This window comes from Taudactylus pleione, unplaced genomic scaffold (genome assembly GCF_031769625.1).
Source record: "Taudactylus pleione unplaced genomic scaffold, aTauple2 ptg000311l, whole genome shotgun sequence".
NCBI classification, from domain to species: domain Eukaryota; kingdom Metazoa; phylum Chordata; class Amphibia; order Anura; family Myobatrachidae; genus Taudactylus; species Taudactylus pleione.
This window is the reverse complement of record NW_028284712.1, coordinates 1624283-1685230: the sequence shown is the minus strand read 5'-3', so window position 1 is coordinate 1685230 and position 60948 is coordinate 1624283. Positions and strand designations below refer to the sequence as shown.

The 60948-nt window shown below is 48.8% G+C and overlaps 1 protein-coding gene across 1 annotated transcript; it reads right to left on the bottom strand.

Annotated features, from left to right (window-relative positions):
* Nucleotides 1-200: 200 nt before the first annotated feature.
* On the bottom strand, nt 201-41752 carry LOC148511343 (aquaporin-7-like). Its single transcript, XM_088442394.1, has 6 exons — nt 41645-41752; nt 15158-15284; nt 9156-9293; nt 8161-8279; nt 5169-5386; nt 201-402 (listed from the first exon to the last, which is right to left on the bottom strand). The coding sequence occupies exons 1-6, from the start codon at nt 41750-41752 to the stop codon at nt 228-230; spliced, it is 885 nt and encodes a 294-aa protein (XP_088298520.1). The 3' UTR covers nt 201-227.
* Nucleotides 41753-60948: the final 19196 nt, after the last annotated feature.

The following is a 60948-nucleotide window of genomic DNA, read 5'->3' as shown; positions in this document are numbered from 1 at the left end:
ATGACTAACCAAATACAATGAGCCGAGATCATAAATTAATGACAGGTAAACAAATAATAAAAGTATTGCCTAGACGGAAGGCCGGTATCTTCTCCTAGACGTATGTACATATCAGTGAAGTGCTATACAGAAAGTGTCTCCGGTGTGCAGTCCAGCATTGGGGCATTTACATTGTTACACGTCTCTCTGAGTGTAATAGTCACTGGCATCTGCAGGGTCCCCAGTGATCACATGTATTCGCAGGTCGTCTCCATGTCTGTGTTCCCTTTCTCCATCTCATCTATCATCTTCCCTTCCACTGGCTGAAGGTGTAGTCCCACTAGCAGCTGGTACAGGAAGGCACCGATCACACTGCCCACCATAGGGGCCACAATGGGCACCCAACACCAGTAATTCCCAGCCCTGGAATGGATGACAGGAAATTATATGTTGTACATTGATAAATATATATTAATACTAGCGTTAGCCCGCAGCTTCGCTCCCGTGGATGTCTGTTATTGCTCAGCGGAACTAATTCTACAAAGACAGCAGTGACATCTAATATTGTGATGTACATTTTATATTGCAGACATTGATCACAAAATGTCTTTGTAAACAATATTGGCAGTTTTTCCTTTGGGGATTCACACAAAAAGATGATTGGGGCTACTATTGTGAGCAAGACTCTTACCCTACAGTAACACTGAAATGTTGCAAGTAACATGAGCAGCGACTCTATGATATGTAGTATTTGTCTTGGTGTGCCATCTACTGGATTGATATTTTGTTTATTTTTTTAGGTGAGTTTGAGAATTTGCCACCAAAGTCATCAAGCATCATTGTGTCAGGACCCTGGCAACACTAATCTGTACAATTGCAATACCCTCCTTCCACCATTTAACACTATGATCCCCTGTTGCCAACTTTCCCCTACTCACATCATATCACATGCAGCCCTGTCCTCAGTAAAGGCCCCCATACATCAGCAATTGATTGCAGCAATTTCTGCAATTTGCAATCGATTGAAAAAGGGAAAATTTTTATACACAATCGATTGCAAATTGCAGAATTGCTGCAATCAATTGCTGATGTATGGGGGCCTTAACACATCACTCATCTCCTGATATACTCTGTGCTGCTGCTCCCACTATACAACAATCCCACTGCCCCTGTCACAGGCAGCCCTGTCCTCACTGACACCTCACTCATCTCCTGATATACTCTGTGCTGCTGCTCCCACTATATAACTCTCCCATTGCCCCTGTCACAGGCAGCCCTGTCCTCACTGACACCTCACTCATCTCCTGATATACTCTGTGCTGCTGCTCCCACTATATAACTCTCCCACTGCCCCTGTCACAGGCAGACCTGTCCTCACTAACACCTCACTCATCTCCTGATATACTCTGTGCTGCTGCTCCCACTATATAACTCTCCCACTGCCCCTGTCACAGGCAGACCTGTCCTCACTAACACCTCACTCATCTCCTGATATACTCTGTGCTGCTGTTCCCACTATATAACAGTCCCACTGCCCCTGTCACATGCAGCCCTGTCCTCACTGACACCTCACTCATCTCCTGATATACTCTGTGCTGCTGTTCCCACTATATAACACTCCCACTGCCCCCGTCACAGGCAGCCCTGTCCTCACTGACACCTCACTCATCTCCTGATATACTCTGTGCTGCTGCTGCTCCCACTATATAACTCTCCCACTGCCCCTGTCACAGGCAGCCCTGTCCTCGCTGACAAAAAACTCATCTCCTGATATACTCTGTGCTGCTGTTCCCACTATATAACACTCCCACTGCCCCTGTCACAGGCAGCCCTGTCCTCACTGACACCTCACTCATCTCCTGAGCGTTGCATACACCTCTATTATCAGAATCACGTTATCGTAGGCTGAATGCATGGAGGTACGCATGCGATGTGACCTGGGAACCGACCTCTTTAAAGTAAATCTTTGTCAAACTTTCTGCTGGTAATTGGACACAAATATCTTGCTGGCACTGTCTAATCATACAGGTCTGATAACACAGGCGTGACCACAAATTCATGGAACACGTATAGTGCCGGCATGGAGGCTGGTTATCTTGCCAACGTGTGTCGGGTGTATGACATCTGTCATCCTGTGTACTCAGATAATTGTTATTAACTACCCAATAAGTAGAGTGCAAAGTCATGATTTACTAAGTGCGAACGCTGCCAAGACTGCGGCTTTCCGCGCTGTGTTGCTGATATTTCTCACCATTTTAGAGACATTGGGCCGAGATGATCATAATTATTTTGTAAATCTTTTGGTCCTTTATCATTTTTTTTTTTTTTTACATGATTCTATAAAACTCAGCACAAATGACAAGAAACTGAAGAAAGGAAAATCACAAAATTAACTCTAAACATAAATTTTCTGCTAGACCAGTTAATTAAGGTTCTGTGGCCAGTGGCGGCTCCAGGCACGGGCAAGTTGGGCCGTCGCTCGGAGCGCCATTGTATCCGGCGGGCGGAGGAAAGGCCCTCCCCCGGCGCTAGTCTGATAATGTAAGCTCGGGAAGGGAGCGGAGGAGGGAAGGGGTGGCAACACAAGACGGCGCTGGGCGCGGCAAAGCTTAGTGCCGGCCCTGTCTGTGGCTCAAACCCAAGAAATTGAGCTACTGGCCCGGTAGCCGGATGATAGAATAACAGTAACTAGATGGGCAGTCAATAGATAGACACCAGAAGGTAGACAGTGAATAGGTCGATAGGGTTAAAAGGTCAACAGGGCTAAATTGTCAACATGGTCGACATGGAAATGGTCGACATAAAAACCAGTTGACATGGTTTTTCATGATTTTTAGGATTAGGCTGCGGAAGCGGATGGTTAGGGTTAAGCACTAGAGGGAGGGTTGGGCACTAGTTGGAGGGTTAGGCACTAGGGCGAGGGTTAGGCACCACTAGGGAGAGGCTTATGCACTAGAGGGAGGGTTAGGCACTAGGGGGAGGGTTATGCACTAGTGGGAGGGTTATGCACTAGTGGGAGGCTTAGGCACTAGAGGGAAGGTTAGGCACTAGTGTGAGGGTTAGGCACCACTAGGGAGAGGCTTATGCACTAGAGGGAAGGTTAGGCACTAGGGGGATGGTTAAGCAACAGGGAGAGGGTTAGGCACTAGGGAGAGGGTTATGCACTAGAGGGAGGGATAGGCACTAGAGGGAGGGTTAGGCACTAGGGGGAGGGTTAGGCACTAGGGGGAGGGTTATGCACTAGTGGGAGGGTTATGCACTAGTGGGAGGGTTAGGCACTAGAGGGAAGGTTAGGCACTAGTGTGAGGGTTAGGCACTAGGGAGAGGCACTAGGGGGAGGGTTAAGCACTAGAGGGAGGGTTAGGCACTAGTGGGAGGGTTAGGCACTAGGGCGAGGGTTAGGCACTAGTGTGAGGGTTAGGCACTAGGGAGAGGCTTATGCACTAGGGGGAGGGTTAGGCACTAGAGGGAGGGTTAGGCACTAGGGTGAGGGTTAGGCACTAGGGGGAGGGTTAGGCACTAGAGGGAGGGTTAGGCACTAGGGAGAGGGTTATGCACTAGGGTGAGGGTTAGGCACTAGGGGGAGGGTTAGGCACTAGAGGGAGGGTTAGGCACTAGGGAGAGGGTTATGCACTAGAGGGAGTGTTAGGCACTAGGGGGATGGTTAAGCAATAGGGAGAGGGTTAGGCACTAGGGAGAGGGTTATGCATTAGAGGGAGGGATAGGCACTAGAGGGAGGGTTAGGCACTAGAGGGAGGGTTAGGCACTAGGAAGAGGATTATGCACTAGAGGGAGGGATAGGTACTAGGGGGAGGGTTAGGCACTAGGGGGTGTGTTAGGCACTAGGGAGAGGGTTAGGCACTAGAGGGAAGGTTAGGCACTAGGGGGAGGGTTAGGCACTAGGGGGAGTGTCGGCACTAGGGGGATGGTTAAGCACTAGAGAGAGGGTTAGGCACTAGAGGGAGGGATAGGCACTAGAGGGAGGGTTAGGCACTAGGGGAAGGGTTAGGCATTAGGGGGAGGGTTAGGCACTAGGGAGAGGGTTATGCACTAGAGGGTGGGTTAGGCACTAGGGGGAGGGTTAGGCACTAGGGAGGAGGGTTAGGCACTAGGGGGAGTGTTAGGCACTAGGGGGATGGTTAAGCAATAGGGAGAGGGTTATGCACTAGGGGGAGGGTTAGGCACTAGGGAGAGGGTTATGCACTAGAGGGTGGGTTAGGCACTAGGGGCAGGGTTAGGCACTAGGGAGGAGGGTTAGGCACTAGGGAGGAGGGTTAGGCACTAGGGGGAGTGTTAGGCACTAGGGGGATGGTTAAGCAATAGGGAGAGGGTTATGCACGAGAGGGAGGGTTAGGCACTAGGGAGAGGGTTATGCACTAGGGAGAGAGTTATGCACTAGAGGGAGGGTTAGGCACTAGGGGGAGGGTTAGGCACTAGGGGGAGGGTTATGCACTAGGTGGAGGGTTAGGCACTAGGGGGAGGGTTATGCACTAGGTGGAGGGTTAGGCACTAGGGGGAGGGTTAGGCACTAGGGAGAGGGTTATGCACTAGAGGGAGGGCTATGCACTAGAGAGAGGGTTAGGCACTAGGGGAGGGTTAGGCACTAGGGGGAGGGTTAGGCACTAGGGGGAGGGTTAAGCACTAGGTGGAGGGTTAGGCACCAGGGGAAGGGTTAGGCACTAGGGGGAGGGTTAGGCACCAGATTCTATCTATCATTTTCTAGAATACATACATACATAAGAGAAATGTTAGCTACAATCTGACTGGTTGCTATGGGCAACACCACCACTTGTCTGTTTTAGAAGCTTTAGTAAATCTACCCCCTGGTGTCTGTCTATTGACTGATTTCCCAACCTCGGTCCTCAAGGCACACTAACAGTCCAGGTTTTAATTATATCCATGCTTGAGCACAGATAGTTAAATCAAAATAACTGAGGTACTAATTAAGTCACCTGTGTTCAAGTACGGCTATCCTTAAAACCTGGATTGTTAGTGTGCCTTGAGGGCCGTGGTTGAGAACCCCTGATCTAGATACTGCACCCACTGGTTCAAATGCCTGACTATGGGAGTTCTGCTACATCTAGTATTAAACAATGTGGGAAAATATGTCCTCACTGAATTGTGCCCAACCTGCACTAAGTGTGATGTAATAGGACGCCGGTAATCTAGGAGGATGTGGCTCCTTTTACCTAAAGACTTCCAGGCCCCATCCAGCAGCTGCAGTGAAGAGCCGCGGCCCCAGGTCCCGGGCCGGGTTTATGGCATATCCAGAGTTCATCCCCATGGACATACCGATGACCGTCACCAGGAGCCCAACCACTACCGCCTGCGTCCCGTCCAGAGCTGCGCTATTCTTCTTATCATTGATAGCCAGGATACATAGCAACAGGGCAGCTGTGCCAATCACCTACAGAAACAACAACAGAAACACAACGATCCCTGGTCAGAGGCGTCTGCGGAAATATGTTGGTGCAATATATATATATAATAATAATAATGTGACTTATAAACTCCAGGAACACATTACTGCTGCACTAGTTAGATGGGAAACTCCCCTGAATGCTGTTATCCTTATAACGTCATTACAATTGGGCACTACAATGTACTGGGACATCGCTCAGTAACACAGGGTTCCTGTCTGACATGCCCGTGCCAATGCCCTGATGCTGCCATTGGATATGAGAATACTTGTGACCTTGTCAAGTTTATTTTGTATCTTGTACTTTAAACTGCAGATATAGGGCCTGATTCAGAGCCAGACGCAATTAGCGCTCGCTCATCCAGAAAATAGGGGTGGCTATTCAAATGAACCGTTCGCTGTTTGCGGTCTGTTCACGCCTCTAGGTCTGAACGAGCGAACAAAACTTGCGGTCGTTTTTAGGGAAACTACGCCCCCTGGCCGCTCGCATCCTACGTCATGTCCGCTATTTATTAGATTAATCGAGTACATCGACCAGCGTATGAACTGCTCGCTATTCTTGTGGTTGGTTTTTGCTACCACAATTTTGCGAGCAGTTCTGGCTATAAAATAACCCAGTGACGTGGTCAATGACGCTGCTGTTTTAATTATGCACACCCATAAAACGCCCGTTTTGACCTTTAAGCACGCCTGTGTTCGGATCTCCACACCCCGTTTTCAAGCACCTTCCCCTGTTACCACCCACATACGCCTCATTCTGTCACTCAAAATAGCAGGCATTCGCTATTTTGCGAGCACATGAATTTCGACCGCACTGACTGGTTCGCGCATGCGTATAACGATCCTTACGCATGCGCATTTGGGCAAACATCGCTCGGAGCGAACGAGCGGCTGCTTACGAGCGGCTCTGAATCAGGCCCATAAAGCACTGTGGGGGTGATTCAGCAGAGAACACAGTAGTTATCGTAGCTGCTAACATGTTAGCAGCTGCGATACTGTAGCTGCAATATAGTAATGCAGCAGGAGGCTTCACGCCTCCTACATGTAGTACTTATCGGATCTGTATTGCACAACGCAGCGGAAAATCTGTGAGAACATCGGCCAGGTAAGCGTCCCATGAGGTCAGGCAAGTCGGCCGCCGCAGATACAACAAAGAGGCCGGGAAATCTCCGTCAGCCCACGGAGATCCTGGCCTCTTCCCTCCACCACCCCCCCCCCCCCCAACGACGGCGACACGCCTACGTTTCAGGAAACGGAGGCCAGCGCCGCCCACAAATGGCAGCAGGCTGTCCATCAGTGACAGTCTGCTGCCACTCTGCGTGTGATCACGCAGGAGCCGTACTGCACATGTACGGGGTCGGCGCCTGCGCAGATTCCCGACCATCAGGAATCGGCGTTGACCGCTGCACTAGCGCTGATGCTGAAAAACACAAATTTACACATCCACAAACAATAGGAGACATCACACACCACTTAGAAAGAGTTAATGGTACTATTTCACAATATAAAAACCTTATATAAATATTTTCTTCAATTAGTCAATTATATGATACTGTTACTATTTATTTATATAGCTCCATGCAGCTGTATTCATGGCAGCACCAATAGGAAGGAAGCCTGTGCCACTGAGGCTGCGTCCCCGGGAATGAGGATTAGGGAGCAGCGGAATGAAGGGAACTAATGTAGAAATTTTCTTGCATATAAAGTTTAAGTTATTAGTACATATGGGTGTTAGATCTAATAATGCTTAGCATAATAGTATTTCATTTTCTGGCGCACAACCAAAATGTTTATAATAGTTAATTAAAGGGATAAAAAAAGAACAGAAAATCACATTTCATTTATTTTCTTCAATTCTAGGATAATATATTTGCGGACCTGTTACTATTATAAAGAGCTACTTGTGCCAGGACCTTCCTATATAATTGATTAGTTATGTATTTATGGCCAGGCACCGTGTTATTTATTGATTGGTGTTATCTCTGAATGAGACCATATACTGTGTATTATGGACTGTTCTTGTAGCTTGTACTCTGCTGATTTCCCTGTGACATGACAGCTATCACCTGACCTTTGCAAATTCATTTAATCAGCCTCGCTGTTTAGTACATAAGGGGCCTATTCACATGCAACGGCAACGTCGGGAGCAGTGGAGTGATTTTTTGTTTTTTTCTGCTCATTCTTCTTGCGATTGGGGCGCACGAGAGATGCACGATCTCAGGCCCTGAATCGCCCCCACAGTGACTTAATTATAGGGAAGCCAGTAGATGCCCAGAGTATACATAGGAGTTTTGCTCCCCACTCCGGAAATCTTCCTGCAGGAGGCGCCTGAGAGCAAAAGATACCTCCTGCCAGCTTCGCAGATCCGAGTGCTGCGTCCAAAGACTCAATGGTTGCAGCCTAAGGCTTCTCAGATTGTCCGCCTCTTGTGCGCTGATGAGGCCAGTAAATCTACACCGGAAGACGCAGACACTGGCGGCATGCATCCCCAGAAAATGAGGGCGACACGCCCCATTTTTGGGAACCTTCCAGACAGGCTGCAGCTTAGGGGGCACCGCGTGCAATGACGCTGGAACCATTCTGCACATGCGCAGAACAGATCCGGTGCATGCGCAGTTCACCCACCATCGGACTCGTACGCAAATTGCGTACAAGTCTGAATCAGGCCCCTGTGAACAGGTATGTCCTTTTTTTTTTATCTACCTGCGTACCAGACAAATGGCACATTACGTGATTTAATAAAGTGAGAGTTCTCCACTCACCTGGTCCAGAAATCCAGACCCGATGGACAGGTACGGCTGGGGGTACGTGGCAAATATACTGGCTGTCTCATTAGGACCCGTCACCGTAAGGTTTCCTCCGCAGTAATTGTATAGCGCCTCTGTCAGACAAGAAGGTCACATTCACTCCTTTACTGGTAAGAACAATATTTTTTTCAGTTTTTGTCATGTCGTAAATTAGACCGGCTGCAAGTGATGTTCATTTATCTATGTACTGAAAGATTCACACGCATCATTCTATAATACACGTGTGCTTTTTTTTTTTAACCTAATTATATATAATACACTCAATCGTGTACTAGCTTCAAATGTTAGATACATTCTCTAGAACAGTGTATATATAAATGAATTTGGTCAAATCAGAGGACCCGCTCCCTTTACAGGACCTTCACCCGTATTATACAGGAGTGAATACAGAAGAGGTTGGGTGCGAGATCTCGGAACACAGAATACCGGCGCTGAGAATCCCGAATTGGTGAAAATGCCGACACCTCTTTCACAGTACCCTAACCCTTCCCTCCTGCAGCCTAAATCTAACTCCCCCCCCTTGCATCCTAACTCTCTCCCTAGTGCCTTACTCTAACCCCGATTATTTACCGTCGATATGTCACCGGGCCGGATGCTGGCACCGGCATTTCGACCGCCTGCTTCCCGGTCGCCAGGATGCCAACTACATCCCGTGCCCTAATGGACAGGATGTGGTAAGGAACAGACCATAGCTAATGCCATTAATTCTTTCCAGTTCCTGTAATGGAGCCTGCATACGTCGGAGACGGCCATTTTGTGGGCTGGAACAATAATCAGTAATTGAGTAGGAACTAATGATATCACTCCTCAGTCATTTTAGTAGATCTGAGTAAGTTTATTGGCTGCATTCCTTTTAAAATTAGTTCAGCCCACAACATGGCGGCCTCGACTGTGTGTAGGCGGCGTGTACGCTATAAGTTATTGTAGATACTGTAAAGTGGGTTCAGTACCGTAGTATAGAAAGTAGACCACCATGGCTGCCAAAAATGCGCCAACGATTTGGGACAACATGTAAACAGGAAGTTTTCTCCACGGAAGCTTTCCCAAGATGCAGTTTGTTAGGGACACAGCGCAGTTCATGTGGGCACCTAAAATAGACCATATGTTACCAATGTCATAGACCAAACATTACCAGTGTAATAGACCATACATGACCAGTGTAATAGACCATACATTACCGGTGTAATAACATTACCAGCATAATAGACCATACGTTACCAGTGCAATAACGTTACCAGTATAATAGACCATACATTGCTAGTGTAATAGACCATACGTTACCAGTGTAATAGACCATACGTTACCAGTGTAATAGACCATACATTACCAGTGAAAGAGACCATACATTATGTTACCAGTGTAATAGACCATACTTTACCAGTGTAATAAAGTTACCAGTGTAATAGACCATACATTACCAGTGAAAGAGACCATACATTATGTTACCAGTATAATAGACCATACGTTATCAGTGTAATAACGTTACCAGTGTAATAGACCATACATTACCAGTGTAATAGACCATACGTTACCAGTGTAATAGACCATACATTACCAGTGAAAGAGACCATACATTATGTTACCAGTGTAATAGACCATACATTACCAGTGAAAGAGACTATACGTTACCAGTGTAATAACGTTACCAGTGTAATAGACCATACATTACCAGTGAAAGAGACCATACATTATGTTACCAGTGTAATAGACCATACATTACCAGTGTAATAGACCATACGTTACCAGTGTAATAGACCATACATTACCAGTGAAAGAAACCATACATTATGTTACCAGTGTAATAGACCATACATTACCAGTGTAATAGACCATACGTTACCAGTGTAATAGACCATACATTACCAGTGTAATAGACCATACGTTACCAGTGTAATAGACCATGGGTGGGATGCAGCAAAGCAAAAATGCCATTTTCGGGGTCTGACCGCATTTGTCATATACACCTAGCCTTAGAATGCGATGCATTCAGGGGCTTGGATGCGGTGGGTAACGCCATCTTTAGATGGTGTTACTATACAGAATCCTATGGGCTTCTATTCGCAGCTTCCCCCCTGGGAGGAATCCAATCGGATCCATCCCAGCACCCCTGTGGTGCGCATCCTTCTGCACATGCACAAAAGGATGCCAGTGGGACTTCTGGGGGGGAAGAGGAGGAGGGCACTGCTAAGTCTTTTAAAATAATAGTTTACAAAGGCATAATTTCCATAGTGCTGTCTTGCCCGGATTATCCATCTTACCCTATTTGTTCTCCCTCATAGTAGGTAGAGATGAAAGCCATATGTCACCTTAGGAGGAGCTGCAGTCACTATCTTGGAATTGGTCACTGAACAATGGAAACTTCCAGCAGCCAAAGTTATACTCTATACCTTACTGGGGACCCTCTATTCCTTACTGGGGACCCTCTATTCCTTACTGGAGAACTTCTATTCCTTACTGGGGAACCTCTATTCCTTATTGGGGACCCTCTTTTCCTTACTGGGGACCCTCTATTCCTTATTGGAGAACCTCTATACCTTACTGGAGAAGCTATTTTCCTTACTGGGGACCCTCTATTCCTTACTATGGACCCTCTATTCTTTACGGGAGAGCCTCTATTCCTTACTGGACAGCCTGTATTCCTTACTGGGGACCCTCTATTCCTTACTGGAGACTCTCTATTCCTTATTGGAGAACCTCTATTCCTTACTGGAGAACCTCTATACCTTACTGAAGAGCTCTTTTCCTTACTGGGGACCCTCTATTCCTTACTGGAAAGCCTCTCTTCGTTACTAGAGAGCCTCTATTCCTTGCTGGAGAACATCTATGCCTTATTGGAGAGCCTCTATGCCTTACTGATGAGCCTCTATTCCTTACTAGAGAACCTTTATTCCTTACTGGGGACTCTCTATACCTTACTGGAAAGCCTATTTTCTTTACTAGAGAGCCTCTATTCCTTGCTGAAGAGCCTCTGGGCCTGATTCAGAGCCGGACGCTCTGACCAGAGCACTCGCTCTGAATCAGGCCCTCTATTCCTTACTGGATAGCCTCTATTCCTTACTGGGGACCCTCTATTCCATCTATGCCTTACCGGAGAGCCTCTATTCCTTACTGGAGAGCCTCTATTCCTTACTGGAGTGCCTATATACCTTACTGGAGAACCTCTATGCCTTACTGGAGAGCCTCTATTCCTTACTGGAGAGCCTCTATTCCTTACTGGAGTGCCTATGTGCCTTACTGGAGAACCTCTATTCCTTACTGGAGTGCCTATATGCCTTACTGGAGAACCTCTATTCCTTACTGGAGAGCCTCTATTCCTTACTGGAGAACCTCTATTCCTTACTGGAGTGCCTATATGCCTTACTGGAGAACCTCTATTCCTTACTGGAGTGCCTATATGCCTTACTGGAGAACCTCTATTCCTTACTGGAGAGCCTCTATTCCTTACTGGAGAGCCTCTATGCCTTACTGGAGAACCTCTATGCCTTACTGGAGAACCTCTATGCCTCACTGGAGACTCTCTATTCCTTACTGGAGACCCTCTATTCCTTACTGGAGAACCTCTATACCTTACTGAAGAGCTCTTTTCCTTTCTGGGGACCCTCTATTCCTTACTGGAGAGCCTCTCTTCGTTACTAGAGAGCCTCTATTCCTTGCTGGAGAACATCTATGCCTTATTGGAGAGCCTCTATGCCTTACTGATGAGCCTCTATTCCTTACTAGAGAACCTTTATTCCTTACTTGGGACTCTCTATTCCTTACTGGAAAGCCTCTATTCCTTGCTGAAGAGCCTCTGGGCCTGATTCAGAGCTGGACGCTCTGACCAGAGCGCTCGCTCTGAATCAGGCCCTCTATTCCTTACTGGATAGCCTCTATTCCTTACTGGGGAACCTCTATTCCATCTATGCCTTACTGGAGAGCCTCTATTCCTTACTGGAGAGCCTCTATTCCTTACTGGAGTGCCTATATACCTTACTGGAGAACCTCTATGTCTTACTGGAGAGCCTCTATTCCTTACTGGAGAGCCTCTATTCCTTACTGGAGTGCCTATGTGCCTTACTGGAGAACCTCTATTCCTTACTGGAGTGCCTATATTCCTTACTGGAGAGCCTCTATTCCTTACTGGAGAGCCTCTATTCCTTACTGGAGAACCTCTATTCCTTACTGGAGTGCCTATATGCCTTACTGGAGAACCTCTATTCCTTACTGGAGAGCCTCTATGCCTTACTGGAGAACCTCTATGCCTTACTGGAGACTCTCTATTCCTTACTGGAGACCCTCTATTCCTTACTGGAGAACCTCTATACCTTACTGAAGAGCTCTTTTCCTTTCTGGGGACCCTCTATTCCTTACTGGAAAGCCTCTCTTCGTTACTAGAGAGCCTCTATTCCTTGCTGGAGAACATCTATGCCTTATTGGAGAGCCTCTATGCCTTACTGATGAGCCTCTATTCCTTACTAGAGAGCCTTTATTCCTTACTGGGGACTCTCTATTCCTTACTGGAAAGCCTCTTTTCTTTACTAGAGAGCCTCTATTCCTTGCTGAAGAGCCTCTGGGCCTGATTCAGAGCCGGACGCTCTGACCAGAGCGCTCGCTCTGAATCAGGCCCTCTCTTCCTTACTGGATAGCCTCTATTCCTTACTGGGGACCCTCTATTCCATCTATGCCTTACTGGAGAGCCTCTATTCCTTACTGGAGAGCCTATGTGCCTTACTGGAGAACCTCTATTTCTTACTGGAGTGCCTATATGCCTTACTGGAGTGCCTATATGCCTTACTGGAGAGCCTCTATTCCTTACTGGAGAGCCTCTATTCCTTACTGGAGTGCCTATATGCCTTACTGGAGAACCTCTATTCCTTACTGGAGAACCTCTATGCCTTACTGGAGAACCTCTATGCCTTACTGGAGAGCCTCTATGCCTTACTGGAGAACCTCTATGCCTTACTGGAGAACCTCTATGCCTTACTGGAGAGCCTCTATGCCTTACTGGAGAACCTCTATTCCTTACTGGAGTGCCTATATGCCTTACTGGAGAACCTCTATTCCTTACTGGAGAGCCTGTATGCCTTACTGGAGAACCTCTATTCCATCTATGCCTTACTGGAGAGCCTCTATGCCTTACTGGAGAACCTCTATTCCTTACTGGAGTGCCTATATGCCTTACTGGAGAACCTCTATTCCTTACTGGAGTTCCTATATGCCTTACTGGAGAACCTCTATGCCTTACTGAAGAACCTCTATGCCTTACTGGAGAGCCTATATGCCTTACTGGAGAGCCTTGTAAATTTACAAAGCTGAAAATGAAGCTCCCGGCTCAGCTGGGTGTAATGACGGCTGTATGGGCATAACTTGGTGCACAACTGGGTACTTGAGACAGACAACCGGTGAGGTCACAGAGAGATTCCTCTCCACCAAAGGCTTCCTACTGGATGTGGCTTCTCACAGTATGAGGAACAGGGTTATATTGGGTCTGATTATGTAATGCAGTCGCAACAGCGGACACTCAAAGTCCTATTGCAAATGTGGGAAATGTTCACCGGCTGTAATGTATGAGAGCCATGTATGTTCTGGCCCCTAGGTTGGTGTTGGGGAACACAGAAAGCAATATGGGGAAAGAGTATAACTATCTTATTATTTGAAGGGCAGTGTGACAGCACTGAAAGGGTTTATATACCTGGTTCTCTACTGTAATATGTGTAAAGGGAGTGAGCTCTTGACTGAGTGACTGCGTGTAGGAGTAGAAAAACAAACGATTAGGCCATTCCAGGTTTGGGTCTATCAAGCCTATTAATTTGGGCAGCGTAGACGGTGTAATGGTTAGCATTACGGCCTCACAGCACTGAGGTGGTGGGTTCGATTCCTGCTACTGCCCTAACTGTGTGGAGTTTGTATATTCTCCCTGTGCTTGCATGGGTTTCCTCCGGGTGCTCCGGTTTCCTCCCACATTCCAAAAATATACTGGTAGATTAACTGATTCCCCACAAAAATTAACCCTAGTATGTATGTGATAGCAATATAGATTGTAAGCTCCACTGGGGCAGGGACTGATATTTGGGGGCAGATGTGCTCTGTAAGGCGCTGCAGAATATGTGTGCGCTATATAAATAATTACCTGAAACCGTCGGGCCCTTATACAAGTTTGGGGCTATCAGGGTACTCTCTCTCCAAGGATTACAGTTTATGTTGACCTAAGAGAGCAATTTGTAAGAGAGAACTGTCTGCTCAGGTTTCTGTATTGTTTTCTTGCTTGTTCATTGTGTGGGGAATTCACCACCTATTTCAACCATCTGTGTTCCCCATTCTAAGGAAGTACTTTTATGTACTTTTAATATTCGATGGTTGCGAGCCAATCGGATGCAGCTTTCTGATGCCCATCCGATGGTTGCCTGTTTCAGCTGCGGACACCTGGAAGTGGTGTCCGCAGCTGAGCTAAAGTGTGCAAGCGCAAAGCTATGACTGCTTCTGCACATGCACAAAGGATAACCATCGATGGTTATACCATCAAATGATTTTGATGCAGTGGCAAGGAGCCATCGCATCTGGTGATTTGATGTCGGAATCCTGGGAAGTATTTGATGCCGGGCTTCCGATGTCCATCCCTACACTTTGGAACTATTCCCTCAAACAGGAAACATGCAGGCCACACCCACCTATACCACATGACCCATGTGCATAGTGTTCTGTATTTAATGTACGTACAGTGACGGAAATCAGGATTATCGGAGACTTGTCTATTTTCATATTTTGTCAAAAAGGGGTCAAACACCCAAATTTAGCTCCAAAGTGAAGGGGTTAAATTTAATTGCAGAGTTTGCGGGGGGGGGGGGGGGAACAACTGTGAGAGAATTATTACTTAAAGTTCCCATTTCCTGGGCTCTGGTGCATGTCTTACACTATGAGTTACAGAGATTTAGTATTATACAGTATAATGTATACTTCCGGGTGGAACACTCACCGGTCACTCCTCCAGCAACGTGGATCCCCATTGTCACACCGATTCCAAAGGACAAGTTAATACTCAGGTATTGTCCAAATGCGTTCTTACCCAGAACCACCTGTGCCACAGAGCCCAGGCCGAATGTCTGAGGAATAATATTAAAGGTCCATATTACAGCCATAAACTCGGGTAACAGTGACGGCTTTAAATACAATGCATTCAGCTCCAATACGAGGTTCTACAGTGTTTTCAGATATTAAACCAAGTGGATGAACATGACAGATAAAAATGCTAAAAGCTATTATCAAATACACTTTGTGTTCACAAACATACTGTATGCGTAACTGTATCTATAATCTGACCTGCTGGGAATGGAACATTTAGTTTCCAAACAACGTGCTCCTCACTTCCTGGAGTCGGCTGTTACACAGTTGCTGACATTTGAAAATATTTTCCAAGGGCCGTACTGTGCTAAGCAAGAGTACGCAAGGGGCGTTGTGTGTGTGACATGATAACGTCATGTGTGTGTGACATGCTGGGGCACTAAAGTACCCAGCATGGCATATTCATTAGCTCCATTATAGGGCTACCGCTCGGCAAGTGTATTATAAAATAAATAAATGTAATATTGCGGCTTGATGCTGATGTTACAGAGATAGTAAATGGTGATTCTACAATAATAATAAATAACTGAATAAGAAATAAAGAAAATGTGAATAAAAGAGAAATTCTGTCTTTTGGACACAATTTCCTCCTAGAGAACTTACACAGGGCCTGATTCAGAGCCGCTCGTAAGCGGCCGCTCGTTCGCTCCGAGCGATGTTCGCACAACTGCGCATGCGTATGGGTTGTAATACGCATGCGCGAACCAGTCATTGCGGTTGGAAATTGTGTGCTCGCAAAATAGCGAATGCCTGCTAATTTGAGTGACAGGATGAGGCGTTTGTGGGTGGTAACAGGGGAAGGTGCTTGAAAACGGGGAGTGGAGATCAGAACGCAGGCGTACCAAACGTTCAAAACGGGCGTTTTAAGGGTGTGCATAATTAACAAAGCAGCGTCATCGACCACGTCACTTGGTTGTGTCTTAGCCTGAACTGTTCGCATGATTGCGGTAGGAAAATCCAACCACAAGCACTGCGAGCAGTTCAGACGCCTTTCGATGTACTCGATTAATCTAATAAATAGCGGAGATGACGTAGGAGGCGAGCAGCCAGGGGGCGTCTATACAAAATAGCGAGCGCATATTTCGTTCGCTCGCTCAGACATAGAAGCGTTAACAGACCGCAAAGAGCGAGCGCTCAATTTAAATAGCCGGCCCCTTTTTCTGAACGAGCGAGCGCAAATAGCGTCCGGCTCTGAATCAGGCCCACTGTGCGGATAGTCAGTGGTGTAGCTAGGGTTCTCTAGACCACAATGAAACACCTGCACTGGGGGCCTTGCCATCCTGCCTGCACCCCCTCCATAGCCGATGCATAAGGCACCCTCATCTCTGGGCAGAAAGAGCCCCCAATTTCTCTCCACCGGACAGCGCTCCCCTACTTTGATACCTGTTTACAAAGGGTGGATGGGCCCAGTTACCACCAAATCTGCATGGAACAATGGAGGCCCTAGCACATAGGTCCAGATCCTCCATTGCCACAAACTGGCAGTTCAGGAAGATTCAACCAACCTAAATAATTGGGCGCTAGTTATAATGAAACATATGTTAGTTTATCAACAGAATATAATATCGCAATACGTTTAGAAGCTGCGAAATCCAAAAGGGAAAATTTATTGGAGGCGCAACAAAACGCGTCAGCCCTTGGAGATTGCTCTGATGTTTTATAGACTTATGGGAGCAATTTCTCCTATGTACAGGGAAACAGAGTGGCTGCTGTTTGCTATTTCATTCACCTTTTGTTTATCACCCCAAGCTTACAAGCGGTTCAGTGAGGAAATTATTTACCAGGTGGCCACCTAATGTGGAATAACTCCCCGGACTATACAGCAGCAGAACAGAGTAACCACTGGATGTGACTGTGTGACTAATATCCACCCAGGCCGGCATCATTTTGCGAGTTCATTTATATGGGACTACAAGTTCCAGAATTCCATGTAACCCGCTGTACTTAAAGGTTTTACATACGTTTCTTGATCTTGACAGCCCATTGCTAAACGTTCCCTGCTCCCTCCCACTACAAGCAGCAAGGAGTTCCTTACACTGCTACAAGCAGCGAGGAGTTCCTTACACTACTACAAGCAGCGAGGAGTTCCTTACACTACTACAAGCAGCGAGGAGTTCCTTACACTACTACAAGCAGCGAGGAGTTCCTTACACTACTACAAGCAGCGAGGAGTTCCTTACACTACTACAAGCAGCGAGGAGTTCCTTACCCTACTACAAGCAGCGAGGAGTTCCTTACACTACTACAAGCAGCGAGGAGTTCCTTACCCTACTACAAGCAGCGAGGAGTTCCTTACACTACTACAAGCAGGGAGGAGTTCCTTACACTAGTACAAGCAGCGAGGAGTTCCTTACACTACTACAAGCAGCGAGGAGTTCCTTACACTACTACAAGCAGCGAGGAGTTCCTTACACTACTACAAGCAGCGAGGAGTTCCTTACACTACAACAAGCAGCGAGGAGTTCCTTACACTACTACAAGCAGCGAGGAGTTCCTTACACTACTACAAGCAGCGAGGAGTTCCTTACACTACTACAAGCAGCGAGGAGTTCCTTACACTACTACAAGCAGCGAGGAGTTCCTTACACTACTACAAGCAGCGAGGAGTTCCTTACACTACTACAAGCAGCGAGGAGTTCCTTACACTATTACAAGCAGGGAGGAGTTCCTTACACTAGTACAAGCAGCGAGGAGTTCCTTACACTACTACAAGCAGCGAGGAGTTCCTTACACTACTACAAGCAGCGAGGAGTTCCTTACCCTACTACAAGCAGCGAGGAGTTCCTTACACTACTACAAGCAGCGAGGAGTTCCTTACCCTACTACAAGCAGCGAGGAGCTCCTTACACTACTACAAGCAGCGAGGAGTTCCTTACACTACTACAAGCAGCGAGGAGTTCCTTACACTACTACAAGCAGCGAGGAGTTCCTTACACTACTACAAGCAGCGAGGAGTTCCTTACACTTCTACAAGCAGCGAGGAGTTCCTTACACTTCTACAAGCAGCGAGGAGTTCCTTACACTGCTACAAGCAGCGAGGAGTTCCTTACCCTACTACAAGCAGCGAGGAGTTCCTTACACTACTACAAGCAGCGAGGAGTTCCTTACCCTACTACAAGCAGCGAGGAGCTCCTTACACTACTACAAGCAGCGAGGAGTTCCTTACACTACTACAAGCAGCGAGGAGTTCCTTACACTACTACAAGCAGCGAGGAGTTCCTTACACTACTACAAGCAGCGAGGAGTTCCTTACACTACTACAAGCAGCGAGGAGTTCCTTACACTGCTACAAGCAGCGAGGAGTTCCTTACACTACTACAAGCAGCGAGGAGTTCATTACACTACTACAAGCAGCAAGGTGTTCCTTACACTAGTACAAGCAGCGAGGAGTTCCTTACACTACTACAAGCAGCGAGGAGTTCCTTACACTACTACAAGCAGCAAGGAGCTCCTTACACTACAGGCTGCTTTGTAATGATATTATGTATTTTCATTATATTTTGTTGACTACGGATCGCAACTGCACATGCAATTGCGATTACGCACGCAGTTCACTTGCGATAGTATGCTAATTCATTGCGATAGCTATCCTATCGCAACACTACACAAGGACGCCCACTTTACTTAGTACATATCTGTGCTGACTAGCAAAACTGCAAAACCATTGGTACAATGGAGTACCATCGCAGCCTCATGCACACTTGACAAGCCCTGACCTTACTCAGGAATTGCTAACTTCCATGCACGCTATATGTCCTCAGGCTGCCTATGGCATTGCAGTAGTTAACTTATGCACGCCCCTGCAACGGCGTCCAAACGCACTGGAACGCCTGCGTTTCGCCAGCCACCCCCCCGTCACCTACCACAAACGGCACTTCCTGTCAATCACTCTGTGATGGGTCTGTGTAGTCACTGCGATCGCAGTCCTGATCACAGCAGCCGGTTCGTGCATGTGCCCTGCGATGTATGCGCAGAACGCATCGATCGCCCGAGTGCATGCGTATTAGCAACTGCGTTCCTTGCTGAATCAAGGCCCCATGATAAAACAATTGGGACACTGTCATAAACACAGACTTTCAGGGAGCAAACTTTACAACCAGACACAGTGCCTATAGGTTAGGGACAGAAGGCCACTTAGGGGGATTGGGAGTTTGGGGGGACACTGTATTTTGACCTACTAATAGGCTGCCTCCACTAATTGTTAGATACTCTTTATTGGTCCCTCTATGGCTACTGGAAGGACGGCATTGAATTGTTGCCGCATTGCTGCTGCCGGTAACTGCCTGCGACTATTTGATGACTTGGCCATTGATGGTTCCCTTGTGCATATGCGCAAATGAATAAGAACAGAGAGCCTGATTCATAGCCGCTCGTTCGCTCTGAGCGATGTTCGCACAACTGCGCATGCGTATGGGTCGTCATTGCGGTCGGAAATCATGCGCTTGTAAAACAGCGAGGGGCTGCTAATTTGATTGACAGTATGTACCGTTTGTGGGTGGTAACGGGAAGGTGCTTGAAAACGGGGGAGTGGAGATCCGAACGCAGGCGTGCCTAACGGTCAAAAGGGTGTTTAATGGGAGTGCATAATTAGTAAAGGAGCGTCATCGACCACGTCACTTGGTTGTCTTTTAGCCTGAACTGCTCGCAGTGATAGCGGTAAGAAAAACCTACCACAAGCACTGCGAGCAGTTCAGATGCCTTTCGATGTTCCCGATTAATCTAATAAATAATGGAGATGACGTGTGATGCGAACGGCAAAGGGGCGTCTTTACAAAATAGCGAGCGCATTTTTCGAACGCTCGCTCAAACATAGAGGCGTCAACACACCACAAAGAGCGAACGCTCAATTTAAATATCCGGCCCCTTTTTTAGAACGACCATCCGCAAATAGCGTCCGGCTCTAAATCAGGCCCAGAGTGCGCAAATATTGAATTACAATATATTGCAAATCATTGTTCCAAACATTTGTTAAGCCCATCAGAACGAAAATGGTGGCAACCGTCACAGTCAGGTTATCAAATCGATAAACCAGCGGCATCGGGGGAAAAAACATTGATGGTTGCGAACCTTCACATTCCAACGTCCAACCCTAGTCCACTCCGCTATATAGACAGTGACCCAAGGCTCTGTCCTCCCCCCGCTCTGTCTGGCCTCTGCTGGTGGAGACACAATGGTGCTATACTCTGCTCTCATACACCCCAACAGGCCTGAGCTGAACACATGGGCAGACTATTATCCTCAGCTGTGTTTATGTCTCCATGTGATGGGACAGACAGAGAGCCGGAGCTGTGATCGGATGTGGAGGTAATGAGCAACGTGTTAGATATCAGCAAACACACAACTTGTACCGCTCAGGAGGCCGGGCCCTAACAAGGACCAAATATTGTCATTTAATGAAGAAAGATGTCAGGAAATAACACATCTCGGGGAAAGGTTAATGGACTCAATCAGCAGAGATAAAGCACAAATCCAAACACATCTCATACATCTGTGACATTAGCTGTTCAGTTGCGCAGACCACAACAATACTATACGTTTAATCTCATCATATCAGCGATACAGGGACCTCGTTTATGAAGGACAGATTTTAGTATTGGAGGGCTGTGAGTAGCCTGGGCAGTCACTTCAAGGCCCCCATGCACTAGGGCCCCCCACACACAGCTACATCAATGTAACAACAGTAATACTTATCTGAGTCCGGCTTCTCATCACCAACACAAACACAATGCAGTGGTTATTGTTCTAAGGCTATTAGTGTCATCATTGTTAGTGCCACTGGCAGCAACAGCTACGTGATCACTAGTGCCACTGGCAGCAACAGCTACATGATCACTTGTGCCACTGGCAGCAACAGCTACATGATCACTTGTGCCACTGGCAGCAAGTGACATGATTACTAGTGCCACTGGCAGCAACAGCTACATCATCACTAGTGCCACTGGCAGCAACAGCTACATCATCACTAGTGCCACTGGCAGCAACAGCTACATCATCACTAGTGCCACTGGCAGGAACAGCGACATGATCACTAGTGCCAGTGGCAGCAGCGACATGATCACTAGTGCCACTGGCAGCAACAGCGACATGATCACTAGTGCCACTGGCAGCAACAGCGACATGATCACTAGTGTCACTGGCAGCAACAGCTACATGATCACTAGTGCCACTGGCAGCAAGTGACATGATTACTAGTGCCACTGGCAGCAACAGCTACATCATCACTAGTGCCACTGGCAGCAACAGCTACATCATCACTAGTGCCACTGGCAGCAACAGCGACATGATCACTAGTGCCACTGGCAGCAACAGCGACATGATCACTAGTGCCAGTGGCAGCAGCGACATGATCACTAGTGCCACTGGCAGCAACAGCGACATGATCACTAGTGCCACTGGCAGCAACGGCGACATGATCACTAGTGCCACTGGCAGCAACGGCGACATGATCACTAGTGCCACTGGCACCAACAGTTACATCATCACTAGTGCCACTGACACCAACAGCGACATGATCACTAGTGCCACTGGCAGCAACAGCGACATTATCACTAGTGCCACTGGCAGCAACAGCGACATGATCACTAGTGCCACTGGCAGCAACAGCGACATGATCACTAGTGCCACTGGCAGCAACAGCGACATGATCACTAGTGCCACTGGCAGCAACAGCTACATGATCACTAGTGCCACTGGCAGCAACAGCGACATCATCACTAGTGCCACTGGCAGCAACAGCTACATGATCACTAGTGCCACTGGCAGCAACAGCGACATGATCACTAGTGCCACTGGCAGCAACAGCGACATGATCACTAGTGCCACTGGCAGCAAGTGACATGATTACTAGTGCCACTGGCAGCAACAGCTACATCATCACTAGTGCCACTGGCAGCAACAGCTACATCATCACTAGTGCCACTGGCAGCAACAGCTACATGATCACTAGTGCCACTGGCAGGAACAGCGACATGATCACTAGTGCCACTGGCAGCAACAGCAACATGATCACTAGTGCCAGTGGCAGCAGCGACATGATCACTAGTGCCACTGGCAGCAACAGCGACATGATCACTAGTGCCACTGGCAGCAACAGCGACATGATCACTAGTGCCACTGGCAGCAACAGCGACATGATCACTAGTGCCACTGGCAGCAAGTGACATGATTACTAGTGCCACTGGCAGCAACAGCTACATCATCACTAGTGCCACTGGCAGCAACAGCTACATGATCACTAGTGCCACTGGCAGCAACAGCGACATGATCACTAGTGCCACTGGCAGCAACAGCGACATGATCACTAGTGCCAGTGGCAGCAGCGACATGATCACTAGTGCCACTGGCAGCAACAGCGACATGATCACTAGTGCCACTGGCAGCAACGGCGACATGATCACTAGTGCCACTGGCAGCAACGGCGACATGATCACTAGTGCCACTGGCACCAACAGTTACATCATCACTAGTGCCACTGACACCAACAGCGACATGATCACTAGTGCCACTGGCAGCAACAGCGACATTATCACTAGTGCCACTGGCAGCAACAGCGACATGATCACTAGTGCCACTGGCAGCAACAGCGACATGATCACTAGTGCCACTGGCAGCAACAGCGACATGATCACTAGTGCCACTGGCAGCAACAGCTACATGATCACTAGTGCCACTGGCAGCAACAGCGACATCATCACTAGTGCCACTGGCAGCAACAGCTACATGATCACTAGTGCCACTGGCAGCAACAGCGACATGATCACTAGTGCCACTGGCAGCAACAGCGACATGATCACTAGTGCCACTGGCAGCAAGTGACATGATTACTAGTGCCACTGGCAGCAACAGCTACATCATCACTAGTGCCACTGGCAGCAACAGCTACATCATCACTAGTGCCACTGGCAGCAACAGCGACATGATCACTAGTGCCACTGGCAGCAACAGCGACATGATCACTAGTGCCAGTGGCAGCAGCGACATGATCACTAGTGCCACTGGCAGCAACAGCGACATGATCACTAGTGCCACTGGCAGCAACGGCGACATGATCACTAGTGCCACTGGCAGCAACGGCGACATGATCACTAGTGCCACTGGCACCAACAGTTACATCATCACTAGTGCCACTGACACCAACAGCGACATGATCACTAGTGCCACTGGCAGCAACAGCGACATGATCACTAGTGCCACTGGCAGCAACAGCGACATGATCACTAGTGCCACTGGCAGCAACAGCGACATGATCACTAGTGCCACTGGCAGCAACAGCTACATGATCACTAGTGCCACTGGCAGCAACAGCTACATGATCACTAGTGCCACTGGCAGCAACAGCGACATCATCACTAGTGCCACTGGCAGCAACAGCTACATGATCACTAGTGCCACTGGCAGCAACAGCGACATGATCACTAGTGCCAGTGGCAGCAGCGACATGATCACTAGTGCCACTGGCAGCAACAGCGACATGATCACTAGTGCCACTGGCAGCAACGGCGACATGATCACTAGTGCCACTGGCAGCAACGGCGACATGATCACTAGTGCCACTGGCACCAACAGTTACATCATCACTAGTGCCACTGACACCAACAGTGACATGATCACTAGTGCCACTGGCAGCAACAGCGACATTATCACTAGTGCCACTGGCAGCAACAGCGACATGATCACTAGTGCCACTGGCAGCAACAGCGACATGATCACTAGTGCCACTGGCAGCAACAGCTACATGATCACTAGTGCCACTGGCAGCAACAGCGACATCATCACTAGTGCCACTGGCAGCAACAGCTACATGATCACTAGTGCCACTGGCAGCAACAGCGACATGATCACTAGTGCCACTGGCACCAACAGCTACATCATCACTAGTGCCACTGGCAGCCCATGCAGCAACAGCAACATCATCACTAGTGCCACTGGCACCAACAGCAACATGATCACTAGTGCCACTGGCACCAACAGCGACATGATCACTACTGGCACCAACAGCGACATCATCACTGGCAGCCCATGCAGCAACAGTAACAATCACTAGTACCACTGGCAGCCCATGCAGCAACAGCGACACCATCACTAGTATCGCTGCAACCCAGGCAGCTACAGTAATATCATCACTGGAGCCCATGCAGCAACATCATCACTAGTGCCACTGCAGCCCATGCAGCAACATCATCACTAGTGCCACTGCAGCCCATGCAGCAACATAATCACTAGTGCCACTGGCAGCGCATGCAGCAACATCATCACATTACAGCATGCAGGACAGCACTGGGGTGGGACAGAGGCACTGCATGCTGAGGCAGCACTGGGGTGGGGCAGAGGCACTGCATGCCGAGGTAGCACTGGGGTGGAGCAGGGGCACTGCATGCTGAGGCAGCACTGGGGTGGGGCAGAGGCACTGCATGCTGAGGTAGCACTGGTGTGGGGCAGAGGCACTGCATGCTGAGGTAGCACTGGGGTGGGCAGGGGCACTGCATGCTGAGGCAGCACTGGGGTGGGGCAGAGGCACTGCATGCTGAGGCAGCACTGGGGTGGGGCAGAGGCACTGCATGCTGAGGTAGCGGTGGGGCAGAGGCACTGCATGCTGAGGTAGCAGTGGGGTGGGGCAGGGGCACTGCATGCTGAGGTAGCAGTGGGGTGGGGCAGGGGCACTGCATGCTGAGGTAGCACTGGGGTGGGGCAGGGGCACTGCATGCTGAGGCAGCCCTGGTGTGGTGGGGCAGAGGCACTGCATGCTGAGGCAGCACTGGTGTGGGGCAGAGCCACTGCATGCTGAGGTAGCACTGGGGTGGGGCAGAGGCACTGCATGCTGAGGTAGCAGTGTGGTGGGGCAGAGGCACTGCATGCTGAGGTAGCACTGGGGTGGGGCAGAGGCACTGCATGCTGAGGTAGCAGTGGGGTGGGACAGAGGCACTGCATGCTGAGGTAGCAGTGGGGTGGGACAGAGGCACTGCATGCTGAGGTAGCACTGGGGGGGGCAGAGGCACTGCATGCTGAGGTAGCACTGGGGTGGGGCAGAGGCACTGCATGCTGAGGCAGCACTGGGGTGGGGCAGAGACACTGCATGCTGAGGTAGCAGTGGGGTGGGGCAGAGGCACTGCATGCTGAGGTAGCACTGGGGTGGGGCAGAGGCACTGCATGCTGAGGTAGCAGTGGGGTGGGACAGAGGCACTGCATGCTGAGGTAGCACCGGGGTGGGACAGAGGCACTGCATGCTGAGGTAGCACCGGGGTGGGGCAGAGGCACTGCATGCTGAGGTAGCAGTGGGGTGGGACAGAGGCACTGCATGCTGAGGTAGCACTGGGGTGCGGCAGAGGCACTGCATGCTGAGGTAGCACTGGGGTGGGGCAGAGGCACTGCATGCTGAGGTAGCACTGGGGTGGGGCAGAGGCACTGCCTGCTGAGGTAGCACTGGGGTGGGACAGAGGCACTGCATGCTGAGGTAGCACTGGGGTGGGGCAGAGGCACTGCATGCTGAGGTAGCACTGGGGTGGGGCAGAGGCACTGCATGCTGAGGTAGCACTGGGGTGGGGCAGAGGCACTGCATGCTGAGGTAGCAGTGGGGTGGGACAGAGGCACTGCATGCTGAGGTAGCAGTGGGGTGGGACAGAGGCACTGCATGCTGAGGTAGCACTGGGGTGGGGCAGGGGCACTGCATGCTGAGGTAGCACTGGGGTGGGGCAGAGGCACTGCATGCTGAGGTAGCAGTGGGGTGGGGCAGGGGCACTGCATGCTGAGGTAGCACTGGGGTGGGGCAGAGGCACTGCATGCTGAGGTAGCACTGGGGTGGGGCAGAGGCACTGCATGCTGAGGTAGCACTGGGGTGCGGCAGAGGCACTGCATGCTGAGGTAGCACTGGTATGGGGCAGAGGCACTGCATGCTGAGGTAGCACTGGGGTGCGGCAGAGGCACTGCATGCTGAGGTAGCACTGGTATGGGGCAGAGGCACTGCATGCTGAGGTAGCAGTGGGGTGGGGCAGAGGCACTGCATGCTGAGGTAGCACTGGGGTGGGGCAGAGGCACTGTATGCTGAGGTAGCACTGGGGTGGGGCAGAGGCACTGCATGCTGAGGTAGCAGGGTACAAGCTCAGCCAAGGGGATATTTACAGGGGAGAATATTGCAAACTAAGGGTCCGATTCTGAGTTGGCCGCCATTTGTGCCATTTGTGTCCCTTGCCGTAGTGGTGTCTGTGACTGTCAGCTAATGCCGCTACATCAGTAAATCTGTGCATCTGAATGTGCAAGGACTGAGCTCACTCACAGCGTCTATAGATGCTGCATTACCGTATGGTGCGTCTTTAGGCATCATCACAACTTACACCAGCCCTATGGCGTGCGCAGGTTCTCTAAGTATGGCCTCCTATGTGAGTGGTTCAGTGTCCGATGACACGCCTGAGACACCACTGTCTTTATAATTATCGTCAGAATGAGAACCTCACGTTAGGTCTTGGAAACTTGGCACATTAGATACTTTAAGCTGCCGATGCCAGTGGTAACTTATACTTAGTCACTGACCAGCGCTGTTTGTCTACATTAGCAGTGAAAAAAAAAAAGTTTTTTGATTTTATTTGCCAAATGCTGCTGTTGTTGATGCCTCTAAATTTGTGTCCACATCAACACAGATACTTTGCGAGTGTAATGCTGCCCATCCACTAGGCGATTATACCTAACGATGGAGCTATAACGTCGGTCGTTATCGCTCCATCACTTGGTAATCGCCCGTAAATCAGGCAGTAAAAGGTTAAAAACGACCAGCGTTGCGTGCGCCCGCTGGTCATTTATAACATCAATCATCGCCCGAAGAGTTGCCATGATCGGAGATGATTGATCTGCAAACACTAAACGTCTGAACGTTCAGTGTATGCACTTCACCCTGTGGGAGACGACGGCGTCATAATCGTGCCGTCGTCCCCCGCATCGTTAAATGAATGGGCAGCATTAGTCATTGTTTCTTATTTATTTATTAACATTTACTTATATTATATAGTTACACCAAATTCCATAGTGCCTTACAATTGGTAGCAATATAGTAATAGAACAGTAATAGAGCAAGACTGGGTAATAACAGACAGACACAGAGGTAAGAGGGCCCTGCTCGCAAACTTATTGTTCTGATCCTCAGGAGCTGCTGCTAATGGAGGAGGTTGGTGGAGTGGCGGTGGGGGTGTGTGTCATACCCCTTTCACACTACAAGTAATAACCTGGGTTACTGTGCAGTGTCAAAGGGGCAGCTTCAAATAAGCCAGGTCGAGAGACCCGGCATCTCAACCCTGGTCACGAGAAGGGTTGAACGAGTGTTCAACCCGGCTCGCGGTGCAGTGTGTACAGGTAACTCCAAGCACAGGCTCAGCACCTGATGGCAACGACCGCACTAGTTTGAATAGGGTCTCCGCCGGGTCGCACCCAGGAAGGGTGCATGAACAAAATCCTGGGTGCGACCCGGAATACCGATGTGAAAGGGGTATATTTCAACTTGCTCCATGGGACTTGTGTGGCTCATTGACACCTCGTTACCATGGTCCCATCACGGCTAGATGGGTATCGTCATCGACTACTCAATGTGCCAATACAGCAGCTGCAGGGGCTGGCTGACAACTTTTAGCCTGGGGGGCAAATGCATGCAGGCGGCCCTGGCAGAGGGGTAGCGTGTAGCCAGGGTGTCCGAAGAATATGCGTGGTACGGCGCCCCCCCCCTCAAGTGTTCCAGGGAGGAGGCGGGTCCATATGGGATTAATGTAAGGTAAAAATAAAGATTAGGGCAGCCCCCTGTCGTAGTGCCCATATGCAGTGCCCCCGTGTGCCACAGGAGAGAACACCCTTAAGCAGGCCTCCAGTAGTGCCCCCAGTAGCAGTCCCCCCTTGTAGTGCCCCCAGTAGTAGTAGTCCCCCCCTTTGCAGTGCCCCCAGTAGTAGTCCCCCTTTGTAGTGCCCCCATTAGTAGTAGTCCCCCCCCTTGTAGTGCCCCCAGTAGTAGTAGTCCCCTTATAGTGCCCCCAGTAGTAGTAGTCCCCAGTAGAAGTCCCCCCCTTGTAGTGTCCCCAGTAGTAGTCCCCACCCCCCTTGTAGTGCCCTCAGTAGTAGTAGTAGTCCCCTTATAGTGCCCCCAGTAGTAGTAGTCCCCAGTAGTAGTAGTCCCCTCCCCCTTGTAGTGCCCCCAGTAGTAGTAGTCCCCCACCCCCCTTGTAATGCCCCCAGTAGTAGTAGTCCCCCCCTTTGTAGTGCCCCCAGTAGACACACATAATATAAAAAACAAAATAAAAAAAACCACTTACCTGAATCCCCGCTCCCTCCACCGCCATCTTCTCCTCCGTCTGTCCTCCCGGGCCGCTCTGCATTATGGGAGAGACGTCATATGACATCATGACGTCTCTCCCATTGCCCACTGCGGGAGCCGGAAGATGGAGCCGGAAGATGGAGCGGCTCCCGCAGTGGGCGCAGCAGCAGCAGCTAATGAGAGTCTGACAGACTCTCATTGGCTGCTGCTTACAACAAACACACAGCTGCCGGAGCCGGCGGCTGTGTGTTTGTCAGTGTAGCACTGACCGAACTCCGTCCGGTCAGTGCTACACACGCGGTGCAGTCTGTGTCACAGTGACACAGACTGCACCGGCCCGCGGCCCACATGACGCTGCGGCCCGGGGGGCACATGGCACCCTGCCCCCCGGCCCAGCCCGCCACTGAGCAGCTGCATCTGCTGGGAGTTCAATTGCTAAAATTTTAGTTGATGAATTCTCTTCAAAGCTGGTTTTCAGCAAGACCCTCTCTCTCTCTTTCAGCTTGTTTCATTAGTATAATTAATTATTAATAGAGTACACAATAGGACTCATCAGAGGAGGATCTCGTAGCATTGAGCGATGACTGTCCAACACTGCAAAATGAATGATGACAATAATTTTGAATGTTGCTTGGGGAAAGCAGGTGACTGCGTCAGAGGAACAAATGCAGGTGAATGGGGAAAATGTGGGGAGCTGTAGGGCGAGAAGGGGGACTCACAGTCATGTATTTGTACAGTATAATATAAAATCTGTGACATCTTGGGTCACTACAGGGGAAATTAATTTAGCGACTTGGCGGCCATGTGGCGTTCCAGCAACATCGCACGCTTTGCCTCGTACCCCTTAGTGGAAACTTGCAAAGTTCAGGGTACCAGAATGGTGAAATACTGTATGTCCGCAGTCAAATTGGCCCCTAATGGTGGGTACACACTATACAGATATATCTGCAGATGATGGTCATTCATACACACTGAACTGCCATCACCTGTGTCTGCCTGGGTCCCGGTGGCCGGGGGGCATGTCGGGGACATGTCCCCCCCCCCCACTGCCGCTGTGTGTGTATGGGTGGTTTGCAGATATATCTGTCCATCGGCTGTGCAGCACAGTCAATGCGATATGTCTGAACGACGTCATTCACAGACATATCGCTGGTACACATGGCCAGTGGGCAGCAGATATATTGGGTGATCAATTGATTGGCCAATATATCTGTCAGTGTGTACCCAAGCTTAAGACAGCCCACCCTAATTGTAATATTGTGTGCTCCTAAAGCATATATTTTGAGGGGAGGGTGGGGGTTATATTGAGGCCAAAACTTCATTCAAGCAAGTATGGTGATGGCTTCAAAGAAAAAAACAAGAAAGGGTTTTTTTTCTATTATTAAGCTTTAATAACAAACTCATGGGGGCACGTTCAATTAGCTGCGGGAGTTCTCCTGCAACTAATTGCTGGCCAAAAGTCCCGCGGTGCGGGGAATAGCTATTCAATGAAACAGCTCTTTCCCTGGGTTGTTAAATCTGGACTCGCGCGCGTAAACACACTGATTCTAGGAAAACTGTGGAATCAGGGCCTGATTCAGAGCCGCTCGCTCTGAATCAGGGCGGGGATTTATTATTTTTTTTCTTCAGGCCTCTTGCTAAGCTGTGGGTGACCACCCACAGCTTTTGCGAGCGGCCTGGAGAGGGTCGCGATTATCGCGACCATCGGGCTTGCGAGGAGACCCTGTGGTAGGGTCTCATCTCTCGCAAGCCCGAGTGGACTCCCTGCTCTAATAGAGCAAGAAGTCCACTACTGACATCACTAGTGATGTCAATAGGGCCGCCCACAAACGCCAGGCGTTCCTTTGTGAGCACCTGCGTTTGCTCAACCAGCCCCCCTACCCGCCTGCAAAATGGGGCAAGCTGTTAATCAACATTGACAGCCACCCCGTCCTGTAGCGAGCCCCGGAGCGACTGAACTTCAGTCGGTCGCATGCGCACGCCGGACGAGGCACATGCGCAGGGGGCAAACATCGACCCGCTTGCTAGCGGGTCTGAATCAGGCCCTCAGTGTGTTTTTCCCCTCGCACGTGAGGCTGAATACGTTTTTACGCAGATTTTAGGGATCAGCTCGACAATTAGCCTCCTGTGGCTAATTGAATAACCTGGTGGTTACAGTTCCCACTCAACATGTTTTTCGAGACATGCGGAGACCAACCGGGATCACTACCCACCTCATACTTGGAAAGCAACACCTATGAGCGCAGCAGTAAAGTGGACCTGTACTTCGGCGTTTGAAAGGCGTGTCATAAAAGTGACTTATGTACAAATGTAAAATGAGCCCCAAAGCAGTTTGTACGATCTACTTGATTATAAAAAAACGCTAATAATTTTCAGGGCTTTTTCATGTATTGTGTTTTACAAGTGGTTCCATATACAGTAAGTGGCCAAGAGAAACTGTATATGAAAATGGACATAGCCATAGGGATCATTGGGGTCTATTTACTAAGCCTTGGATGGAGAAAAAGTGAAAGGAGATAAAGTACCAGCCAATCAGATCCTAACTGCCATGTCACAGGCTGTGTTTTAAAACTGAGAGTTAGGAGCTGGTTGGCTGGTATTTTTCTCGTTCCACTTTATCTCCATCCAAGGCTTAGTAAATAGACACCATTGTGCCTTATAACCAATGCAGGGAACTGGCACCGATTATAACATTTGAATGTATACATCTCTGATTTATTTTTTTATTTTTTTTCGACAAGCATATAACAGCTACAGTACATAATGGGGGTAAGGTGCCAACAGGGAGATTATTAGGGGCAAATTTACTAAAATTTGAGTTCGGTGGAGATTGCAATCTTGAGTGAGTTTAGGCATTTTTTTCAACTCCCAAATTCACTAATGGCAAACTCGGGTGAGATCTCTCTCTTTTCACTGAAAAACACGAGTGAGATAGCAGACTCGAATAAACTCACCATCGGCAAAACTCGAACGTACTTTTCATGAAAAAGATACAACTCTGGAATTTACTAAGATTCAAGATTACAATCTTGGGTGTAATTTTAACAAACTCGCTGATATATTGAAGTTTCTAATAGACCACCTCCTGAGCTACGAGTTTGGCAGAAACATAAACAGATTAGTGTGATTTGTTTATGTTTCTGCATGTAAACCTTATATAAAGGGTTAATATAGAAAAAAAAATACGTAGGCCCCATCACCCCCAACAAAGCATAACCAGCCCTGGACTGCTCAGCCAGCCCTGGTTCTTTAAAATACAAGGGAAAAATGAGTAGGGTCCCCCTGTATTTTTGGAACCAGCACTGGGCTGCTGAGCCTGTCCTGCTTTTAAAAATATGGGGGAAAAGTGCATAGGGGTCCCCCTATTTTTAAAACCAGCACCAGACTCAAATCCGGCCAGGGTGTAATGCCTTTCACCAGGTCACCCCAGCCAAAGCATTATCACCCCAAACCGGTCAGCCCAAGCCAGGGATCTCAGGGGAGGTGGGGACCCACCAGTAAAGAGGTCCCCCCTCTCCCTAGCACCCCAGGCTTAGGCTGAAGCTCGGTGCTCTTTTCCACACACCTGTGCTGTGGGTACGGGAGTAATAGTATAGTGAAAATAGATTTAAACAATTGTTTTATACCGTGGAACTACTACTACTGGTGCCAGTGTGCCTGCCCTTTGGCACTTGTGGAACTACAACTGCCAGCAAGCGGCCGGCACCTGTACGCCTGTTGTGAAAAAACACAAAACACACACACTGTAGTAAGTATAATTTTATTATGTATACCTACTAACCACACTCACACATACTTACCTGCTGCCAGATGTTCTGTCCCCATGTCCAAGTAGTAATTCAATGGGTGTACCTGTAAAAAAAAATCCTATACTCACCTAAGTCCTTGCGCTGGTCTCTGTATCCGTAGTATCCCCGGGTCTTGGCAAAAAAAAAACAAGAGTACCCGTGCCATGTCGGACAAGTATAGGTATATGTGTTATCACATATATCTACACTATGTGGAATGCAGGAAGACGCAACTCTTCTCGAATTCACACGCCCCCGCTTGCCAATCAGAGGCCGTGTTAGAAATATAGCGGATGCTGATTGGCTGGGACCCACGTGCCTGTCGCTCTACAGCACATTTCTCCCCCTATTTTTAAAACCAGGACAGGCTCAGCAGCCCAGTGCTGGTTCCTAAAATACGGGGGAACCCTACTCGTTTTTTACCCTGTAATTTTTAGGAACCAGGACTGGCTCAGCATTTACATTTAACCCTTTTTTGACACACAAGCAGCCTTCACATATCTCACGGATATGTGCAAGCTGCTTGTTCAGGAGAGTTTGGCTGAGAGAAAACACTGCAATCTCGAGTGAGTAATCTCGTTCTAAACTTGCAACTCAGATGAGAAATCTCGATCTGCTTCACCATCGGCCAACTCACTCTCAGCTAAACTGACTTCTTAGTAAATTTGAGAGTTTCAGAAGCATCAAATCACCCGAGTTTCGGCGATGCAAATCGAGTTTAAAAAAAATGATACTTGATTCTTAGTAAATTTACCCCCTAGACTCTTCAGGGAGACAAGGAGATTGCTGCTATGTCAGGGAGTCTCCCTGACAATCAGGGAGAGTTTAACTATGGTTTTGCAAAGAGACAGAAATATGTTTTATGGGGCACACTTCGTAACAAAATAATCATGATATGATTGCACAATATTAAAACATAACTTTTAATAGATAATAATCCTAAAAATAGAGAAAAGAACTTCAGGTTCTAGAACAAATGAAAATACTTTAAGATACCAATAAAAACGTATTAAATCTGAAAATCAGTAGGTTTAGGTTTTGTATATTATATACGGGTTAAATTGTGTCCTATTCCCTTCAAATATTTTTTTTTCTCTAAAATGAATTAGTTGGCGACTAATGCTGATCAATATAAGGTTATCTGATAGGGAAAAAGCAATTACTTCTCTATACGCCATATAAATTCATGGTGAACATGTTCAATATTATCATGTCACAATTACCTGTTCTTAGTGATCTAACTCCTCTAGGATATTTATGATAGGTATTATTTGGGAACAAAAGCAATGAAAGGTTGGTATTGGTTATTCACACTACTTATATCTCCTGGAATAGTCTGATAAACGTGTATTAGCAGATCTACCTGTTACAGCCAATACATTAAAGCAATTACTGTATGATTCAATTCTCAATACGTCACACTAGTGAGTAGTTAATTAGTAACCATAGGTCTTATGCTGGGCACACACTTAGCGATGTGTACCCAGCACGACATCGCCAGCGATGTGACCCGCTATGTGCCAGGTGCATACACACTTGCCGATGCCGCGTCCGTTGGGGGGGGGAGCATGGCATTGTTAGCGCCATCCCCAGTCAGCCCTGCGGTAGGGTCGGCGGGTGATGTTGCTAGCGACCAACAGGAGCGCACAGATCATGGGTACACACTAGACGATGTACCCGATATGTTGCTCCGATCTGCGGGATCAGACAGTATGTCTGATCCAGCTTGGGTTTGTGTGTCTACATTTATTTAGAGTATATATTATGACAAAAACAAAAGAGTAAAAGTGTGCCTAATTAAATATAGTGAATCAAACTGTTCCCATCGAGTATCTCCCCAAACACAGGCATGTTATTATATTAGGCAATGTCACCAGCAGTATAAATATGTTGCAACAAAAATCACAGTAATATAAATATAAATAACTAATACACTGTTACCAGCAGTATAGTTATACTGCAACAGCGTTATCTTGCAGGATTATCTCACAGTGTTACATCAATCAGCAATGCATACTCAGCAAAAAGCCCTTATCGCCATCATATCAAGTGCCGACATCACCGACATCACTGAAGTTTTGTTGATATCAATCCTCAAAATATGAGCTGTATAATATCTGCGATTGTATGCTTCTACTTTTCCTTTATGTTGCGTTGCTAGGCGGTCCCCGCAACTCAATGCATTACAGGGAAATGCTGAAGCATGCTGAAATGAGAGCATGTGTCTATACCATGAGATGCTAGAGTGCTGGATATTGGAAAATATATGGTACTGTGTTGTAGCAACAATATAAACCGCTATCACAGCTGCTACCTGGAGGAAGTTCTCTCTCCTTGCGGGGATTCCGGCCGCCCACTAGAGAACCACCACCGAGTGCAGAGCAAGGAGACCCCATCATAGGGGTGGAGCCAACTGGATGGAAGATCCGGAGTGCACACACCAGGAGGGACGTTGCAGCCTACTGGTGCATAGTGCAGGACACCTCCATGACACACACACATAAGGACATCCAAACCTAGACCCCCTTCAGGACCCAAAATACCTGAAAGCCTAGAGGCCCGGCCATCGGTCATTATGGCCCTGGGGAGATGTGTCAAGCTTTGGAGAGAGATCCAGTGGAGAAGTTACCCAAAGCAACCAGTCAGCTTCTTACTGTCATTTATCTACTATAGTCTGAGACATGACGAGAGAGAGAGAGAGAGAGAGAGAGAGAGAGAGACTGCAGGATGGATAATTCATTTGTGTCCCCACCAGAGATCTGGGGTCTGCTCTTGCTGGCTACAGTGATTATATATTAGAGAGGGGGGTCCGCTTTATAAAGCCCTAATCCATGTTTCCTTTCCGTTATCATTCACATTAAAGAGAACAGTAGTGTTATATACACATTATTATTGTATATGTTTTATAGATGAGCGGCTCGTTTTAGACATTTCTTCCCACCAAGTTCGGACCTGAAAACAGTGCAAAATGGATCGCATCCAGGTGGTGCTATATATCTATGGAATGGGATTGAAATGCCGGCGGCTGTGTAGCCGCTGGTTCAAATCCCGACAGCGGATGCCCGACAGGATCAAGGTCCTGACAGGGGTAGGTAAGTCCTGTACCCTAACCTCCCCTGCCCCCCCCCCAACCCTCCCTTAGTGGTGCCTAACCCTAACCTCATCCCTTAATACCTAACCTACCCCCGGGGGTGCCTAAACCCCCCTTACTGCTCCCTAAACCTAACCCTCCCAGGGGGGTGCCTAACCCTAACCTCTCCCTGGGCTTGCCTAACCCTCCCCCCCTAGGGGTGCCTAACCCTAATCTCCCCCCAAACCTAACCCCGCTAGACTCCCTAATCCTAACCCTCCCCCCGCGGCTAATGCTAAGGGCTCCCCGGGCTTACCTTCGTACGGGATGGCGTCCTCGGCATTCCAGCATCAGGATTATAATAGGCCTATTGACACCTATCATCCATCATCGCGCTGACGGGGTTGTGACCGGCGGTCACATGACTACATCCCGTATCTACTGGTGACACTGAACCAGGGCCAAATGGAAAATCTACCTCATCATTTTTTTTTATTTTTAAAAAAAAAAAAGAACAAAAAATAAATAAAACAAATCAAGATATACGAGCAAAGAATCAAAATGCTGAAATGAGGATTATAAAGCGACACAAATCAACTGCATTATACAGGCAAACATTAAAGGTACAGCATGAAAGTACAATATATTCTAATACCAATAAAACGGCAATAATATAATGGAGAACGGTCTGACAGAGGAAAAGAATTAAGATAAAACCTAAAACATCAAGGACGGTCATCAGAGGGGGTAGCAAGAGCATACATGGATACCTGCCAAAGAGTCCAAACTTTTACATTTTATGGGGCATTTTTGTATTTGATACATAAAACTCTCATGGGACATTGTTACATTAACTAGAGCTAATCAACAGGGAAAGGAGGGAGGATCAGAGGCCATCCAGGTTCTAGCAACACTAACTCGAGCTAGTAATAAAAGATTATTCATATATAATTGTAGGGGGGTGGTGAGCAGGGGTGCATCTATAATGGATGCAGGGTGTGCGGGGCACACGGGCCCCTGGGTCCAGGGGGCCCAACCATCACACCCTGCACTCATATTTGTAATACTTTCCTTCCCGGAGTCGCACGTTGGTGCCATCAGCGCTGTAAAAATTGGCTGGCAAATGGCCGCTGCTGCCATTTTCCCAGAATTTCGCGCATGAGCAGCAGGGAAATCACCGGGAAAATGGCGCGGCAGCCATTTTCCTGGTGACCTGTGCATTCACAGTAGACTCTGGGCACAGACTAGCGCTGCTGGCCACCGGGGAGAGAGAAGGGAGCCCAGGACGGAGACTGCACACGGGCCCCCTCCTTCCTTAATACGCCCCTGGTGGTGAGTGACTCATCCAGATCAAGAAAAAAAATACAAATGCGAGGGGTCAACAAGGGACCCTGTACACCCGTATTCTGAGTACAAACAACCACCCGAGACCAAAAGGAAGCTACCCAGGGACAATTCCAGAGAAGATCCTACAAATCAGCAGAGGAAGCTGCATTTTTGGGGCATGAGATCGAAGATGACCCACCAAACTAAAAAAAAAAAACTATGCACAATATACAATGGAATCTGCTGAAATCTGGCATATGAGTGGAATTCCAAGGTGAACCCAAAATAAGTTTTCAATTATCATCAGATAGAGAACCTAAAACTTCAGCCCATTGGGTTTGTACAACCTCATTGGGTTTGTACAACCCAATGAGGTTGTACAAACCCTCCACTCACAAAATGCCAATAAAGAAGAATAAGCCAGAGAAATAGATCTCCGGTCAGGGAGAGTACGAACTAGGAGTTGAACCGGAGATTTAGAAAGGACTGGGGCAACTCCCTTCCACTGTGCACAGAGAGCGTGTCGAAGCTGAATACATCTGTAAAATAGATGGGAGCAAATACCATAAGTGGAAGATAAATAAGTAAATGAGAGGAACATCCCATTGTGATACAATTGACCAATGGTGGCCACTCCATAGGACAGCCACAATGAGCTACCTTCAAACCTACGAGCCTCTCTAAAGCTGCGTTATTCCAGAGTGGAGAGCAGGGATCAATCACATCTTCCCCCAACACTATATCCGTAGCATACAATACTCTATACACTTGTTGGATCAAAGGGGGACAACGGGAGAGCAAGGTCCGGGCCAATAACAACTGCAAAGGGTTATAAGTCCTACCATGAGACAAAAAAAGGGGGGGAAAAGAGAGGATATGGGATATATCCCACCGCACTGCTATGACTACTACTGAAAAATATATATAAACAAAAAATAAGGTTTTATGAAAAGACTATGGGCTGATTCAGACCCAGACGATAAGCTGCGCTCTCACGCAGCCAAAAGGGACCGGGTATGCAAATGCCGCGATCGCACTGTCTGGTGGAAGGACGCCCTCTATGTCTTAGAGATACATATCCTGAAGTTCTGATTTACAGTTCCCACATAAACTCATTGGTGAGATGATATATTTCCAAGCACAACCAAAGCCATCATACCCTATTATCCCATTATGGTGTAAACCGTACCAATACAGATCTAATAGACAATTTGGCTTACTGCTATAAAAATACATTAAGGGCTAACATTTCGTTAAGTCCACGGGGTACCATAGTATCCAATTTAAATATCCAACGTGACTCACACTGGCTCAATTTTTTACTTCTGGATATGTATTTGTATAATGCTTCTCTTTCCATATAGTTTGTATGTTCTCTCTTTTTCTCTATATACAGGTTACAATTATTTAAGATTGTTAAGATTTGATCTGTTATATTATGACATGGTTTATTAGATTCTGGTTTGAGCCACAGACTGACCATTTACTGGCGCTAGTACTATTAATTATTAACCATTAATTATTATATTATTCACAATATTAGTATGTAACCCCCTTTTTTTAGGTGTTTTCATTATTTTTTAAGCACTAGCACTTTATACACATTTTTACATCCCGGAGTATATCTCCTGGTCTTTTAATGTTTTTGGGAAAGCATCAGCACCTTATATTATTTTCATGTTTTATGTGCATGGTCTTATATTTTTGCAAGAAGTTCATAGCACTTTTTCTTCCCCCTCCAGCGCTGCTCTGCCGATCGGAGAGGTCAGTGGCGTCTGGGGTTGCGAGACAACCCTCAGTATCATCTGCTTCCGCCATTTCCGGTTGAGACAGACGGAAGTCCCGCCTCCCTCTCCGGGGACAGCGCGGCTGGGAGGAGGAGTCAGCATGGTTGGGGTGTATAAGGTAAGCGTTTTCATTGTTATAGTTGTTTGCTTCACTGCACATAGGGCCTGATTCAGAGCCGGACGCTATTTGCGGACGCTCGTTCTGAAAAAGGGGCCGGCTATTTAAATTGAGCGCTCGCTCTTTGCGCGTCTGTTGACGCCTCTATGTCTGAGCGAGCGAATGAAACATTCGCTCGCTATTTTGTAAAGACGCCCCCTGGCCGCTCGCATCATACGTCATCTCCGCTATTTATTACATCGAAAGACGTCTGGACTGCTCGCAGTGCTTGTGGTTGGATTTTCCTACCGCAATCATGCGAACAGTTCAGGCTAAGAGACAACCAAGTGACGTGGCCGATGACGCTGCTTTGTTAATTATGCACACCCTTAAAACGCCCGTTTTGACCGTTTGGCACGCCTGCGTTCGGATCTCCACTCCCCGTTTTCAAGCACCTTCCCCTGTTACCACCCACAAACGCCTCATCCTGTCACTGAAATTAGCAGTCACTTGCTATTTTGCGAGCGCTCGATTTCCGACCGCAATGACTGGTTGGCGAATGCGCATTACGACCCATACGCATGCACAGTTGTGCGAACATCGCTCGGAGCGAACGTGCGGCCACTGACGAGCGGCTCTGAATCAGGCCCTATGTTTGTGACTAATCCTGATGAAAAAGCCTACGTCGATGTAAGATGTCACATTATTGAAATACAGAATTTCTGGTCTTTCTCCTATTACTGGGAGTGCCGCCTTGTTCTTTTTATTGGGAACTTTGCAGTATACATTTGCGGAGGAAGGCACCCCGCCGTTGTTCATTTCATCCTGAGTGCCAGGCCAAATCGGAGTTTTATATATATATATTATGGGGGTGCACTCACCAGACTTCAGTCAGTTCATTGGATTAGTAACTTTATTCCATAGTAATTAGATCAGACGTTTTGGTCCCCTTTAGACCTTTGTCAAGCTACTAATCCAATGAACTGACTGAAGTCTGGTGAGTGCCCCCCCTTAATATACAGTATATATTTTTGGTCTGAGGATTTTTTATCCAGACAGAATTTTATGTGGCACCCCAGCAATCATGCTATACTCAAGTGCGTGCAGGCTCTTCTGAATATATATATATATAGTGGTGAGAGGACACTGTGTTCCTTCCATGACTAAAATTCCTGACGACAGATTCCCATCCGGCCCCAGAAGCTATCATCACATCACCCTGGCACGGTGCGTACGCCGCCCATTTGCCCACTACAATCTACACGCCAGGATTTTACAAGGCTGCTGTGAAAATATTTATACATTGTGAGAATCTATAACCTGCAATAATACATAGCTCAGTGCTAAGGTTAATTAATAACATTCCATGGAAAGAAAACCACATTATGAGCCCAGACACATTACACAATCAAGAAAAACACTTGCAATCATTATTACTACTATTATCATGGGTGATCTCACAATGCTGCCTGAGTAACAGCGGAACCATGAACATGTCCGGCAATTTAGATTGTTGCAATTGGAGTAGAAATGTCAATTTATTTTTATTTTTTTACTTTCTAACTTCCCTCTGTGCTTTTTAGCCATGCATGTAAATCATCTGGCCAAACTGTTTATTACTGCCGACCAAATCTATCCAGTATTCAGTGCAGAGCACTCGGCAAAGGTACCTAAATACAGAGCTCTGGCTGATGGTATAAAAACACATGTCTAAAAAGCACTGACATGTCAAAGGAATAGCAATGCGTCAAGTAAAAGCTGCAAGAGGGCGTCATATGAATGGTAGAAAACCCCAGGGGCGTACCTTCCTATTGGACTGGATGGCCCCTGCCAGGGGTGCCGGCCGAAGGGGGGGCGCTGTTGCAGCCCGACATCACTACCACATGACCTCCTGTCTTCTCTGCTCTTACCGGTGTCCTCCATATGCATTAGCATTCTTATATGTCCCTTTATATCAGAAACATTTAAAATTAGGGAGGGTAACTATTTTTATTTTTATCCCTAACATATCTCTTCCCCCACAATACCCAACACATACCAATCACCACTCACTAATTCCAATATGTCAACTGTGCAAGCACCACATCAATCACAAGGCTCTATTCGCAAGGTAATTTGCATATATGCAAATTATCTTGCCCGCAATGCATCTTGTTTGTTATTGATGCCCTCTTTTCCTGTGTTGTTGATATATAGAAATTAATAAACAGTGCTTTGCATGTAGTAAGTGTTATAACTGAAAAAAAATAAATATATATATATATATATATATATATATATAAAAAAAATATATATATATTGTCTCCCTATTTCTACAGGCATGTAAATTGAACTACCCCCAGTGTAAGTGTAATAAATTTATGTTTTCCTCAGTTTGGGGGTTTGGCTAACCCCGTGTTGGGAATAAGACATGATCCATATGGACTGTCTTCATTCTTATGTTGGAAAATATAAAATATCTATCATCCCAGTAAATTAAAGGTGGAGTGTAGGTATCAGTTGTTAAAAAGCATAATGCAGTATAGATAGCCCAATTTGAATATATGTAAATTATGTTACCCATAATGCATTTTATTTGTTTTTGATTCAATGTTTTTAAGCATAAATAAATTTATATATAGTGGTTTGCAATGGAGTAAATTCTTTAAAAGATATATATATATATTACAAAGAGAAATAAAAATTATACTAACTACCCCCAGTGTGTGTTATTTTTTTTTTAGTAGAAGCAGTCATTGGAGGGGGGCGCCAGTCCCTTAGTTTGCCAGGGGCGCTCGGACCCCTAGATACACCCCTGTAAAACCCCTTTAATTTATTCAGAAGCAATAAATGCAGAGTGACATCAATTTGTATGTATAATAAACAGGATAAAGAAAACACAGTAATAAAGCCCAAAATTATAAAAGTCAAAAGTTTGAAAGCAGTTGTGTTACGTGAAATGCCCAGAGGTGACACCATTAGCATGTGTATCAATCATTGCATTTCTCTTACCATCATCACAAAGGTGGACAGCAATTCCGCCATGGCCTCTCGCACCCACTGGTTGCGGATGGAAATCGCCCTGTGGATCCTGTTGGAGATGGAGCCCCCGATCTTCATGCTGGCGGCAGGCTGTGTGCTGGCTGCAGGCTGGGCTGATGTTACACTTTGACACCTGCATGCAGTGCAGTCCTGGTTAAACACTAACGCATGTCACCAAGAGGAGACTCAGGGCTGCTTAAAAAGTTAACCGTAAGGAAAATTGTTAGTGCAATCAACGTGGAGATCTGGCTGTAAACCTGCACCCTCCCAATAGCTCCAAGGTTCAGTGTTTATTTTATTTACAGAGATACAGAAGCTGCGACAACTTGGAAACACTTTATAATGACACCCTGCAGCCACAGAAAGGATCACTCCCTCCTGGATCCAACACAAGAACAAATATAGATTTACGTATCCTGGCCAAGGGAAGTGGAATGCGATTGACCTATCCAGGCTTACAATACTTAACAAAACATCTTTGATGCTATACAAATGAGCTCTTTAACGGCTTTGCAATTTGTTGAGGATTCTGTACCCTGCAGCAGAAGTCCCCCAACCATCCTGACGTAAGAGGTGTTTTCAGGGGAGGTGAATTGGGGTTAACCAAGTTCACCAGAGATGCTTGGCATGAACACGTCATGATGTTGCCAACCCAATGGTTGGTGAGCATGTCCTCTTTTTAGGTCCTGATTCAGAGGCGGACGCAGAAGCGCCAATTGGCAGTCGCCTGCCGGTGACTTTATGCAAACGCCGATACAAAGTCCTAAAAGTCTGTAGCATTGGATCATCTGCAAAAACCTCTGCCATCTGGGTAACCCTAAGGTTACGCAGGTTTTATCACTCTGCCGGGGCCAGAAAATCTGCGTCTGAAAACGCAGACCCTGGCTTCAGCATGCCTACCTACAAAATAGGGACGACACGCCGGCTTTTCGTAAAATGCTTACCGTTGCCACCCCCGTCTCACCACCAAACGGCCACAGCATTTCAATAATGCTACGGCTTGGGGGCACTGCGAGTGATCACGCAGAATGAGACCTGCACATGAGCAGTAATGATCCCACGTATGCGCTGATCTCTCACCATCGGTCAGCTCAGGCCCTATGCTTGCAATTACTTTCACAACACGCCCGCGACTGTTACACATGTGTTATTTTGATATTGTGACCACTGTTCTCATCTGTGTTTATTATACATGCAGAAGTCATCAGTGTTCAGCTGCTGGTAACATTAGATAAAGAAGGTACAGTAGCTAGAGGGTGTGTTTATCCGGACACTGGAAGCGCCTTCTTTCCTCTCTTCCATGTTGAAAGCAGAATGCTAACCTTGCAGCATGTGTTTGTTCCTGATTATATAGAAATAGAAAGCTCCTGTGTGATTACACTTTCTGCTGCTCCTATATAACATATCTGCTAACAGGTTATGGGCCCAGAACTGCAGAGAGAAAAGAAAGAACAGTTATAAAAGTTAGAACCCCCGTGAAACAAAAGTAGGATCCCAGCGGAAATGGCGGCGGCCACTAGTAATTCAGCCACATTCACAGTGATGAGTCCATCTAACCAGAACTGGCAGATACAGTTTTGATGCTGCTGATAAGAGAAGGTATGTGAAAAAGTATAGAAGAGGCTCAACCTGACCCAGTCACAGCGGAATGATCTGACCAGAGTACATTGTCTCTCAGTGTAGATGGTGATTAGATTGTGCAAATATGTGAAGGTGCGTATCCATTAACAGACATAGAAACAACAGCACGATTACGACATTATAATCGTGCTGTCGTTTCTATGTCTGTGATGTGCCTAGACTGAACGTTCAGTCGTTCAGTGTAGGGACATCCATCATCCCCGTACATGCTGAACCTGACGTGATCGTCAGGTTGACCAGCATGTACGGGCGATGATAGATGACAGAAACGACCAGCAGGCGCGCGCATTGCTGGTCGTTTCCGTCCTAAATGTGACAGATACATGCGCGATTTGCAAGCGATTGCACGATAACGACGCTAAATGGATACCCCCCTTACTTGTGACACTGCAAGAGAAATGTGGGATGTGCTGCAGAAAGTGCATGAGAGAGCTACTCTAAGCAATAAGCTGTATTTAATAAGAAAGATGTACCAGACTAAACTGCTTAAAGACCAGTACATGCAGGATTATATAAGATGTACAGTACACTAGAAATAGGAGACACCTCATTGGGGAAGAAATAAAAGACTTTCATATAGCAGCCTTGCTATACAGTGGTCTCCCAGACAGCTATTGTCAGGACCTGGGGGGTTTTTTGTACCCGGGATGGAATCAGGAGTCAAGGTAGGAATGGTCTTGTTAAACTGAAAGGCAGCTGGTTTAATGGGAGTATTCGGATTCATGGGATAATACAACTATATAAATACTATAATAAAAGTCCATGGGTGAACTGAGGATAAATGTCTGGCAGAGAAATAAAGGCCCTCATTCAGAGCCGGACGCTCTGAGCAGAGCGCACGCTCTGAATGAGGGCCGTCCTCCATAATTATGGAGCGTCCTCCTGGATGCTCGTATAGCTGTGGGTCACCACCCACAGCCTATACGAGCGTGCAGGTTGATGGCCGCGATGGTCTTGACCATCGCGACCATCGCCACTGCGAGCCGGAGCCTGTGGTTGAGTTTCTCAACCACAAGGCCCGGAGTGATTTTGGCTCTATCAGAGCCAAAATCACTCCCACTGACATCACTAGTGATGTCAGTGGGCCGGCTTCTGACTGTAGGCGTTCCTTTGGGAACGCCCCCGGCACGCCCACCAAAGGGGGCGTGCTGTCAATCAACATCGACAGCACGCCCCCTTTGATCAGACACAACGAGCGAAGGAAAGTCCTTCGCTCGTCGCGTCTGGCGCATGTGCACGACGGAGCTCCCTCCGTCGTGCGCAGTGCACACCATCGACCCACTTGCGAACGGACAGCCGCTTGCGAGTGGGTCTGAATCAGGCCCAAAGTCCAATTGCTGTGGAACTGAGAAACAAGTCTCTGATAATAAAACAAATCCAATTGATGAGAAGTAGAGGACCAGGTGTCTGGTCAGTGGCGGGCTGGGCCGGGGGAGCAGGGTGCCATGTGCCCCCCAGGCTGGTAACATTTTAGTGTCCCAGGGCCGCCTGCAGCCATGCTGTGCATATACATAGCAGCGCAGGCTGTGGAAGGCCGTCGGCTGGGGCTGGTCCTCCTCTCCTCTCTGCTCCATCGGACTTCCTACCTCGTGCCCCGCCTCCTGTTCTCCGTTCTCTCGCAGCGGGCCCCAGGCCATTCATTGCAGCTGCAGTCAGTGTAACAGTACAGTGCAGTTCCAAGTAGGCTAACAGGGAGGCGGAGTCGGGACAGGGGGCGGGGCTACACGGCAGTCAGTGCCAGGCCAGCAGCAGCATGGATGAGAGTGGATGGAGGAGACAGAGTACATAAACAGTGAGTATACTGTATCCTGTCTGACAGTAAGGTGATAGAGAGGGGGGATCCTGTGACTGTGTATGTATCTGTGTGTATAAGTGTGTAAGTATGAGTCTCTGTAACTGTATCTGTGTGTATGTACAGTATGTGTCTCTGTAACTGTATGTATGTATCTGTGTGTATGTATGTGTCTCTGTAACTGTATGTATGTGTGTATGTACAGTATGTGTCTCTGTAACTGTATGTATGTATCTGTGTGTATGTATGTGTCTCTGTAACTGTATGTATGTGTGTTTGACTGTGTATGTATGTCTGGGTATGTGTTTATATTTAAGTGTGTTTGTGTGTGACTGTATATGTCTGTATAAGTGTGTGTATGTATGTCTGTGACTGTGGGTATGTGTGTCTGACTATATTTATCAGTGTGTGTGTGTATGTATGTGTGTAACTATATGTATGTGTGTGTGTATGTGATTATATGTGGACTGTGTGTGTGTATTAATTTGTGACTGTAGGTGTGTATTAGTGTGTAACTGTATGTATGTGTGTATTAGTGTGTGACAGTGAATAAATGTGTATATGCATGTGTGTAACTGTATGTGTGTATGTGACTATGTGCGTGTGTATTCATTTGGGACTAGGTGTGTATTAGTGTGTGACTGTATGAATGTGTGTATTAGTGTGTGACTGCAAATCGTGTCTGTATGTATGTGTGTAACTGTATGTATGTGTGTTATTGTATATGTGTGCAGTGGTGTAACTACTGTAGGTGCAGTAACTGCAGATGCTATGTGGCCCGGACCGTCCCGGGGCCCGGCCCTCCATCTGCATCTACGGTGCCAGGCCTCGGTCTACGCCCCCCACCCATGCCACTTGATTGCATGTGCCCCACAGACTAAAAGCATACTTGCCGACAATCTGGCTGCCCCTTCCAGGAGGGAGCAGCCAGATCGGTATGACTGGGGGGCGTGGCGAACAAACGGGGGTGGGGCTGGCCAGTGGATGAGAGTTTGCGGGCGGGGCGTGGGGCGGAGCCACGCAATCACGTCATTTTGGCCCCGCCCCCGCTACACACTGCCGATATTACAGGCAGTGTGAAGCAGGGGGCGGGGCCAAAATGACGCGATTCCACGTGAATCGCGTCACCGCCGTCCCCCGCTGCGGGGGCTTTACATGTAAGTACGGGGGGATAGGAGGGGTCGCTGGCAGCCGGGAGGATTGCCTGCCTTCCCGGGAGGTCGGGAGCGGAACCCGATTTTCGGGAGGCTCCTGACCAAATCGGTAGGGTAGGCAAGTATGACTAAAAGTTGCCAGCCAGCCCCTGTGTCTGGTAATGAAACAAATCCAATGCTGTGAGGTACAGAAACAGGTGCCTGGTAATGAACTGACAGAAAAACAAAGGGCCTGATTCAGAGCCGGACGCAATTAGTGCTCGCTCGTCCAGAAAATAGGGGTGGCTATTCAAATGAACTGTTCGCTGTTTGCGGTCTGTTCACGCCTCTAGGTCTGAACGAGCGTACAAAACTTGCGGTCGTTTTTTAGGAAACTACGCCCCCTGGCCGCTCGCATCCTACGTCATGTCCGCTATTTATTAGATTAATCGAGTGCATCGAACAGGGTATGAACTGCTCGCTATTCTTGTGGTTGGTTTTTGCTACCACAATTTTGCGAGCAGTTCTGGCTATAAAATAACCCAGGTGACGTGGTCAATGACGCTGCTGTTTTAAATATGCACACCCATAAAACGCCCGTTTTGACCTTTAAGCACGCCAGCGATCGGATCTCCACTCCCCGTTTTCAAGCACCTTCCCCTGTTACCACCCACATACGCCTCTTTCTGTCACTCAAATTAGCAGGCATTCGCTATTTTGCGAGCACATGAATTTCGGCCGCACTGACTGGTTCGCGCATGCGTATAACGATCCGTACGCATGCGCAGTTGGGCAAACATCGCTCAGAGCGAACGAGCTGCCGCTTACGAGTGGCTCTGAATCAGGCCCAAAGTCCAATAGAGGTATGCTGAGAATCAGAGGTCTGTAAACTGCGGTGGGTTCTGAGTGCGTGCGGCTGGTCAGTCAAAAGTGAAGGGTGAGACGTGTGGTAGAGCTGATAGGTGCAGGAATCCTGGGAACTGCCTGAATGCTGACAGGAAGCAAACGAGAACTCTCACACAGCAAGGCTGAGTACACGTTGCACTGGAAACTAGAGGGCATGATTAAGTACCATGCGAAGGTGCAAGATAGGCAGTCTACAGCACGGAGGAGCTGCCAATCTTACCTGTACCAGCATGGCCTGTTTCCCCAGGACCTCCTCGCGCACCTCGCGCCAACCTCGAGGAACCAGCACCCCCACTGGTAGGACCGCACCAGAGCGCTCGCACAGGCAGAGACCGTGAGCCAGCAGGTAAGGACGCCCTGGTCGTGACAGCTATGAGACAATTGTAACAGCACTTCATGCCAGACCAAATGATGAAGTAACATTAGAGAATGTTAAAGGGAAACTTGTGGAAAGTGCAGATAAGCTTGATACAGCATTGAAAGTTGAAAACTATTATTACCAGAAACATACGAATGTTTTGGGTGCAAGAAACCTAGGGGTAAATTTATCAAAGGTCGATTTGACTTTTGTTTTGAAGTGCGCTTTAGCTCACCTCAAACCGACTCAAATCGAATTTTGAAAACCCTCAGAAATTACCTCATTTACGAAGATTCGATTTGGGTCGGTTTGGAACAGTGATTTGCTGTTCGATTTGGCATGTTCATGTACAAATCAAAAGGCAAATCCCACTTCAATACGAACTGCAAATCCCCAACAGCATAGAACTGCTTCATGCGTTCACTTTCAGCATGAGCAGTTCCTTCTCACACAGAGACATGCAGACATCAGTGAGATGCCTGCAAGTATCTGACTGTAAAATGTAAATTAAGAGTTAAATGTAAAAAAAAATGACGTGAGGTACCCCCCAAAACACAACCAGCCCTGGACTTTGCAAAGCCAGTCTTGGTTGTTTAAGTACAGGGAAAAAAATGTAGGATTCCACTGTATTTAATACAACCAGCACTGGGCTCTGGGAACCAGTCCTGGTTCTGGAATTACAGGGATAAAATTTGCGTAGGGTCTCCCTGTAATTCCCAGAACCAGCACTGGACCCTTTCTAGTGGGGGACTGATGCCACAGCCAGGGGAGCCCTATCCCCGTGCCCCCCAGCCGCCGCATCAGCCCTGACCGCTAGTCAGCCCAGTTGGGGACCCCCCCAATAAAGGGGTCCCCCTCTCCAGGGCACCCCTAGCCTAGGCTAATAGCCCGGGGCTATCCCCGTCACCCCTGGGTGGTGGGTGGCGGGTTCATTGTGTAAATGTAGTGTAAAAATAGAAGAAACAAAACATTGTCTTTACAGTAGAACTGCAGGTCCCAGCAAGCCTCAAGTACCAGCATGCGGAGCATTAAGGGCCCACTGGGAGCTGTAGTTCACCTGTAAAGAAATGTTGAAATAAACACACACACACCGAACACAGTAAAGTTTTAATCCATACATACATACACACACATTCACACATACTCACCTACATTCCCTGGAGTGGTCCCCTTGTCCAGTAGGCATCCATGTTCTTCTTAAAAAAAAAAAAAAAAAAAATGAAAAATGCGACCCTCGCACTAAGTAATAACCATCCTTAACCAGGATGGTTATTACTTCCCGAATGAAGCTCTCAGACACGGCTTCCTCCTTTGAAGGTCCGTATCTGAGCATTCATTGGCTGAGAGAGGCCAGCCCCCGCCTCTCAGCCAATGAACGGCTCCCTCCATTGAACTCAATGATGGGAATCGCAGTATGAACTTTAGTTACCCTTAACTTCTTCTTTGAGCGCTTCGGTCGGGAAGTAATAACCATCCTGGTTAGGATGGTTATTATTTAGTGCGAGGGTTGCGTTTTTCGTTTTGTTATTTTAAGAAGACCTTGGATGCCTACTTTGGACCGAAGATGACAAGTACCAGCATGCGGGGCATTAAGGGCCCACTTGTACCTGTAGTTCACCTGTAATAAAATGTTGAAAAAAACGCACGCACACCGCACACAGTATAATTTTAATAAACATACATGCACTCACACATGTACACACGCATACACACACATGTACACATAATCACCTATGTATCCCTGTAGCATCGGTCCCCTTCTCTAGTAGAAAATCCACAGGGTACCTGTTGAAAAAAAACATACTCAACATCTCCTATGCGTGAACCATGCATAGGAGATGGTGAGTAGGTTTTTTTTTCACAGGTACAAGTGGGCCCTTAATGCCCTGCATGCTGCAGAGGTTGCGGACATCACATAACAGGCACATGCAGTGTAGAAGTGAAAAAGTGTCAGGTGTAATAACTCACATAGCGGGATATTACATTTACCATGATGTACATCGTCAGGCGGCTATGAGAAGGCAGCAGTAGGTGTCCCTATGCTGGGCTGTGATTACACTGTACAGATATGAGAAGGCAGCAGTGGGTGTCCCTATGCTGGGCTGTACTTACACTGTATGTATATGAGGAGGCAGCAGTGGACGTCCCTATGCTGGGCTGTGCTTACACTGTATGTATATGAGGAGGCAGCAGTGGGTGTCCCTATGCTGGGCTGTGATTACACTGTACGGATATGAGAAGGCAGCAGTGGGTGTCCCTATTCTGGGCTGTACTTACACTGTACGGATATGAGAAGGCTGCAGTGGACGTCCCTATGCTGGGCTGTGATTACACTGTACGGATATGAGAAGGCAGCAGTGGGTGTCCCTATGCTGGGCTGTGGTTACACTGTATATATATGAGGAGGCAGCAGTGGACGTCCCTATGCTGGGCTGTGCTTACACTGTATGTATATGAGGAGGCAGCAGTGGGTGTCCCTATGCTGGGCTGTGATTACACTGTACGGATATGAGAAGGCAGCAGTGGGTGTCCCTATGCTGGGCTGTACTTACACTGTACGGATATGAGAAGGCAGCAGTGGACGTCCCTATGCTGGGCTGTGATTACACTGTACGGATATGAGAAGGCAGCAGTGGGTGTCCCTATGCTGGGCTGTGGTTACACTGTACGGATATGAGAAGGCAGCAGTGTGCGTCCCTATGCTGGGCTGTGCTTACACTGTACGGATATGAGAAGGCAGCAGTGGACGTACCTATGCTGGGCTGTGCTTACACTGTACGGATATGAGAAGGCAGCAGTGGACGTCCCTATGCTGGGCTGTGCTTACACTGTACGGATATGAGAAGGCAGCAGTGTGCGTCCCTATGCTGGGCTGTGATTACACTGTATGGATATGAGAAGGCAGCAGGGGGCGTCCCTATGCTGGGCTGTACTTACACTGTACGGATATGAGAAGGCAGCAGTGGACGTCCCTATGCTGGGCTGTGCTTACACTGTATGGATATGAGAAGGCAGCAGTGGGCGTCCCTATGCTGGGCTGTGCTTACGCTGTACGGATGTGAGGAGGCAGCAGTGGGCGTCACTATGCTGGACTGTACTTACACTGTACGGATATGAGAAGGCAGCAGTGGGCGTCCCTATGCTGGGCTGTGCTTATACTGTACAGATATGAGAAGACAGCAGTAGGCGTTGCAATGCTGGGCTGTGCTTACACTGTACGGATATAAGAAGGCAGCAGTGGATGTTCCTATGCTGGGCTGTGCTTACACTGTACGTATATGAGAAGGCAGCAGTGGGTGTCCCTCTGCTGGGCTGTGCTTACACTGAACGGATATGAGAAGGCAGCAGTGGGTGTCCCTATGCTGGGCTGTGCTTACACTGTACGGATATGAGAAGACAGCAGTAGGTGTCCCTATGCTGGGCTGTACTTACACTGTATGTATATGAGGAGGCAGCAGTGGGCGTCCCAATGCTGGACTGTACTTACACTGTACGGATATGAGAAGGCAGCAGTGGGCGTCCCTATGCTGGGCTGTGCTTACACTGTATGTATATGAGAAGGCAGCAGTGGACGTCCCTATGCTGGGCTGTGATTACACTGTACGGATATGAGAAGGCAGCAGTGGGTGTCCCTATGCTGGGCTGTGCTTACACTGTATGTATATGAGGAGGCAGCAGTGGGTGTCCCTATGCTGGGCTGTGATTACACTGTACGGATATGAGAAGGCAGCAGTGGGTTTCCCTATGCTGGGCTGTATTTACACTGTACAGATATGAGAAGACAGCAGTAGGCGTCGCAATGCTGGGCTGTGCTTACACTGTACGGATATAAGAAGGCAGCAGTGGATGTTCCTATGCTGGGCTGTGCTTACACTGTACATATATGAGAAGGCAGCAGTGGGTGTCCCTCTGATGGGCTGTGCTTACACTGAACGGATATGAGAAGGCAGCAGTGGGTGTCCCTATGCTGGGCTGTGCTTACACTGTACGGATATGAGGAGGCAGCAGTGGGCGTCCCTATGCTGGACTGTAATTACACTGTACGGATATGAGAAGGCAGCAGTGGGCGTCCCTATGCTGGGCTGTGCTTACACTGTATGTATATGAGAAGGCAGCAGTGGACGTCCCTATGCTGGGCTGTGCTTACACTGTACGGATATGAGAAGGCAGCAGTGGGTGTCCCTATGCTGGGCTGTACTTACACTGTATGTATATGAGGAGGCAGCAGTGGACGACCCTATGCTGGGCTGTGCTTACACTGTATGTATATGAGGAGGCAGCAGTGGGTTTCCCTATGCTGGGCTGTACTTACACTGTACGGATATGAGAAGGCAGCAGTGGACGTCCCTATGCTGGGCTGTGATTACACTGTACGGATATGAGAAGGCAGCAGTGTGGTCCCTATGCTGGGCTGTGCTTACACTGTACGGATATGAGAAGGCAGCAGTGGACGTCCCTATGCTGGGCTGTGATTACACTGTATGGATATGAGAAGGCAGCAGTGGACGTCCCTATGCTGGGCTGTGCTTACACTGTATGTATATGAGGAGGCAGCAGTGGGTGTCCCTATGCTGGGCTGTGCTTACACTGTACAGATATGAGAAGGCAGCAGTGGGCATCTCAATGCTGGGCTGTGCTTACACTGTACAGATATGAGGAGGCAGCAGTGGGCGTCCCTATGCTGGGCTGTACATACACTGTATGGATATGAGAAGGCAGCAGTGGCTGTTGCTATGCTGGGCTGTGCTTACACTGTATGGATATGAGAAGGCAGCAGTGGGCGGCCCTATGCTGGGCTGTGCTTACACTGTACGGATATGAGAAGGCAGCAGTGGGCGGCCGTATGCTGGGCTGTGCTTACACTGTACGGATATGAGAAGGCAGCAGTGGGTGTCCCTATGCTGGGCTGTGATTACACTGTACGGATATGAGAAGGCAGCAGTTGGCATCTCTATGCTGGGCTGTGCTTACATTGTGAGGATATGAGAAGGCAGCAGTGGGTGTCCTTATGCTGGGCTGTGCTTACACTGTACGGATATGAGAAGGCAGCAGTGGGCGTCCCTATGCTGGGCTGTGCTTATACTGTACAGATATAAGAAGGCAGCAGTGGGCGTCCCTATGCTGGGCTGCGCTTACACTGTATGGATATGAGAAGGCGACAGTGGGTGTCCCTATGCTGGGCTGTGCTTGCACTGTACAGATATGAGGAGGCAGTGGTGGGCGTCCCTATGCTGGGCTGTGCTTACATTGTACGGATATGAGAAGGCAGCAGTGGGTGTCCGTACGCTGGGCTGTGCTTACACTGTACAGATATAAGAAGGCAGCAGTGGGCGTCCCTATGCTGGGCTGTGCTTACAATGTACAGATATGAGGAGGCAGCAGGGGGTGTCCCTATGCTGGGCTGTGCTTACACTGTACGGATATGAGGAGGCAGCAGTGGACGTTCCTATGCTGTGCTGTGCTTACACTGTACGGATATGAGGAGGCAGCAGTGGGTGTCCCTATGCTGGGCTGTGCTTACACTGTACGGATATGAGAAGGCAGCAGTGGGCGTCCCTATGCTGTGCTGTGCTTATACTGTACAGATATGAGAAGGCAGCAGTGGGCGTCCCTATGCTGGGCTGTACTTACACTGTACGGATATGAGAAGGCAGCAGTGGGCATCTTTATGCTGGGCTGTGCTTACACTGTACGGATATGAGAAGGCAGCAGTGGGTGTCCCTATGCTGGGCTGTGCTTACACTGTACGGATATGAGAAGTCAGCAGAGGTCATCTCTATGCTGGGCTGTGCTTACACTGTACAGATATGAGGAGGCAGCAGGGGGCGTCCCTATGCTGGGCTGTGCTTACACTGTACGGATATGAGAAGGCAGCAGTGGGCATCTCTATGCTGGGCTGTGCTTACACTGTACGGATATGAGAAAGCAGCAGTGGGCGTCCCTATGCTGGGCTGTGCTTACACTGTACAGATATGAGAAGGCAGCAGTGGGCGTCCCTATGCTGGGCTGTACTTACACTGTACGGATATGAGAAGGCAGCAGTGGGCCTCTCAATGCTGGGCTGTGCTTACACTGTACAGATATGAGAAGGCAGCAGTCAGCGTCCCTATGCTGGGCTGTGCTTACACTGTACGGATATGAGGAGACAGCAGTGGACGTCCCTATGCTGGGCTGTGCTTACACTGTATGGATTTGAGGAGGCAGCAGTGGGCGTCCCTATGCTGGGCTGTACATACACTGTATGGATATGAGAAGGCAGCAGTGGGTGTTGCTATGCTGGGCTGTGCTTACACTGTATGGATATGAGAAGGCAGCAGTGGGCGGCCCTATGGTGGGCTGTGCTTACACTGTACGGATATGAGAAGGCAGCAGTGGGCGGCCCTATGCTGGGCTGTGCTTACACTGTACGGATATGAGAAGGCAGCAGTGGGTGTCCCTATGCTGGGCTGTGATTACACTGTACGGATATGAGAAGGCAGCAGTTGGCATCTCTATGCTGGGCTGTGCTTACTCTGTACGGATATGAGGAGGCAGCAGAGGGTGTCCCTATGCTGGGCTGCGCTTACACTGTATGGATATGAGAAGGCAGCAGTGGGTGTCCCTATGCTGGGCTGTGCTTGCACTGTACAGATATGAGGAGGCAGCGGTGGGTGTCCCTATGCTGGGCTGTGCTTACATTGTGAGGATATGAGAAGGCAGCAGTGGGTGTCCTTATGCTGGGCTGTGCTTACACTGTACGGATATGAGAAGGTAGCAGTGGGCGTCCCTATGCTGGGCTGTGCTTATACTGTACAGATATGAGAAGGCAGCAGTGGGCGTCCCTATGCTGGGCTGCGCTTACACTGTATGGATATGAGAAGGCGGCAGTGGGTGTCCCTATGCTGGGCTGTGCTTGCACTGTACAGATATGAGGAGGCAGCGGTGGGCGTCCCTATGCTGGGCTGTGCTTACATTGTACGGATATGAGAAGGCAGCAGTGGGTGTCCGTACGCTGGGCTGTGCTTACACTGTACAGATATAAGAAGGCAGCAGTGGGCGTCCCTATGCTGGGCTGTGCTTACAATGTACAGATATGAGGAGGCAGCAGGGGGCGTCCCTATGCTGGGCTGTGCTTACACTGTACGGATATGAGGAGGCAGCAGTGGATGTCCCTATGCTGGGCTGTGCTTACACTGTACGGATATGAGGAGGCAGCAGTGGGTGTCCCTATGCTGGGCTGTGCTTACACTGTACGGATATGAGAAGGCAGCAGTGGGCGTCCCTATGCTGTGCTGTGCTTATACTGTACAGATATGAGAAGGCAGCAGTGGGCGTCCCTATGCTGGGCTGTACTTACACTGTACGGATATGAGAAGGCAGCAGTGGGCATCTCTATGCTGGGCTGTGCTTACACTGTACGGATATGAGAAGGCAGCAGTGGGTGTCCCTATGCTGGGCTGTGCTTACACTGTACGGATATGAGAAGTCAGCAGAGGGCATCTCTATGCTGGGCTGTGCTTACACTGTACAGATATGAGGAGGCAGCAGGGGGCGTCCCTATGCTGGGCTGTGCTTACACTGTACGGATATGAGAAGGCAGCAGTGGGCATCTCTATGCTGGGCTGTGCTTACACTGTACGGATATGAGAAAGCAGCAGTGGGCGTCCCTATGCTGGGCTGTGCTTACACTGTACAGATATGAGAAGGCAGCAGTGGGCGTCCCTATGCTGGGCTGTACTTACACTGTACGGATATGAGAAGGCAGCAGTGGGCCTCTCAATGCTGGGCTGTGCTTACACTGTACAGATATGAGAAGGCAGCAGTCAGCGTCCCTATGCTGGGCTGTGCTTACACTGTACGGATATGAGAAGGCAGCAGTGGGTGTCCCTATGCTGGGCTGTGCTTACACTGTATGGATATGAGGAGACAGCAGTGGACGTCCCTATGCTGGGCTGTGCTTACACTGTATGGATTTGAGGAGGCAGCAGTGGACGTCCCTATGCTGGGCTGTGCTTACACTGTATGGATATGAGAAGACAGCAGTGGGCGTCCCTATGCTGGGCTGTGCTTACACTGTACAGATTTGAGAAGGTAGCAGTGGGCGGCCCTATGCTGGGCTGTGCTTACACTGTTCGGATATGAGAAGACAGCAGTGGGCATCTCTATGCTGGGCTGTGCTTAAACTGTATAGATATGAGAAGGCAGCAGTGGGCGTCCCTATGCTGGGCTGTGCTTACACTGTACAGATATGAGGAGGCAGCAGGGGTCGACCCTATGCTGGGCTTTGCTTACATTGAACGGATATGAGAAGGCAGCAGTGGCCAACCCTATGATGGGCTGTGCTTACACTGTACAGATATGAGGAGGCAGCAGTGGACGTCCCTATGCTGGGCTGTGCTTACACTGTATGGATTTGAGGAGGCAGCAGTGGACGTCCCTATGCTGGGCTGTGCTTACACTGTATGGATATGAGAAGACAGCAGTGGGCATCTCTATGCTGGGCTGTGCTTAAACTGTATGGATATGAGAAGGCAGCAGTGGGTGTCTCTATGCTGGGCTGTGATTACACTGTACGGATATCAGAAGGCAGCAGTGGGTGTCCCTATGCTGGGCTGTGCTTACACTGTACGGATATGAGGAGGCAGCAGGGGGTAACCCTATGCTGGGCTGTGCTTACACTGTACAGATATGAGAAGGCAGCAGTGGGCGTCCCTATGCTGGGCTGTGCTTACACTGTACAGATATGAGGAGGCAGCAGGGGGCGAACCTATGCTGGGCTATGCTTATACTGTACGGATATGAGAAGGCAGCAGTGGGCATCTCTATGCTGGGCTGTGCTAACACTGTACGGATATGAGAAAGCAGCAGTGGGCGTCCCTATGCTGGGCTGTGCTTACACTGTACAGATATGAGAAGGCAGCAGTGGGCGTCCCTATGCTGGGCTGTACTTACACTGTACGGATATGAGAAGGCAGCAGTTGGCATCTCTATGCTGGGCTGTGCTTACACTGTGCGAATATGAGAAGGCAGCAGTGGGCGTCCCTACGCTGGGCTGTGCTTACACTGTACGGATATGAGAATGCAGCAGGGGGAATCTCAATGCTGGGCTGTGCTTACACTGTACGGATATGAGAAGGCAGCAGTGGGCATCTCAATGCTGGGCTGTGCTTACACTGTACGGATATGTGAAGGCAGCAGTCAGCGTCCCTATAATGGCCTGTGCTTACCCTATACGGATATGAGGAGGCAGCAGTGGACGTCCCTATGCTGGGCTGTGCTTACTGTGTATGGATATGAGAAGGCAGCAGTGGGCGTCCCTATGCTGGTTTGTGCTTACACTGTACGTATATATGAAGGCAGCAGTGGGTGTCCCTATGCTGGGCTGTGCTTACACTGTTCGGATATGAGAAGGCAGCAGTGGGCATCTCTATGCTGGGCTGTGCTTAAACTGTATGGATATGAGGAGGCAGTAGTGGATGTCCCTATGCTGGGCTGTGCTTAAACTGTATGGATATGAGGAGGCAGCAGTGGACGTCCCTATGCTGGGCTGTGCTTACACTGTATGGATATGAGAAGGCAGCAGTGGACGTCCCTATGCTGGGCTGTGCTTACACTGTATGGATATGAGAAGGTAGCAGTGGGCGTCCCTATGCTGGACTGTACTTACACTGTACGGATATGAGAAGGCAGCAGTGGGTGTCCCTATGCTGGGCTGTGCTTACACTGTACGGATATGAGAAGGCAGCAGTGGGTGTCCCTATGCTGGGCTGTACTTGCACTGTATGTATATGAGGAGGCAGCAGTGAGTGTTCCTATGCTGGGCTGTGCTTACACTGTACGGATATGAGAAGGCAGCAGTGGGCGTCCCTATGCTGGGCTGTGCTTACACTGTACGGATATGAGGAGGCAGCAGTGGGCGTACCTATGCTGGGCTGTGCTTACACTGTACGTATATGAGAAGGCAGCAGTGGGTGTCCCTATGCTGGGCTGTGCTTACACTGTACGGATATGAGAAGGCAGCAGTGGGCGTCCCTATGCTGGACTGTGCTTACACTGTACGGATATGAGAAGGCAGCAGTGGACGTCCCTATGCTGGGTTGTACATTTACTGTATGGATATGAGGAGGCAGCAGTGGGCATCCCTATGCTGGGCTGTGCTTACACTGTACAGATATGAGAAGGCAGCAGTGGGCATCTCAATGCTGGGCTGTGCTTACACTGTACAGATATGAGGAGACAGCAGTGGATGTCCCTATGCTGGGCTGTGCTTACACTGTACAGATAAGAGAAGCCAGCAGTGGGCGTCCCTATGCTGGGCTGTACATACACTGTATGGATATGAGAATAGCAGTGGGTGTTGCTATGCTGGGCTGTGCTTACACTGTATGGATATGAGAAGGCAGCAGTGGGCGGCCCTATGCTGGGCTGTGCTTACACTGTACGGATATGAGAAGGCAGCAGTGGGCGGCCCTATGCTGGGCTGTGCTTACACTGTATGGATATGAGGAGGCAGCAGAGGGTGTCCCTATGCTGGGCTGCGCTTACACTGTATGGATATGAGAAGGCGGCAGTTGGTGTCCCTATGCTGGGCTGTGCTTGCACTGTACAGATATGAGGAGGCAGCAGTGGGCGTCCCTATGCTGGGCTGTGCTTACATTGTACGGATATGAGAAGGCAGAAGTGGGTGTCCGTACGCTGGGCTGTGCTTACACTGTACAGATATGAGATGGCAGCAGTGGGCGTCCCTATGCTGGGCTGTGCTTACAATGTACAGATATGAGGAGGCAGCAGGGGGCGTCCCTATGCTGGGCTGTGCTTACACTGTACAGATATGAGGAGGCAGCAGTGGGCGTCCCTATGCTGGGCTGTGCTTACACTGTACGGATATGAGAAGGCAGCAGTGGGCGTCCCTATGCTGGGCTGTGCTTACACTGTACGGATATGAGAAGGCAGCAGTGGGCGTCCCTATGCTGGGCTGTGCTTACACTGTACGGATATGAGAAGGCAGCAGTGGGCATCTCTATGCTGGGCTGTGCTTACACTGTACGGATATGAGAAGGCAGCAGTGGGTGTCCCTATGCTGGGCTGTGCTTACACTCTACGGATATGAGAAGGCAGCAGTGGGCATCTCTATGCTGGGCTGTGCCTACACTGTACAGATATGAGGAGGCAACAGGGGGCGTCCCTATGCTGGGCTGTGCTTACACTGTACAGATATGAGAAGGCAGCAGTGGGCGTCCCTATGCTGGGCTGTACTTACACTGTACGGATATGAGAAGGCAGCAGAGGGCATCTCAATGCTGGGCTGTGCTTACACTGTACAGATATGAGAAGGCAGCAGTGGGCATCTCAATGCTGGGCTGTGCTTACACTGTACAGATATGAGAAGGCAGCAGTCAGCGTCCCTATGCTGGCCTGTGCTAACCCTGTATGGATATGAGAAGGCAGCAGTGGATGTCCCTATGCTGGGCTGTGCTTACACTGTACGTATATAAGAAGGTAGCAGTGGGGGGCCCTATGCTGGGCTGTGCTTACACTGTTCGGATATGAGAAGACAGCAGTGGGCATCTCTATGCTGGGCTGTGCTGAAACTGTATGGGTATGAGGAGGCAGTAGTGGACGTCCCTATGCTGGGCTGTGCTTACACTGTACGGATATGAGGAGGCAGCAGTAGACGTCACTATGCTGGGCTGTGCTTACATTGTATGTATATGAGGAGGCAGCAGTGGACGTCCCTATGCTGGGCTGTGCTTACACTGTATGGATATGAGGAGGCAGCAGTGGACGTCCCTATGCTGGACTCTGCTTACACTGTATGGATATGAGAAGGTAGCAGTGGGCGTCCCTATGCTGGGCTGTGCTGACACTGTATGGATATGAGGAGGCAGCAGTGGGCGTCCCTATGCTGGGCTGTGCCTACACTCTTCGGATATGAGAAGACAGCAGTGGGCGTCCCTATGCTGGGCTGTGCTTAAACTGTATGGATATGAGAAGGCAGCAGTGGGCGTCCCTATGCTGGGCTGTGCTTACACAGTACAGATATGAGGAGGCAGCAGTGGACGTCCCTATGCTGGGCTGTGCTTACACTGTACGGATATGAGGAGGCAGCAGTGGGCGTCCCTATGCTGGGCTGTGCTTACACTGTACGGATATGAGATTTCAGCAGTGGGCATCCCTATGGTGGGCTGTGCTTACACTGTACGGATATGAGAAGGCAGCAGTGGGCGTCCCTATGCTGGGCTGTGTTTACACTGTACGGATATGAGAAGGCAGCAGTGGGCATCTCTATGCTGGGCTGTGCTTACACTGTACGGATATGAGAAGACAGCAGTGGGTGTCCCTATGCTGGGCTGTGCTTACACTGTACGGATATGAGAAGGCAGCAGTGGGCATCTCTATGCTGGGCTGTGCTTACACTGTACAGATATGAGGAGGCAGCAGGGGGCGTCCCTATGCTGGGCTGTGCTTACACTGTACGGATATGAGAAGGCAGCAGTGTGCATCTCTATGCTGGGCTGTGCTTACACTGTACGGATATGAGAAAGCAGCAGTGGGCGTCCCTATGCTGGGCTGTGCTTACACTGTACAGATATGAGAAGGCAGCAGTGGGCGTCCCTATGCTGGGCTGTACTTACACTGTACGGATATGAGAAGGCAGCAGTGGGCATCTCAATGCTGGGCTGTGCTTACACTGTACAGATATGAGAAGGCAGCAGTGGGCATCTCAATGCTGGGCTGTGCTTACACTGTACAGATATGAGAAGGCTGCAGTCAGCGTCCCTATGCTGGCCTGTGCTAACCCTGTATGGATATGAGAAGGCAGCAGTGGGTGTCCCTATGCTGGGCTGTGCTTACACTGTTCGGATATGAGAAGACAGCAGTCGGCATCTCTATGCTGAGCTGTGCTTAAACTGTATGGATATGAGGAGGCAGTAGTGGACGTCCCTATGCTGGGCTGTGCTTACACTGTACGGATATGAGGAGGCAGCAGTAGACGTCACTATGCTGGGCTGTCCTTACATTGTATGTAGATGAGGAGGCAGCAGTGGACGTCCCTATGCTGGGCTGTGCTTACACTTTATGGATATGAGGAGGCAGCAGTGGACGTCCCTATGCTGGACTCTGCTTACACTGTATGGATATGAGAAGGTAGCAGTGGGCGTCCCTATGCTGGGCTGTGCTTACACTGTACGGATATGAGGAGGCAGCAGTGGGCGTCCCTATGCTGGGCTGTGCTTACACTCTTCGGATATGAGAAGACAGCAGTGGGCGTCCCTATGCTGGGCTGTGCTTAAACTGTGTGGATATGAGAAGGCAGCAGTGGGCGTCCCTATGCTGGGCTGTGCTTACACAGTACAGATATGAGGAGGCAGCAGGGGGCGACCCTATGCTGTGCTGTGCTTACATTGTACGGTTATGAGAAGGCAGCAGGGGGCGTCCCTATGCTGGGCTGTGCTTACACTGT

Excerpts from the sequence above, each read along its gene's own strand:
- LOC148511343 (XM_088442394.1), bottom strand. The coding sequence starts at position 41,752 with ATGAAGATCGGGGGCTCCATCTCCAACAGGATCCACAGGGCGATTTCC. Across the intron at positions 15,285-41,644 it reads TGTCCACCTTTGTGATGATG|ACATTCGGCCTGGGCTCTGT; the intron begins GTAAGAGAAATG and ends ATTATTCCTCAG. Across the intron at positions 403-5,168 it reads TGGGGCCTGGAAGTCTTTAG|GGCTGGGAATTACTGGTGTT; the intron begins GTAAAAGGAGCC and ends CATCCATTCCAG.